General features: G+C 35.5%; 6 protein-coding genes across 10 annotated transcripts; 2 read left to right on the forward strand and 4 right to left on the reverse strand.

Annotated features, from left to right (window-relative positions):
* Positions 1–10,610: 10,610 nt before the first annotated feature.
* On the reverse strand, positions 10,611–15,991 carry LOC147280315 (uncharacterized). Its single transcript, XM_086250719.1, has 5 exons — positions 14,042–15,991; positions 12,646–12,778; positions 12,350–12,439; positions 11,833–11,907; positions 10,611–11,308 (listed from the first exon to the last, which is right to left on the reverse strand). The coding sequence occupies exon 1, from the start codon at positions 15,989–15,991 to the stop codon at positions 14,417–14,419; it is 1,575 nt and encodes a 524-aa protein (XP_086106845.1). The 3' UTR covers positions 10,611–11,308; positions 11,833–11,907; positions 12,350–12,439; positions 12,646–12,778; positions 14,042–14,416.
* Positions 15,992–24,904: 8,913 nt separating this feature from the next.
* Positions 24,905–26,638, reverse strand: LOC147280316 (uncharacterized). Its single transcript, XM_086251765.1, has one exon. It carries the CDS (start codon positions 26,636–26,638, stop codon positions 25,064–25,066), a length of 1,575 nt encoding a protein of 524 aa, XP_086107891.1. The 3' UTR covers positions 24,905–25,063.
* Positions 26,639–27,148: 510 nt separating this feature from the next.
* Positions 27,149–33,009, forward strand: LOC147280317 (Small nuclear RNA activating complex (SNAPc), subunit SNAP43 protein). 5 transcript variants are annotated; one of them, XM_086249778.1, is made up of 9 exons: positions 27,152–28,447; positions 29,158–29,998; positions 30,247–30,326; positions 30,461–30,587; positions 31,450–31,563; positions 31,953–32,151; positions 32,267–32,312; positions 32,472–32,547; positions 32,707–33,009. In XM_086249778.1, exons 3-9 carry the CDS (start codon positions 30,270–30,272, stop codon positions 32,952–32,954), a joined length of 867 nt encoding a protein of 288 aa, XP_086105904.1. In that variant the 5' UTR covers positions 27,152–28,447; positions 29,158–29,998; positions 30,247–30,269; the 3' UTR covers positions 32,955–33,009. The 5 variants fall into 5 exon arrangements, with proteins under 5 accessions (XP_086105903.1, XP_086105904.1, XP_086105905.1 ...); XM_086249779.1 differs by having other exon boundaries at positions 29,164–29,998; XM_086249781.1 differs by having other exon boundaries at positions 27,152–27,439.
* Positions 33,010–33,963: 954 nt separating this feature from the next.
* Positions 33,964–37,565, reverse strand: LOC147280318 (aspartic proteinase Asp1-like). Its single transcript, XM_086249775.1, has 8 exons — positions 37,206–37,565; positions 36,113–36,230; positions 35,789–36,015; positions 35,306–35,533; positions 35,073–35,211; positions 34,792–34,986; positions 34,600–34,672; positions 33,964–34,484 (listed from the first exon to the last, which is right to left on the reverse strand). Exons 1-8 carry the CDS (start codon positions 37,400–37,402, stop codon positions 34,390–34,392), a joined length of 1,272 nt encoding a protein of 423 aa, XP_086105901.1. The 5' UTR covers positions 37,403–37,565; the 3' UTR covers positions 33,964–34,389.
* A 22,699-nt stretch (positions 37,566–60,264) lies between these two features.
* LOC147280319 (large ribosomal subunit protein eL19y-like) lies at positions 60,265–62,304 on the forward strand. The gene is made up of 5 exons (XM_086249906.1): positions 60,265–60,435; positions 61,114–61,236; positions 61,492–61,805; positions 61,926–61,987; positions 62,070–62,304. Exons 1-5 carry the CDS (start codon positions 60,324–60,326, stop codon positions 62,092–62,094), a joined length of 636 nt encoding a protein of 211 aa, XP_086106032.1. The 5' UTR covers positions 60,265–60,323; the 3' UTR covers positions 62,095–62,304.
* Positions 62,305–64,986: 2,682 nt separating this feature from the next.
* On the reverse strand, positions 64,987–68,527 carry ERS1 (ethylene response sensor 1). The gene is made up of 6 exons (XM_086249808.1): positions 68,277–68,527; positions 66,955–67,884; positions 66,470–66,838; positions 66,116–66,382; positions 65,672–65,799; positions 64,987–65,561 (listed from the first exon to the last, which is right to left on the reverse strand). Exons 2-6 carry the CDS (start codon positions 67,858–67,860, stop codon positions 65,321–65,323), a joined length of 1,911 nt encoding a protein of 636 aa, XP_086105934.1. The 5' UTR covers positions 67,861–67,884; positions 68,277–68,527; the 3' UTR covers positions 64,987–65,320.
* Positions 68,528–71,598: the final 3,071 nt, after the last annotated feature.

The raw sequence follows: 71,598 nt of genomic DNA on the forward strand, positions 1-71,598 counted from the left end.
ACGAAAAAGTTAAGTACATGTAGGGAATCAAATTGTAAGAGAAATGAGCTAAAAGCTTCCGCCAAAATATATTAGTAGGAACCACAGTTACTGTCTAAATGTATAAATATGAGTGGTTTGGGTTTTGGTTAAATTAGAAACTTAAACTTAAACCCTATATTATATATCCTAAATCCTATTGTGTTTTTTTAAAATTTTAAATCCTATAACTTACCCAATACCCTATACCTTAAGACTATATTTCATAGTTGGTAATTTGGTATATAACTATAGAAGCAATTTTGTTCAGAATTTTGGATTGCATGTCAAAACATGATTGTCAAACAGGAGCTTGTATTTAGTAGTCTGCGAATGCAATTGCCCTTTCGTCTATACACAGTTGCAGTGCGAAACGATTTTTGGCCCAGTGATGAAGTTACCATTCTCTTGATGTTTAGTTCAAGAAAATGGTAACTTGGATCAACAAAATGACTTACCAATTTTTGACAAAAAGTTACCATTTCTTGAGAAAAAAATCAAGAAAATGGTAACTTTGGTCAAGGTTGGGCTTGGTTACCACTTTCTTGATCGAAGTTACCATTTTCTTGATCGAACGATCAAGAAAGTGGTAACGTTTTTGCCCCACTGATTTGCTTACCAGTTTCTTGAGGATTGGTTCAAGAAAATGGTAACTTGAGTCAAGAAAATGGTAACTTACCATTTCTTGAGAAAAAGTTACCATTTCTTGAGAAAAATAATCAAGAAAATGATAACTTTGGTCAAGATTTGGCTTCGTTACCATATTTTTGACTGAGGTTACCATTTTCTTGATCGAACGATCAAGAAAGTGGTAACATTTTTTGCCCCAATGATTTGGTTACCATTTTCTTGATGTTTGGTTCAAGAAAATGGTAACTTGGATAAAGAAAATGGTAACTTACCATTTCTTGAGAAAAAGTTACCATTTATTGAGAAAAAAAATCAAGAAAATGGTAACTTTGGTCAAGGTTGGGCTTGGTTACCACTTTCTTGATCAAAGTTACCATTTTCTTGATCGAACAATCAAGAAAGTGGTAACGATTTTTTCTTGGCTGATTTGGTTACCATTTTCTTGAGGATTGGTTCAAGAAAATGGTAACTTGGACCAAGAAAATGGTAACTTACCATTTCTTGAGAAAAAATTACCATTTCTTGAGGAAAAAAATCAAGAAAATGGTAACTTTGTTCAAGGTTGGGATTGGTTACCACATTCTTGAACCAAGTTACCATTTTCTTGATCGAACGATCAAGAAAGTGGTAACGTTTTTTGCTTGGCTGATTTGGTTACCATTTTCTTGAGGATTGGTTCAAGAAAATGGTAACTTGAATCAAGAAAATGGTAACTTACCATTTCTTGAGAAAAAGTTACCATTTTTTGAGGAAAAAAATCAAGAAAGTGGTAACTTTGGTCAAGATTGGGCTTCGTTACCACATTCTTGAACCAAGTTACCATTTTCTTGATCGAACGATCAAGAAAGTGGTAACGTTTTTTGCTTGGCTGATTTGGTTACCATTTTCTTGAGGATTGGTTCAAGAAAATGGTAACTTGAATCAAGAAAATGGTAACTTGAATCAAGAAAATGGTAACTTACCATTTCTTGAGAAAAAGTTACCATTTTTTGAGGAAAAAAATCAATAAAGTGGTAACTTTGGTCAAGATTGGGCTTCGTTACCACATTCTTGAACCAAGTTACCATTTTCTTGATCGAATGATCAAGAAAGTGGTAACGTTTTTTGCTTGGCTAATTTGGTTACCATTTCTTGAGGATTGGTTCAAGAAAATGGTAACTTGGATCAATAAAATGGTAACTTACCATTTCTTGAGAAAAAGTTACCATTTCTTGAGGAAAAAAATCAAGAAAATGGTAACTTTGGTCAAGATTGGGCTTGGTTACCATATTCTTGAACCAAGTTACCATTTTCTTGATCGAACAATCAAGAAAGTGGTAAACGTTTTTTGCCTCACTAATTTGTTACCATTTTCTTGATGTTTGGTTCAAGAATATGGTAACTTTGATCAAGAAAATGGTAACTTACCATTTCTTGAGAACAAGTAACCATTTCTTGAGGAAAAAAATCAAAAAAATGGTAATTTTGGTCATGATTGGGCTTGGTTACCACATTCTTGAACCAAGTTACCATTTTCTTGATCGAACGATCAAAAAAATGGTAACTTGGTTTGAGGCAAGGTTTTGGTTACCATATTCTTGATGTTTGGTTCAAGAAAATGGTAACTTGGATCAAGAATATGGTAAGTTACCACATCTTGATCAAGAGTTACCATTATCTTGAGGGATGCATCAAAAAAATGGTAAAACTTGTTTACCAGTTCAGCAGGTTATCTTTTTTTTTTTTTTTTTTTTTTTTGGTGCAGGTATTCTATGCCTGCAGTCATTATAGAAGCTCCCCGAAGCCACATTTTAGTTTAGTTTTTTTTCTTTTAACTAATAGTCTAATACTTACACTACGCGAAGCCTCATTTTAGTTTTTTTTCTTTTCGTTTTATAAATACTAGCTTTTTGGTGGCTCTAATTAATGACAATTGACAAGTGAGCTTATTTATCATTTAAAATTGTATAAAGGGCGTTTGGATTATTATGGCAAAATGTTTTTATTTTTTCTAATATGACAAAATGTTAATAAACAAGGTTTTATACTTTTTATATTCTACTGTTATTACATCTAATAAATATATGAATTTTATGTTAATCTATTCTCTACTGATCACATATTAATCAAATACAGATTAGGTATATAAATTTCCAACATACCTAAAAATCTAGAATCTTGGTATCGAATATAAGTGGCAATCAAAATATTGTCAGATATTAACTCCTTTGTGATGTTTGGATGAATAATTGGAGTCTCTAAATATTTGCTCCAATTTTAGTTACATTGTCACTATTTTTCGTTAAACAAATATATCAATTCCAATTTCTAATAGCATATAAGACAATGACAAAAAAAAAGCATAGCAAATTTTTCGTCCAAAATTAATAGGATTTTTATCACAAATGGTTCATCAACTTTTATCAATATATAATTTGGTCCTTAAAGTTTATTTTCGCTCAATGTAGTCTTTACTCTTCCATGTTTATTACTGCACATCAATGTTGTCCTTCCATTATCTTTTGTTAGATTTTTCGTCAAAAATGATACAACATATGCCTTGATAGAAAAACCAACATTACCATGCTATATATGATAAGACGAATATATGCATGTAAACTAACAACTCATAAATATTTAAGAAAAAACATGCCATAATAGAAAAAAAAAAAAAAAAAAAAAGTCATAGATACCACACTATATATAATATATTAATGCTAAATAAGATATATATGAAAATATATATGCCATTGGGAAATAACTAAAATGGTAATACATTAATTAAAAGAGAATACTTGTCAACATAAGAGGTTATAGAAATTGACATTAAGTGTTTGATTGACTTTCTATATGTAATTTTTTACTATTCTTACCTGGAGTTACACTTGTTATAAGGAAATTGCACTCTTGTACACACTACAAGAATTATTATTTTTAATATCTGATCCATTCTGTCCCTTTTGTTTACAATAAGAGGGACTCTTGTTTGTAAGTTTGGGCTATAGTGACATAGGAGCCACACATATATGGCTTGCCCATCCCCTTAATCAGGGTCCCTAAAGCCCATTACATGCTGCTGGGTGCATGATTCTATTATGAAAATAATATATATCAAATCCTTGGACGGATGAAAGGTAATAATTGGGAATTGTTGAGCATGTAATTAGGAATTGTCTGCATGTTATGTATAGTTTAATTGACCATGTGAAAATTAATATTCTCTTATTCAGTTTTCATATTACAGTAATGGAGCTGTATCTTACATGATAGGATGACCAAAAATATAAATGGGAAAAAAAAAAAATCAGGAAGACAGTAGGTGGCAGTCAAAGTAAGTAGGAATGAACTAGGGGCTGATAATATGAATGATAAAATACCACAAACTGCTGAATACATAGAATAAGGGCAGACATAGTATGTACAAAAGTTAAGTAGGGGAATTTGGTAGAGTCAAGGACAAATCCAGGATCCCAAAGTGGGATGGGCTAAGTTTAGCTTATAAAAAATTGACGATATGTGTAAATTTTATTAATAAAAAAAAATACACCTAGTCAGGGAGGACACAAATACATAATGAGCTTACCCCACAAGTGAGGCACTCCACAAGATGACCAACAAAGCAAATCCTATACAATAATCAAAATAATCAAATCATAATTTACTAATACATTAATCAAAATCAAGTCCTAATTAAATCATCAAATCCCTAATTTAATCACATAAAATTTTCAGACAAAAAGTAATTGATTTAGAAAAATTGAACCAAACCATACTTTACGGTTCCATAAACAAGAAAATGTCAGCATGCTCAGACAAGCAAGAGCTTATATTATAATGAGGATATTGTTTAACAGCCATTTAAGAAAATTTTCCATGTGACAATAACACGAGGTGGTATGCTAACATGGTGATGGTGTCACGACTCCATTAAAATTATAACAAATTTACAATTATTAATATTTAAATTATAAATTATTATTTTTAATGATGTCATCAACATGTTATACAATGCTATAGTTAAACGTAATAATTTTATCATTTTTATGATATAACAGCAGCATCATCTTGTTGGAAGAATGAGTGTTTGTGGGCCCCATTTGTTATAGTGCTTTGCTGATTCTTCATAAAACTCAAAGATGAAAGTCCAATCAGCTTTTCTTCTTCACTAATAACAATGTTAATTCTTTGAGGACAAATTTGCTCACTGCCCTTATGTTGTAGCACGAATTCTCCAAGTAGCTAAACTCAGAAAACGATGGGTCCTGTAAACACAAGAAAGACCTTCGGAGGTATGGTGACACTGGTGTGGTGTCGGCCAAAGGCTCTCCGACGGTGAAGTCAGTAAGCAAGATCAATATCAACTCAAAGCAATGGACTTAGAGCTCTAGAATTACGTACCTTTGAATGATCTTATAAGAGTCTATTTATAGGGGATGATTTAATCCCTATGACCTTAGGATTGTAAGTTGATTTAAACTTGTAATCACCGGGAAGTATAATCCATATTGGATTGAACTCCTATACTTGAATCCTTGTTTGGAGAGGATTCAAGCCATTTAATTCGTATGAGTTGGTTTCCTAGTAAAACGTGAAGTTCTTGGGTCCCTTTAGTCATGGTTTGTATAGTAATACCTCCGTGTGCTTGCAATTGGAAGTATCCGCGAGTTTGGGTAGGAACATGGACCCATCCGCGAGCTTGGATGGATCCATGGGCTTAGGTGGTTCCAATGATTTGGATGTATTCATACATTTGGAAGCATCCGGCCCTCCTAAGTGTATGTGGCGATTGTTCCCCTTACTCTGTGCTCAATGGGTCCTCCAATTTTATGGTGTTTGTACCCCCGGCGTTGTTGGTGATGACGCCTTATCCATAAGACCCTTTTAGACTTTCACAAGTATGGGTCCTATTCTTTAAATCAAGGCACCCCTTTTGTTATAGGTGATAGAACTTTGTTTATTGGTCCCATTATATTTATAAGAGCATAGGTCCCATCCTCTAAGTCAAGGTACCCCTCTTTCATGTAATATCTAGGGGCCTTATGCCTTTCTCTAATTCTCTTCGGACCCACTTCAAATTTGTGATATAGGTCCCATGTAGAATTTATCTTTGGTCCCACACCTTACATGTTGGTGAGCATCACCGCCACACTCTAAACATGCCACATGTCTTTAAAATAACCATGGTTAGTTAACAATAAAGGCATTTAGACTATAATTATAAGACGCTAATACCCCAACTCACACAAAATTTCAACAAACAATGGACAGATCCCATACATGGCCTGATACAAATACTTTTGAGGACCCTAAAGCAATGAGCCTGAACGATTATGTATTGCATAGATATCAATAACATTAAGTCATTAACCACTAAAATTTTGAGTAAGAAGCAGGAGAAAAGTTCACAAACTATGCCATGGCAAATCATCGTGATGCAGTATGCAGCAGTTAAGGGATAACCACATACTGGCAAAAACAGATCATGAAGCACATCACAGAATTCAATAACGTCGCTACAAGAATTAGAATAATAATTAACAAAAAAAAAACGAAAAGTACATCATGAAGCACAACTAGACTCCCTGGTTGAGAAAACAGAGGGTTTTTCACGTTAAAAGGGGACAAAAGATGACATACAAAATCAAAGCCTAAGCAAGAGTTATCAAAAGAAGGATCCCACTCCAACATTGATAAATGCGTATTAATGTAGTAATTAGACAAGTATATGAATTTTATTTAGTATTTGGTAGTTAAATTGCTCGAATGGAATGTTAACAATGGATAAATTTTGTATTTATATTTTCTATGGGAAGAAAGAGAAGAAAGATATGGATGTTAAATAATTCAACTATACACCACTTTTCAAATTGGTACCTCAAGTTCAAAAAGTTACATTAAGGTACACCAACTACGAAATCGTGTCAATTAGGTACCTCCGTTAGTTTGGCCATCAAAAAGGTCGTTATTTGATGACGTGACACACCACTAAAAGGCTTCATTTTAATTTAGTACCTCAACTTTATTATGTTTTTCAAGTTCATACCTCAAGTTAAAAAACTTGCAAATAAATAAATGTTTTACAGTTTTTATCTCAACTTCACTCCAACTTTTGACTCATCAAATCTTCACCAAAATCAACAATCTTATACTCATTCTGAACAAATGAATCTCCTGTTTATAACCATATAAAAATAATTCAAAAAGGAGCTATGAGACGCGAGATAAGTAGTCACAAATTAGGCTATCCGAAATTGCAAATTTATTTGAAAAATTTGGCAGTTTCGGGTAGCGTACTTTGTGACTACTTATATCGAGTTTCATAACTCTTTTTTGCATGATTTTTATATGGTTGTAAAGAGGAAATTCATAGCTTCAAAATGAGTATGAGATTGATAATTTTGGTGGAGATTTGATGAGTCAAAAGCTGAGGTAAAGTTGAGATAAAAACTGAAAAACATTTATTTATTTGCAAGTTTTTTAACTTGAAGTATGAACTTGAAAAATATGGTAAAATTGAGGTACTAAATTAAAATAAAGTCTTTTAGTGGCGTGTCACGTCATCAGATAACGGCCTTTTTGACGGCCAGACTAACAGAGGTACCTAACTAATATGGTTTCGTAATTGGGGTACCTTAATGCAACTTTTTGAACTTGAGGTACCAAGTTGAAAAGTGGTGTATAGTTGATGTATATAATTGTAATTAACCCTACTATTTTCAATTCTTCTCCTTTTTGTGAATTTTGTAAGCCATATACCAAAAGAAACCCATCAGCCTTATCCCTCACATAATTCACATTTATATTATGTGCTGATGCATATGTTTTTTCTTACCCAATCAACAAATATAGCAATAGAAAATTAAGATTAAATACTAAATCTTAATAATTTTTTGGTGTATCATGAAGATCATATAATATTTCAATTGAACTACTAAATTTAAATTTAGTTTTTTAGATTCGGTCACAAACATGTTGGCCCATTTGATTTGAGCTTTTTCCATTTGACATTTTTGTCCTTTGTCCCACATATGATATATGATGGTTAAAATTTATAAAGTTTTGACAAAATTGTCCTTGAGGCTTTTATATTATCTTGAAAATTGGTTAATGTAGTCTCAACTTCACATTTAGTTGTGACTGTACGACACTCACAACTTTAAATTTAGTTGTGATTGAATGACAGTCACATCAAAGTAGTGAGACAATCACAATTAAGTTATGACTTAATTTAATTTTTTTAAGAGAAATTATAATACAATATAGTATAAATAGAGGTCAAAACAATGCTTTTACTCAAAATAATACATAGTATAGTGGTGTGAGTTGTCTCTTTCAATTTACCAAGACAATTACAGTTAAGTTGTGACTGGATTGATTAAAAAAAAATTAATACAATATAGTGTAAATTAATATAATATTTGTGATATAATATTATTTTTATTTTTTTATTATAGTGGCATGTGATGTAATATTTGTGAATTCTAATACTTTGTACTTTATTATTTTATATAACTTTTCAACTAGTACCTAATTTAAAATGCTATTTAATTTTGATATCTAAACTAAAAAATTATTGAAATTTAGTAGTTAAAATCAATGGTCCTATAAAGCAAAAACCAAGTTAAGACTTAAGAGTATTTAAAGAAAACTAGAAGAAAGTTAAAAAAAATTATAGCGAAGAAACTACTAGAAAGGACAAACCAATTGAGAATTAGAGAAAAAAAGAGTCCAAGATCTCAATGCTATGTAATTATGTATATTTTAGGCCAAAAGAAAAGTATGGCCATCAAGTCTTTGTTTTTGTTTCCTTTACTGTTGTTTCTTTTCGAATATTTGCTTTTTCATTTAGGTACATCTCTTATTTACTTTGTTTTTAGTTTGTTTATTTTTACTGTAAGAAATTTATGACGTAGTGCTAATTGAACAATTTTTTTTTTGAGGGGGCTATTCACACCACCCTAATCCACTAAGTTGACCACCCCACTTAAATTTTTGCCCATTTTGCCCCTGCATTAAAAAAAACAAACCATTTCTCCCATTTTGGCCGGCCACCCTTCCCCGCCGCCGCGAAGCTTCACGACGTCGATTAGCCGCGCACGGTGGTCGGATGAACAAGGGAAGACCAGGATTGGACTCGCCGTGACCTGGGGAACAAAACCCAAGTGGTCCGGCGTCTCAAGTCCGCCGGAAAAGGAAGATCGCCGGCGAAGGGGCCGATCGGGTCACGACGTCGATTAGCCGCGCACAGTGGTCGGATGAACAAGGGATGACCAGGGTTGGACTCGCCGTGACCTGGGGAACAAAACCCAAGTGGTCCGGCGTCTCAACTCTGCCGGAAAAGGAAGATCACCGGCGAAGGGGCTGTCGGGTCTTCGCCTGGGCCGATCGGGTCTTCGCCTGGGTGGGTGGGTCTTCGCCTGGGAGGGGTGGGGTCGACCGGCGAAGGGGAGGGGTAGGGTCGCGCCGGCGGTGGGGAGAGGGTGGGGTTGCGCCGGGGGCGGGGAGGGGTGGCCGGCCAAAATGGGAGAAATGGTTTTTTTGTTTTTAATGCAGGGGCAAAATGGGCAAAAAGGGACAAAAATTTAAGTAGGGTGGTCAACTTAGTGGATTAGGGTGGTGTGAATAGCCCCCCCCTTTTTTTTTTTCCTTTTTGGGAGGATAGCTAAAAGAAGTAAGAAAGAATTTGAAGATGATACCGCCAAAAAATCGTATACTTTGAAAGAAACTTGTATGTTATAAGTAATCATCTTCTTGAAGCTATTTGTGGTCTTCTTATGTAAATTCTCTTATCTTATGTAAATTTTATTTTTAATGCGAGCTCGCCTACAAAAATTTAGGTTTAAATTAAAAATCTTGCTTTAAATACATGTTAAGGCAAATGCTTCTTACTATCTGCTTGATTTTTATTTTTTGTACGAATACATCTATTTGATTTGAAGTGCTGAAACATTTACACTTTGGTAAAAGTTTTTATGACTTTGCTTTTTTTTCAAATCCTCCTTAACAATGCTTTGTTTTGCTTTTATTTGGTTATTTTTATTTTAATGAATATACTATTGCTAATATTTAGCTGACTCCCTCTCTTACTTCCTTTCTGTGTGGCTTCACAGTTCTGTTTTATCACAAAATGAAAAAGCCCAGCCTTAACATCAATTTCCTAACTCATTCGAATTAATCTTTTTCTTATAGATATGGGATTTGGTATATGGCATATGAACAGTACATCCCCACAAATTACTTAAATTCCATGGCAGTGAACCTCAAATCAAATGATTTATTTTCCTTAACACAATCTCCATGGCAGTGCACCAATGTAATGGTCTAGAGGACCTGTCCAAAAACTCATGAGCTCAAAGATGGCACTGAAGCATACCACATGTATCTCTCAATCTTCAATGTAGACGAAGCCAAGATTCAACCCACCTCTTCCATCCCCTCAAGTCATCACCATATTTGTAAGAGCATGTGCAATGCAAAGTCAATAGGGGAGGTCAGTTTATTATTATATTGACACTGTGGAAGAAAAAATGCTTGCAATGGGGAGGTCAATAATTAACTATTGACCTGACTTATCAATAGATGTGTCAAAAAATTGACTTGTGAATTTGCCAAATGACCTCCCTAGAACTAGACATAGTGGGACCAAGGAGGACGTGTTTTGAAATTTAATTGGTTAGCGTCTGTGCAGGCGCAGCTTTTAGCCGAGCGCTCGACTACTACCGAGCAATCGCTACCCAAATTTAATAAAAAATTATGATTTTTTATTAAATTTGGGTATTAATTTAAATTATTAAAAAATATTAAATATTAAGCTCATTTTAATGAGATAAAGATCTCATTGAGATAATTTCAATAGTATAATTTTTGAAATAAAAAAAATTAAAAATTTTAATTTGTAAGAAAATATACGAAAATATTAAAAACATATAGCTATTGACCCATTGCAAACAAAACAGCTTAAGTCAAGTCAGTAATTGATATAATTCAAAAATGAGAGTCAATTGGCTTGTATTAACATGTCAATTTGACACTTAGCATTGCACATGCTCTAAGTAATCCTTGTATGCCTGAAAGAAGTTAAAAGGATCAAAAACACATAAATGTGTCAAACAGGCCAGCCCAGCCAAACCCATCCTATTTAAAATTGGTCCATTCGTGATTCGAGCCGTGCCCGATTCATATTCGTGCCGGGCTCAGCCCGGCCCATTTATTCCAAACACTAGGTCGAGCACAAGCCCGTGGTGGGCCAGGCCGTGCTTGTGCCGGGCCTTAACGAGCAGAGCCCGAGTCAAAGCACAAGCCCACTTTTTTTCACGAGCCTACTTATTTAGTTTTTTTTTTTTTTTTTCTAAATTTCCCTTTCATGACCCTGTCACACAGCTCACATAGAAAACTACACCAAATCAGAACTGCAACTATAACAATGCAGCAAAAGGAAGCTAAAACGCCTGGTGTGAAGAGGACCCTTCTTGTTGCTGGAAACACCTTGTAAGCATGCTTTACTATCCTTGTATCATGCTGCAACTTTGCTCATTTATATCTTCTTACAAGAATTGACTTGAATATTCTGAGATTACAATCATGAGTCTTGCACATGTTCATGATGTTATGAAAAGCTCGAGTCATGTACCTTTGAAGCTTGTTATTAACCTTGTCTACTCCCACATAATTCTTGAATATTCTGACAGAACGAGCATGTCCATGAAAACAAATTATGCATCATTAGTTAGATTAACTATCATCATTTAACTGAATTAGCTGCATACATTTAACTCATGAGCGAGATAAGCATTACAGGAAAAACTAGTTAACACTTGAAATAAACACATACATATAAATCTAAGTTGCTCAACTTTTCCATCCCATGAAAAAATAAAATGCCAAGAAAAGATAAATCATCTTGTTGAACATCTATAGCCAAACATCCCTTGAAAGGTTCACCAAGAAACCAATGTATTTGAAAAGAAGAGCAAAAAAAGAACAGTCAGAACATCCACACAAGCTTATGAAATTACCATTGTACTTAATAAATCTCAGCATGGAGTCTCATGAATCATGTTACTAGAGTCAGTATGGAAATAAATGGCAGAAGTAGAAAGCACCAAGCAAGTGAGGTACTAAAGAACATATTACCAAACATATATTATTACTCAGCATCTATAGGAATGAAATTCTCCAGCACCATATTAGAAAAGTGGAACTTACATGTGAGCTGAGAAATGGGCATTTAAACCTCGCTTGAAGTGGAGCCTTCTTAAAAAGAATTGGCAAAATATATATCTGAAATGAAAAGTCATCATAACCGTTGAAGAACAGAGTGTGCATAGCCATGGAACACTAAATAACTAAAATTACCTAGAGAGCAATGCTGGTTGACCTCATCAATAGTTGGCTTTATTAATTTAAAGCTTTTTATGCAGTCATGTCAAAACTGTTATGCAGGTTATCCAGTTATTCATCATGGAGTCACGTAAATACTGTTATGCAGGCTATCCAGTTATTCCTTATCAAAATTAGATCGTTAGGGCTTTCTTGCCTTATTTACAAAATTTCATTGGCTGTGTTCCTTATCTCCCGGAAAACTCAGATTCAGAAAATATGGATTGCATGGACAAAGGAAAAAACAAACCCATCACAATATGGATTACCATAGAAAAAAATCTGAACCATGTAGTAAAAACTATTTAACACAGCTGGACTCAAGACAAACAAGTGAGCTTACACTTGCAAGGGAGAGAACTCGGCAAATTGTAGCCGTTGTCCATATTGACAGTGCAAGAGCTTCCTCAGCAGCAACCAACTTAACATTGACCTTTAACAAAGTGAAGATTAGTTCAGAGAATATAAAAAAATTTAAAACAAATGGAGAGGAAGAATATAAAAAAATTATAAAAAATATGGATTAACATAGACACCAGTTTTTTTTCAAACAAGTCAATTAAAAGAATTTTTTTACAAACAAAAAAGAAAACGAACACCCAGCCCCACACCCACCCAGCAAACCCCTCCCTTACTCACCAGAACCCCGGCGACTTTCCCTCTTCTGTCCCTTTCTTCTTCCCTCTCTTGCCCTCTATTTCCCACAAAAGCTTGACAAAGTATGTTCCTACCTTCTCTTTTGATCTCCCAGTAGAAGTAAAGTCCTTATGACCTGATTTTGGACAAAAAGATGACAAGCGGATTAAAATATAAGTAATGCAACGGAAACGAGAGGGGGGAGAATATCTGGAAGAGAGAAAATAGAGTGCCTGAGCTGATAATAGAAGCTACTACAAAATCCCAAATGCACATCATAAAAATAATAGGAACCATGAGTTTTATGATGATAACAAGAAAGTCAGATACATGAAGAGAAACAGAAAAAACGAATGGAAAGCCATTTAATTTCATTGTAAAGAAAACCAAAAGAGAGTCAAAACAAAATTCAAATATCCAAAAACTGAGATTTCTTAATTTCTAGAAGCACAAAGATTCCTTAATTACTAGGTTTAATTTCCTCCAGACCCTTCTTCCATTCCTAAAATTTCAAAGTCCTACTCAGTCTCAGGGATTAATGGAGTTTTCTACTAAGATTATTTTCAAGCAAGATATGATCAAGATTGGTTTCATTTCTTCCTGGATAGCACAACATGTCAAGCATCTATCAACATCATCGTTATGCATTTGTTTCTCTGATATTTTGGCATCAATCTGTGTCCTCCTAACATTTAAAATTTTGTTTATACCTTCGAAAATGATCAGGAATGTCATCGATTTCATAACACAGATATTAATGAAAATGAAATCAAAACAAGCCGGTGGGGTGGGGCTATGTTGAAACAGAGGAATAGAAGACACAAGCTTCCAGGAAAAGACACAATCTGATTAATCAGTTTCTCATTAAATGATTTCAGAAGCAAGTAGCCTTTAAATACAATCTCACAGCTAACTATGTAACAAGTTACAGTCAGTCAACAATCGTCAAAGTGTACAGCTGTAGAAGAGTGATGACAAGGCAGACCAGACTATGCATTACCCTATGCTCATTTTCTTGATTGGAGCAAGTTCACAATTTAAATTTCACCAAAGAGAATACCGGAAATTAAGACAATATTGAAAATATTTGAGATGAGAAGGCATTTTGAACTGAAACGACCAAATGAGCCATTTGATGGATTTCATAGGGTACTCCACTCAATATGGCTAAGAAGCTTTTAAATAACATTTTAATCCTCATTTAAATAAGCATGACATTTACTCCACTTGTACCTCATTTTGAAAATCTTCCATCCTTTTGATCTTTTTGGTCCCTACATCATTTTATATGTAAAAGCAGTGACAAATTATCACAGAATGTTTTTCATTTAAAACATAGAGTCCGAAGAAAATACAAGGTTTCACTCGAAAGTATCTAGCAAGTGTAAACTAAACTTACATATTAACTCTTCAGGGGTATCTTTGTTCCATTCGAAGGAAGAACCATACGAGGTCAAGCCTCATACCAGGTCCTCGCATACCCACAAGCGCTGTGAACCACTTTGACCATAAAACCTCTACCAAAACAACAAACTATCACTGCACCACCACAATCAACCAACCTGCAACAACTACCACACCAACAAACTTTCACACCCAGCTCTAAAGACCAGAAGAATCTACATGATAAAAGACATAAATTTCACATGATGGATATGTCATAGATAACATATAGACGACATCCATCATTGTCAAAAGTGCAGTAGTTTCAAAGTTCACTGTGACAATCAGGAGGATCTGAAAAAACTATGAATTTTCAAAGAGGCAAATCAACTCATGTTATCAATGCCAACAAAGCTGGATCTACATTATCCTTAGACAATAAATCAACTATCAATTCCGCCGTTGATGCATCTGCAGAGAAACCCCTCTCCCCCATTTCTTCAATAAGTCCCACTGCCCTTAATGTCTCAGCATTGTTAAGAAACCCTCGAATAATTGTGTTATAGGTGCAACCATCTGGAGGACAACCTTTCGTTTCCATTCCTATAAGCAACTTTTCTGCTTCATTTATTAGGCCCCCATTACAAAATCCACTAATCATTACATTATATGTCCACACATTAGGTTCAAATCCCTTTGATGATAAACTGCAAAAGAGATCCCCTGCAGATTCAAGTTTTCCAGCTTTGCACAAACCTTCAATTAGAATATTGTAAATCACAATATCCATATCCAACTTCTTGCCTTCCATCTCTCTAAACAATTCTATCGCCATAGAAAGTTGTTGGTTTTTACAAAGGCCATCCAGTAAAACAGCATAAGTTCGAACATTTGGAAGTTGGCCACAAGCTTGCATCTTAGAGAGCAAGTTTTGAGCATCTTGTAATCTCCCCACTTTGCAAAAACCATCGATAAGAGTGTTATAAGTAATGGTATTTGGAACCAGTCCCCTACGAGACATTTCCTCATAAAGCATCATGGCGTCTTTGATCTTTTTATGCTTGCAATATCCGTTTATCAATATGTTATAACTATGAGCATCAAAAATGGCACCCTTGCTATACATTAGATCAAAAACTCGTTTTGCTTCCTTCAATTCTCCTAGCAAGCAGTAACCATCCATAAGTGAATTGTATGTAATCGTATTAGGTTCAATATCTCTTTGAATCATAATTTCAACCACACTTTTTGCTTCCACAGCTTTCCCCTCCTTACAAAGTGTATCCACTAAGACACTGAAGGTGTGTACATCTGGAAAGATTTTTTTACTCACCATTTCCTTCAACAATCTCGTAGCTTCTTCCCACTTGCCTAATTTGCAAACTCCATCAATCAAAGAGGTATACGTAATGACGTTTGGAGGAATACCCCTACTAATCATTTCTGAGAAGAGATACAATGCATCAGCAACTAGCGTGTCTTTACAAAGACTGTCAATGATGGTGTTAAAGACAACTACGTTAGGTTTACAGCCTTCTTGTTCCATCTTCCTAAGCAATTGAATAGCCACACCATTATTACCCTTTTGGCAAAAGGCGTTTATTAATGTACCAAATGTGACCACATTGGGCTTACAACCTCCCTCCACCATATTTCTGTACAGCCCTGCTGCCTCAGCAACTCTATCTTGGAGAAGAAAGCCCCTGATTAGAGTGGTGAAGGTTGCAACATTTGGTTCAAAGCCAAATTTGAAGAATTTTCCCAAGACAGATAAGCTATAGCCCATTTGTTTCAAATGACAAAAACAATTGATGACAATAGTAAGAGTATAAACATCAGGTGCAATTCCCAACAGGCACATTTGGTTATTCAAAGTTATGACCGCCGAATAATGTTTCAATTTTGCAACTTGACCCATAATTTGATTGAAACGGACAACCGAAGGCAGAGGACGCATTTGAAGCATGGTATTGAACAAATTGAAAGCATCGTGGAGATTAGTGGGTTTGGGTTGGGGGTTTGTAGATTTTGTTGGGATTGAGGATTGAGAATGAAACAAGGCAAAGTAATTGTTGAAGAAAAGAAGATGAGTAGAGTAGTGAAGACAAGGCAAAGGAATACCTCTGTGTCTGTTGCAAGAAGAAGAAGCACTTCTCGACATCGTCGTCTTCAGCTGGTGAAGAAAGCTCAGATGGTTTTTCTTCAGCATCGTCTAAATGGGGTGGGCATAATAACCGACGCACCGAAAAACCGAACCAAACCCACCGTAAAAAAATCGAAAAAAAACCGAGTTGACCAAAAAGTCAACACCGTAAGAGAAAACCGAACCAAACCGTATATGGACGGTTTCGATTTTGGTTTTATGCTCATTTAACCCGAACCAAACCGAACCAAATCGAGTAATTTTTTAAAAATATAATTATATATTTTTATGCACATTTTATACATTTTTGTTCACATTTTATACATTTTTATACACATTTTATACATTTTTATTTTAGACCCTAAAATATATTTTATATAACCCTATGAGTTTAATATTATATATATAATAATGTTTTAGTATATAATTTTAGTTATATCTTATATAATAAAATTAGTGTATTCTATTTCTATATACTCTATAGTCTATAGTCTATATAATAATGTTTTATGCATATAGAGTTATATATAAACTTAGTATATAACTATATAGTTAGTAACTTAGTATATAGTTGTATACATACTACAATAGTTATATATAACTATATAAGTAATTTATAATTATAGTAGTATACTAGTATATACTATAGTAGTATATAATTATATATATACTATACTCATTACTCTATAGTAGTTATATACTTATATATAATCTTATGTATAGTTATAACTTATAACCCAAATTTGCCCAAACCCCAAACGAAATCTCAATCTTCCCAAACCCCAAACGAAACCCCAAATAAAATAAATTAAAAAAACCAAACAAATAGACCAACAAATAGATTATATAATATATATAGTTACAAATTATAATCTTATATTAGATATAACTTATAACTTATAACCCCAATTTGCCAAAACTCCAAATGAAACCCCTACTACCCAAACCCCAAACGAAACCCCAATCTCCCCAAACCCCAAACGAAATGCCAAATAAAATAAATTAAAAAAACCAAACAAATAGACTAACAAATAGATTATATAATATATATAGTTACAGATTATAATCTTATATTAGATATAACCCCAATTTGCCAAAACTCAAATGAAACCCCAATCTACCCAAACCCCAAACGAAACCCCAAATAACTAAAACAGAAAAAATAAAAAAAAACCAAACAAATAGAGTAATACATAAATACTGTAATAGACCAAAAACAAAAAAAACAAATTAAAAATCACAAAATCACTTAGAAATCACTCGTCACTCATCACTCATCAGACAGTGGCATACCTAAATTAAACTAATTAAATAATTAATAGTGTAAAGTCTGTAATATTAGAATAGAGTCAATAGACTCAATACTCAATAAGTCAATAGACCAAAAACAAAAATAAAAAATGACAAAATCAGTAAATCACATATTCATTCAGACATTCACTCTCCAACCAAAAAAAAAAAGACATTCACTCATCAAGTGATTCAAGTCATCAGACAAACCTAAAGAAATTAAGAAAGCAGGTTCTTAACTTTGTTTGGTTGGCTTGTAATGCCTAAAGAAATTAAGAAAGCAGATTCTTAACTTTGTTTGGTTGTAGACTTGTAGTTATTTTGTTGTTGTAGTAAACTAGTAACTTTTAAGTGTTAAGCAGGTTGTATTTGTTTTAACTTTTAAGTAGGTTCTTAACTTTATTTTAAGCAGGTTGTATTTATTTTAAAACCGTGCATGCACCGAACCAAACCGTCTTTGCAATGGTTTGGTTTGGTTTGGTTTTTCTCTAATTTGTTCGGTTTACAACACCGAACCACACCGAAAAAATATTTATGGCGCGGTGCATGGTTCTCGGGGTGAAGTGAGCCGAACCACACCGTGCCCACCCCTAATCGTCTTCAGCCTCTGATTTTAGAGAGTGAGGGGTCAGAGAAGCCTCTGAATTTAGGGAGAGTTAGAGAGGTGTTCTGTTAACTCAAGTCTAATACCCACCCGACCCTCAAAAACAGTCTAATATTTGAGTCTAACTAATAGTCTAATACTCACGCTACGCGAAGCCTCATTTTAGTTTTTTTTCTTTTCGTTTTATAAATACTAGCTTTTTGGTGGCTCTAAGCCTCTAATTAATGACAATTGACAAGTGAGCTTATTTATCATTTAAAATTGTATAAAGGGCGTTTGGATTATTATGGCAAAATGTTTTTATTTTTTATAATATGACAAAATGTTAATAAACAAGGTTTTATACTTTTTATATTCTAATGTTATTACATCCAGTAAATATCTGGATTTTATGCTAATCTCTTCTCTACTGATCACATTAATCCAATACAAATTGATAGAATTAGAGCATCCAACCCAAAACCAATTGGCAATGGGTGGAGAGGCCCAAGACTTATAAGCACATATGATAAGCCTTAGTTTTTCGATGTGGGACATTGCTCCACATTACTCTCAACACGCCCCCGCACGTGTGGCGATATTTTGAGCCTTACACGTAAACAAATTGTATTGGGTGACGTGGGAGCACGTGTGGCCATTGGGCCTTACACGCGGATAATCAAGCTATGATACCATGTTAGAATTAGAGCATCCAACTCAAAACCAATTGACAATGGGTGGAAAGGCCCAAGACTTATAAGCACATATGCTAAACCTTAGTTTTTCGATGTGGGACATTGCTCCACAAATTAGGTATGTAATTTTCCAGCATACCTAGAAATCTAGAATCTTGGTATCGAATATAAGTGGCAATCAAAATGTTGTCGGATATTAACTCCTTTGTGATGTTTGGATGAATAATTGGAGTCTCTAAATATTTGCTCCAATTTTAGTCACATTGTCACTATTTTTCGTTAAACAAATATAGCAATTCCAATTTTTAATAGTATATAAGACAATGACAAAAAAAAAATAGCATAGCAAATTTTTCATCCAAAATTAATAGGATTTTTAGCACCAATGGTTCATCAACTTTTACCAATATATAATTTGGTCCTTAAAGTTCATTTTCGCTCAATGTAGTCCTTACTTTTCTATGTTTATTACTGCACATCAATGTTGTCCCTCCGTTACCTTCTGTTAGATTTTTCGTAAAAAATGATACAACATATGCCTTAATAGAAAAACCAACATTACCATGCTATATATGATAAGACGAATATATGCATGTAAACTAACAACTCATAAATATTTAAGAAATAACATGCCATAATAGAAAAAAAAAAAAAACCACAGATACCATACTATATATAATATATTAATGCTAAATAAGATATATATGACAATATATATGCCATTGGGAAATAACTAAAATGGTAATACATTAATTAAAAAGATAATTAGACTTAGGTCCTTTAGGAAAATAGTTTTTAGATGGAGACCGGGGGTGTTTTAAAATTTATAAGAAAATCCTTTTAATTCATAATAAAGTCCTTTTAATTTAGAAGAAAATCTTTTTAATTCATAATAAAGTCCTTCTCTAATTTGAAGGGTATTTCCCCTCCTAGGGTGTAGAGTGGGCTTTGTAGAGGTGCATGTTAGGTTTTAACTTCGAGATTTTGGGCGGAGCCCAAAATCTTGGAGTTAAAACCTAACATAAAGCTGTCAAAGAAGAAAAATAAATGGACTTAATTGAAAACCTTAAATCACTACTGGTCTTAGTCTAAGAAAAGCTTATAAAATGGACTGAACTCTAAGTCTCTCTTAATTAAAAGAGAATACTTGTCAACATAAGAGGTTATAGAAATTGACATTAAGGGCCCGTTTGGATTGGGGGTTTGAATTTGAATTTGAAATTCAAATTCATGTATTTTAAATTCATATATTTCAAATTCATGTATTTCAAATTCTATTGTTTGGATAAAAAAAATGAAATATGAGAATTTCAATTAAAAAATTTAAATTTAAATATATTATTATGGTAACATATGATAGACTTGCAAAGATAGCCTATAAATGAGGCCCATGACCTATAATTTAAAACTAACTCATTTTAAATTATATTTTATATTAGAAATCACTTCATATTCTTAAAAAAAGAATAAAAAATCGTTCAAACCACATATTGGCTTACTACTTTATATTAGAAAAGTTATTACTGTTGGGAAATGTAAATTAATGTTCAAGATCACTATAAATTAAAAAACTACTAAAATTCATATTCATAAAAATATAAGTTCAAACAACATAAGCTGTTCTAGATTGATACTCTTCAAACATTTGAATGGCTAAGGTATCTCGGAATGTTGTCCACTCTTCAGTCACTCTAACTGCTCTAATGTACTCTTCATCCACATCTTCATTTCTCAACTCTAAAGAATTTTCCAAGTCTTCGTCCACATCATTCAATAATTCATCTCCTGGCATCTCATCTTGAAGAAAGTTATTAATAATGCAGCAAGCATTAATAATCCTAACTTGTGTTTTCACATTAAAAAAACTTGTTGTGCGTAGTATAGCCCATCGCTTCTTCAATAATCCAAATGCTCTTTCAATTGTATTTCTTGCAGATGAATGTCGAAGATTGAACAACTCTTTGTAATTTGTTGGAGTATTTCCCCTCCACAATTTAAGATGATATCTAGTACCCCGGTAAGGAGCTAAAAACCCTGGTCCATTAGTGTAACCCGCATCCACAAGATAATATTTGTCTACAAATACAAATTATACAGTATGATCAAATATCAAATGAAAATGAAAATTACACAGCATAAACTATGAAAGTTACAGTGTAGGATTGAATGCCTACTTGATGGGACTTTTAAGCCACTGTGTCTATGCAAGGCATCATGTAACACTCGAGAGTCTGCTGCAGATCCCTCCCAACCAGGTAATACGTAAGTAAATTTCATGTTAGCATCACAAACACCTAAGACATTCGTGCTAATGTCAGCCTTCCTATTTCGATATCTTGGTTTATCATCAATGGGAACAGTTAGATTAACATAAGTCCCATCAAGTGCTCCAAGTGCGCCCTAACAAACACATCAATACTCATATTATAATTAAGTTCTATATAATTTGATTTGCAATTATATATGCAAGGAATAAAAACTTTTTAATACCTGAAACCATCTCCATTTCTCAGCATGCATCTCGCTCATTGAGAACTACTTCATGATGTTTTATGTAATATTTCCCAAGTTTGATCACTGCTCGTAAAACAACATGAAATTGTCTACTTATTGTTTCTCCCGAGCGAGCATATATAGCTTTAATAGGACTATTTTTAAGGTTGTGTCCTAGCATATGCAAAAATAATGCCACAACTTCTTTAATGGTGACATTTTTTGTAGTCACCAACCCACCTTGATCTTGTAGAATATTACACAACTTCTGAAATGCCAATGGCTTCATTCTTAATTGTGCAAAGCATGTAGGCTCATTTTCTAAGGCTCTCATCCAAAGTTTCCTACTATAAGCTTTTTCATCAACTTCACATCTTAAAGGTTGTTTTGTCACATACTTTCTCTTCCGCCTTTGAGCACCAATAGCTAACATCAAAAAACTAATAACTAAAACAACAACTTGCATTACTTTTTTCTTACGTAATTAAGTGTTTGATTTACCTTCTATATGTAATTTTTTACCATTCTTATCTGGAGTTACACTTGTTATAAGAAAATTGCACTCTTCTACACACTACAAGAATTATTATTTTTAATATCTGATCCATTCTGTCCCTTTTGTTTACAATAAGAGGGACTCTTGTTTGTAAGTTAGGGCTACAATGACATAGGACCCACACAGATATGGCTTGCCCATCCCCTTAATTAGGGTCCCTAAAGCCCATTACATGCTGAATCTTCGATTGTCCCTCACCTCCATAAATTGTTGGGTAAGTTAACTACAACTACTTCCGTCTCTCTGTTATTGATTTACTAATATATAGTATATTAGCTATTTTATTTTTAATTTCAACTTATTCAATAACCTCCTCCCACTTAACTATCTCAAACAGCATTTGAAATTTTTTTCATTTAGACACCACACCCATTTCATTAATTGACTGCTAATTTCTGTGTTTCAGTCAATTATTTTTTTACATATTTTTCATTTAAGTTATATGAGGACCAAAACCTATTAACAAACAGGGATGATTGTTAAACATTTATCCATTTATTTGTTTGACCATATGATGCTATATATAGACAAACGAAAATACGGCTATATAAGTATATTGAACTATGCTTGTGTTGAATGCAGGAAATTAAGTAGGAATGAGAGTAGCTAGTATGCCAGAAAGGTAAGTGCAACATTCAAATCAACATGAAAAGGCACATGATGGAATACATGACACAAACAAATGTTAGCAGACTTGTGGTAGAGGAAACAAATGTTAGCATGCCTCCTAAATAATATGCCAATAACTTATTAAATTGGAGTTGTGTTCAAAATGCCTTGCATAGTTAAAAATGAAATAGAGTGGTTGCCACTGCTATTGAGTATAAATACCATTCCACATTCATTGCATACATATTTGGTTTTTAATATGTATAGGGTAGTAGGCGCCAGTTATGATCCATATACTAGAGTGGAGACTTGTTATATGAACTATGCTGCTGGGTGATTCTATTATGAAAATAATATATATCAAATCCTTGGACGGATGGAAGGTAATAATTGGGATTTGTTGAGCATGTAATTAGGAATTGTCTGCATGTTATGTATAGTTTAATTGACCATGTGAAAATTAATATTCTCTTGTTCAGTTTTCATATTACAGTAATCGAGCTGTATCTTACATGATAGGATGACCAAAAATATAAATGGAAAAAAAAAAAAAAAAAATCAGGAAGACAGTAGGTGGTAGTCAAAGTAAGTAGGAATGAACTAGGGGCTGATAATATGAAAGATGAAAAAACATGACAACATACTTGGTGGTATAGTTTGATGCAGGCGGATGTTGAAATATAGGGTTCCCAGTGTATGCAAACGAAGTGTATAAGCATAGAACATAAAATACCACAAACTGCTGAATACATAGAATAAGGACAGACTTAGTATGTACAAAAGTTAAGTAGGGGAATATGGTAGAGTCCTGGACAAATCCAGGATTCCAAAGTGGGATGGGCTAAGTTTAGCTTATAAAAAACTCGACGATATGTGTAAATTTTATTAATAAAAACAATACACCTAGTTAGGGAGGACATAAATACATAACGAGCTTACCCCACAAGTGAGGCAGTCCACAAGATGACCAACAAAGCAAATCCTATACAATAATCAAAATAATCAAATCATAATTTACTAATACATTAATCAAAATCAAGTCCTTGCGTCGCTCATATATGATTCTTCTAAATCACAACCCACAACATTTGTACACTCTGAACGAAAACTTGAAATTACCTTTGGAGAGTGGGGGTACCAAAGCTGTTAGGAACCAAAGGTTTTTGATGTCCCCAAAATATGTAGTATGCACAGGAGGTAGAACGTTGGGGCCCATGCAAGGAAGATCTGATAGATCATGAAAAATAGCTACATCATCATACCATGGGTAGTAGATGTACAGCAGAGGGTTAAGGGGAGTGAGAGGATAAGTAGGGGAATTTGAAGATTGGGAAAATGTGGAATAAATAGGTGGAAACATGGGACAAATTGGAGTTGTAGGGTATAAGGGTGCATCAAGGGTGTCCAAAAGACAGTCATCAATTGGTTTTATTAGTTTGCCAACCCAATGATCAGTGATTTGATCAAGATTTGTTTCATTTCTTCCTGGATAGCACAACATGTCAAGCATCTATCAACATTATCGTTATGCATTTGTTTCTCTGATATTTTGGCATCAATCTGTGTCATCCTAACATTTAAAATTTTGTTTATACCTTCGAAAATGATCAGGAATGTCATCCAATTCATAACACAGATATTAATGAAAATGAAATCAAAACAAGCCGGTGGGGTGGGGCTGTGTTGAAACAGAGGAATAGAAGACACAAGCTTCCAGGAAAAGACACAATCTGATTAATCAATTTCTCATTAAATGATTTCAGAAGCAATTAGCCTTTAAATACATTCTCACAGCTAACTATGTAACAAGTTACAGTCAGTCAACAATTGTCAAAGTGTACAGCTGTAGAAGAGTGATGACAAGGCAGACCAGACTATGCATTACCCTTTGCTCATTTTCTTGATTGGAGCAAGTTCACAATTTAAATTTCACCAAAGAGAATACCGGAAATTAAGACAATATTGAAAATATTTGAGATGACAAGGCATTTTGAACTGAAACGACCAAATGAACCATTTGATGGATTTCATAGGGTACTCCACTCAATATGGCTAAGAAGCTTTTAAATAACATTTTAATCCTCATTTAAATAAGCATAACATTTACTCCACTTGTACCTCATTTTGAAAATCTTCCATCCTTTTGATCTTTTTGGTCCCTACATCATTTTCTATGTAAAAGAAGTGACAAATTATCACACAATTTTTTTCATTTAAAATATAGAGTCCGAAGAAAATACAAGGTTTCACTCGAAAGTATCTATCAAGTGTAAATTAAACTTACATATTAACTTTTCAGGGGTATCTTTGTTCCATTCGAAGGAAGAACCATACGAGGTCAAGCCTCATACCAGGTCCTCGCATACCCACAAGCGCTGTGAACCACTTTGACCATAAAACCTCTACCAAAACAACAAACTATCACTGCACCACAACCACCACCACAATCAACCAACCTGCAACAACTACCACACCAACAAACTTTCACACCCAGCTCTAAAGACCAGAAGAATCTACATGATAAAAGACATAAATTTCACATGATGGATATGTCATAGATAACATATAGACGACATCCATCATTGTCAAAAGTGCAGTAGTTTCAAAGTTCACTGTGATAATGAGGAGGATCTGAAAAAAACTATGAATTTTCAAATAGGCAAATCAACTCATGTTATCAATGCCAACAAAGCTGGATCTACTTTATCTTTAGACGATAGGTCAATTATCAATTCCAGCGTTGATGCATCTGCAGAGAAACCCCTTTCCACCATTTCATGAATAAGTCCCACTGCCCTTAATGTCTCATCATTGTTAAGAAACCCTCGAATAATTGTGTTATAGGTGCAATCATTGGGAGAACAGCCTTTCTCTTCCATTCCTCTAAGCAACTTTTCGGCTTCACCTATTAGGCCTCCAGTACAAAGTCCATTAATCATTATAGTATATGTCCTCACATTAGGTTGAAGTCCCTTTGATGATAAACCACGAAAGAGATCCCATGCATATTCAATTCTTCCGGCTATGCACAAACCTTCAATAAGAATATTGTAAAGCACAATATTCATATCCAACTTCTTGCCTTCCATCTCTCTAAACAATTCTATTGCCATAGAAAGTTGTTTGTTTTTACAAAGGCCATCCAGTAAAACAGCATAAGTTCGAACATTTGGAAGTTGGCCACAAGCTTGCATCTTGGAGAGCAAGTTTTGAGCATCTTGTAATCTCCCCATTTTGTAAAAACCATGGATAAGAGTGTTATAAGTAATGGTATCAGGAACCAGTCCTCTACGAGACATTTCTTCAAAAAGCATCATGGCCTCTTCGATCTTTTTATGCTTGCAATATCCGTTTATCAATATGTTATAACTACGAGCATTGACAATGTCACCCTTGCTAAGCATTATATCAAAAACTCGTTTTGCTTCCTTCAATTCTCCTAGCAAGCAGTAACCATCCATAAGTGAATTGTATGTAATCGTATCAGGTTCAATATCTCTTTGAATCATAATTTCAACCACACTTTTTGCTTCCACAGCTTTCCCCTCCTTACAAAGTGTATCCACTAAGACACTGAAGGTGTGTACATCTGGAAAGATTTTTTTACTCACCATTTCCTTCAACAATCTCGTAGCTTCTTCCCACTTGCCTAATTTGCAAACTCCATCAATCAAAGAGGTGTATGTAACAACATCTGGGACAATACCGGTACTAATCATTTCTGAGAAGAGATTCAATGCATCAGCAACTAGTGTGTCTTTACAAAGACTGTCAATGATCATGCTATAGACAACTTCGTTAGGTTTACAGCCTTCTTGTTCCATCTTCCTAAGCAATTGAATAGCCGCACCATTATTACCCTTTTTGCAAAAGGCGTTTATTAATGTACTAAATGTGACCACATCGGGCTTACAACCTCCCTCCACCATATTTCTGTACAGTCCTGCTGCCTCAGCAACTCTACCCGCAAGAAGAAAGCCCTTGATTAGAGTGGTGAAGGTCGTGACATCTGGTTCAAAACCAAATTTGAAGAATTTTCCCAACACCGATAAACTACAACCCATTTGGTTCAGATGACTAAAACAATTAATGATAATGTTTAGAGTATAAACATCAGGTGCAATTCCCAACAGACACATTTGGTTATTCAAAGATATGACCGCCGAATAATGTTTCAATTTTGCAACTTGACCCATAATTTGATTGAAACGGACAACCGAAGGCAGAGGACGCATTTGAAGCATGGTATTGAACAAATTGAAAGCATCGTGGAGATTAGTGGGTTTGGGTTGGGGGTTTGTAGATTTTGTTGGGCTTGAGGATTGAGAATGAAACAAGGCAAAGTAATTGTTGAAGAAAAGAAGACGAGTAGAGTAGTGAAGACAAGGCAAAGGAATACCTCTGTGTCTGTTGCAAGAAGAAGAAGCACTTCTCCACATCGTCGTCTTCAGCTGGTGAAGAAAGCTCAAATGGTTTTTCTTCAGCATCGTCTTCAGCCTCTGATTTTAGCGAGTGAGGGGTCAGAGAAGCCTCTGAATTTAGGGAGAGTTGGAGGTGTTCTACTCTACGCGAAGCCACATTTTAGTTTAGTTTTTTTTCTTTTAACTAATAGTCTAATACTTACACTACGCGAAGCCTCATTTTAGTTTTTTTTCTTTTCGCTTTTTGGTGGCTCTAATTAATGACAATTGAGTAACACCCCCCCCTTTCTTCTTTCTTTCTTTTCTTTTTCTTCTTCTCTCTCCTCCCACCCGTGTCTCTTCTCTTCTCTTCTTTTCCCCTTCTTTTTCTTTCTGTGTGCGACCACAGCCCCAGGCCCCCAATCAATTCATCATCTCCAAGTGACTCCAACCATCACCACCACCACCACCGGTCCACCACTATCATTTATTTCCCTCTCCCCAAAATATCCTTCTGGGTTCTGAGTTCTGACAGGTTTTCTTCATTTATGTATTTGTTTGATTGTTTCACTTTGATGTTTCATTAGAACTGAAGCCTGGGCTTTCAAGGGAAAGACAGACAAATCCCACGTTTTCAGGTTCTGGGTAAGTATGAAGTTGATTCCCATGAAGAAGTAGGAATGTATTTTTTTTTTTTAATTATATTTTTCTTTTTTTTGTATTCTGTGACCGGTACTGATGAAGAAGAACTGTTAGGTGGTGTAAGTGGTTTGTTAAAGTTTTTTTTTTATTTTTTTTTATCGTCTTTGATCATATTGGAGCAAACCCATTTTATGTGATGCTGAGTGATTTCATGGGCAGGGAAGTTTTCTTTGCATGGGTTGGATGCAAATTATAATTTTGAATTTGTTTGATTTTTCTGTCGCACCCTCCCTCCCCATCTTTCCTCTTTGTCTCCCTCTCTCCCTCTCTCTGTCTTATCTCTCCCCCTTTCTCTGTGATTTTTTTAGTTTGGTGTTGTAGTCGGCACCGCCACTCTCCGACCGATACCGAAATGATCGGATACCGACCCATATCGGTCGGAATTCGGTATGGGTGTTTCGGTACGGTAACCGTACCGAAACCAGCTGAATGGCTGAATGATTCAGCCATTCGGCCATTCCGCCCATTAGCTATTTCGCTCTTCATTTTTGTCCATTAGCTATAACTTTCCAAACCGTTCTGACGTTTCCCCTCTGCGTTCTCTATCTCTCTTCGCCTGCTATTTCACTTTCATGACTCGTCATCTCTGTTTCTCTCTTAAAGCAATCAATCAAGCAAGCAGATAGTTATTTTCTTCTTTCAATCCACTTGGACCTCCATGGTCTAAGAATCAATCAAGAAAATAGTAATTTCTTCTTTAAATCCCAATTCCCCCTCTCTGGTTCTCACTTCTCTCTACCGCACAAATTTCCCAAACACAGAGCATGGGCTTTTCATAATTCTGAGAATCACTCAATAATAATAGTGATTTTCTTTCTTTAATCGCCATACCCACTCTCTAGGTCTCGCTTCTCTCTACTGCCGACATTTCCCAAAGGCAGAGCCATGGTCTTGTTATAAAAACTGGAGCTTGAGAGCTTCTATATTCCATGTTTATGAAACAATTCAAAGGTAATTTTATTCTTCTTGTTCATCTATTTTATTTATGTTTTTTTTTTTTCATGTGCTTTGTTTCAGCTATTTAGTAATTAATACCCATTTTGAATTTTTGATATGCCTAGGGTTTATTCGAATTGCTATGCGTTCAATCTTGATTCTTGTGTTTTCTTCTTCAGTGCTTTGTTTTAGCTATCTCATACCCATTTTGTTTCAACTATTTAATTAATTAGCTTTCATGCGTTAGTTTTGTAATTGCAACAAATACAATTTCAATTGATAGCTGGTGCGTTGTTGTTTGAGCCTAGAATAATAATTTGCTTTCTGTTTTATGTGTTCCTGTTGGTGGTTTGAGCCTAGCTTGTGATGAGTGATGACAATGAAATTTCCAAATGCTAATCATGGTTCTGTTTTCTTATCTCATTCTGTACTATACTTTATTTATTGATTTTTAATTTCGTTGGCTGATAGATAATCAGTAAATAAGACAACAATTTTGAGGCAAGGCCATCACTGTGACACCCAACTGCTTGTTGCAATTTGATTTGTGACAACTCTATGTGGCCCTTGCAATAAATTGAGGTTTAGTTGGTACTGAACATAAAAAAAGTAGCTTTATACACATAAAGGACATAAGATTATATTTACTTGTGACTGCATGATAATGAAGCTTTATACAAATTTATTTGATTAAATTTGATTTTCTGCTCTTCATTTTTGTCCAGCGGAAGTTGTTCTCCGATGATCCGATCGGCACTCGACATTGCAGTCAGCCAGTCACCCCAAGTCTAAAAAGTTAACTAAGTTAACTAACTCACTATTTATTTTATATAGAATCTCAAGCTTTTGGGGTTTCATTTAGGATTTGAAATGTTATAAAAACAGATAAGATGCTGTCCAAATTTTGCAAAAAATATTCACTAACAATAATGAGAAACTAGCTTAGACGTTCAGCCCACCCCATTTTAAAATTCTGGATACGCCCCTGAAGCCAAACCTTCCTCCACCACTGAAGCACCCCCCGAGCCTCCCCCCCCCTCACAGAACCACCCTTCAAACCACCGCCCCCATCCTGCAAGGGCGGAGCGGTGAAAGTGAACAGAGGCTTAGAAGCCACCCTCGCTGCGACAGAAAACCCTAGGCACGAGAAAAAATTTCACCTGGCGCGTGAGGCTCGTGTTTTAGGCGTTTAGCACTTTAGCTTCTACTAAACTAGGCTAACTAATTTCTTTTCGAAAAAAAAAAGGGATATTTGGCTCTTACGTTTCTTATTCAAGCTCTAGCCTATTTTGTTTAAAACCAAAATAAGTATACAAAAACCATAAAAATAAAATTGGAATTTGTTTTTCCAGTTTTTTCGTTTTTCCCTCTTTCCGGACTTGGTATAAAACCCGATAGAGAATGGAGCATTTTACATTTTCGGGCTTCCGGACTTGGATGAGTCGGTGATTAATTTGCTATGCGCTTCTCGTCGCCTCTAATTAGACGCCGTTGCCGGTGAAGCAACGCGGCCACCAATCTTCACTGCCGGCGAACAAGCAAAAAGGAAACACTGCACCACTGCTGGTAACTAAAACCACACTCTTCTAATCAAAAAGCTTTGCTTTCTCTCCGATACAGCTCACTGAATTTTGAATTCTGTGTTTGTTTGTTTGTTTGCTTATTTCCTTCAATTTCTCAAGAATATGTTTGTTTGCTGAGAAAATATGGGCATTGAGCAAGAAGAGTTATCTTTGTTGTGTGTTTTTGGTGCTGAATTGTGTGCTTCTTATTAGTTATTAACCAATTTCAACGCATTTTGTTCTACTTCGTAGACACACAAAGAGTTGTAAATGCTATGGATCTCACTCCGTTCAAGCATGACATTGATGAGCTTATTGATGAATTTGCTGAGGTAAAACTTATTGTTTGTTTCTTGTTTTGTTCTATTACTATCTTCTTTGTGGTTATTTTAAATTGTTACATGGAGGCTGTGTTTGGGTCTTGCTAATTGTTGTTTTTGATGCTTGTGGGTTTGGGGACTGACAGGGTGAATCAACGAGGTTGGCTGAGATGAAGAGAATATGGCTTTCGAAAAAGTTCTCTTATATTTACGAGGCACGTCCTTCTACCAACTTGGCCTTCTTTATGCAATCATTGTATGCCCACTCAATTGGTAGGCTCTTACTCATTTGACTCGGGTTACTCATTGTAAATGCAAGCTTTTTACTCTAGTTAGAACTTAGAAGTTGTTCTGGTGACTAGAGTGTTGTGAATGATGGTAAATGGTGTGCTTGTGTGTAAAGAAATATGAAGATAGAACCTCAAAACTGAAGAAATACTTAAGGTTGGGCAACCTAGAGTGACCCAACTTGACATTTACTTGAGAAAGCAAACCATTTAGTAGTTGGTTTTCAGTTTTTTTCCTTTAAATATTAAAAGGTTTTTTTTTTTTTAAAATTATGATGATATTTTTGCAGCAATATGATTGATGATTAGCAAACAGTAGGTTACATTGAATCAATTACTTATCTCTTCCACCAATCAGTTTTTCGGTTTTGGAAAAAGTCTACATTGATCTTATAATCTATATTTTTTTCCATAGGCCTAAAAAGCTTTAATATCAAAATAGAAGTATATAGTTAGAACTTAGCCTGCCGTACCCCTATTTTCCCGATGCATAGTTCAATTTTCAGTGCACGTTCATAAATATATATTTCGTGTTCCAACCTTGTCCTTTTTTGCGTGAGCTACATATCATATAGTTTCGTATGTTGTGCTTCATATTATCAAACACATCCAAGTTAGATGACCATTTCTCGTAGCTTGTGGTACACCTATTTGGCAATGCCATGCAACTATCATATAATTGTGCATGTCTTGCTTCATATTATCAAACACATCTAGGGTTCCAAGTGAGATGACATAGATCTTGTGGGAAAATTAATGAATTCAAACATTCAAGAAGGGGAATTCCAATACCTATTTTTTTTTTTTTTTCCAGTGCTTGAGGTTAACTTCTATATGCTTTTGTGCAGGATACATAATCAGTACAACTTCTTTATCACGCAGACTGGGTGGGCTGTATTGCCTTTTCTGCCTCTATGAGACTCAACCATTCAAACCTCCTTTTAGGATTTATCTATCTCTTGGTATGTATGTAGATTTTACATTGAACAATTAAATTTGATTTCAATTATATTTGTCCTGTGTCTGGTTATTTCAATGAACAACTTCACCATATTAATGGAACTACACTACATTAATATGTGAAAACATAGACACGATATGCATTATTTGTGTGAGCATGTGTTCCTATGTCTTGTACTGACAGTAGATTATGTACACTCTAGCTTAAAAGTTTGAGGGGTTTGTTATCATTTTGTTCTGTTGGTTTAATATGGGCTAAAGTGTATGTATGTCTTTAATGGTATATACTCTTTAACTGACAGTAATGAGCGTGTGTGTGTTCTGGTGGCTTCTCTCCTGTACCATCTTTCTGTTTTTCCTGTTTAATGTATTTATGTTATCCGATTGACAGAAGAGCTGAAGAAACTTCAAAAACTTGTTGTTGATGCGAAGGAAAATGATATAAAAGTGGCATCTGCTTTGGTGAAAAGAATGCTAGAAAAGAAAATTTTCCTATTTGGGTTTGTGGACACAAATGAAGCCTCTTTTACAGAGACAGTAAACCAACTGACACAGTTACAGAATGCTCGAATTCAAGTTGCATACAAGGAGTATGTACCAACATATGTTTTTCCTTTAACTCTTGCATTAACAAAGTATGTTTTGATAATTACAAAATCTCTCTATATTTTCTTACTAATTCTTTGCTTTCCTTTTGACTAATAGGTTATTTGCTAATACTAAGATTGAGGAATATCTCCATATGGACTTAGTAAGTTTAAATAATACCTGTTTTTTTGTACCATTGTTTGCCTCTTGATAACATGATTATATGTTCCACACAATGAATGCAGTTTTCCTTTGAAGTCTTCTTCAAAGTAGCTTAAGGTGTACACCATCTAACATCCATTGTTGTTCTCACATATACCAGGGAATGGAAGTTGACCTGAATATGCTCAAGAAAACCTCAACAGATTATGCAGAGGCCAAGAAAATAGCAATCAATGGTACCTTTTTTTTTCCCCCCTAAATCACAATTTTAAATAATTTTCTTGCCTCCCCACTCCATTTATTTCACTTTTGCTGCCTGTGATATAAATTCAGCTGTACCCTTTGTCTCAAATAATTATAGTTGTTACTTATATCAAATTGAATTCTTGTTAAAGAGGCCAGCAAGGTCGTGGATGTTGAGAATATAAAGCACATTTCAGAAGATAAGAAATTGGTTGGAGATGCAGTGGAGAAGATTGTCGAGAAATGGGATGCTCAAAGGGAATTGCTTTTTCAACAAACAGGGTTAAATCAGCAGCTTCGTGGAGGACAGCAGCAACAAGAACAACAGTTGCAGATGCAGTTGCTGGGAGACGATGAGAACTTTGATAAGGAACTCGAACAACTGCTATCTGAAACATGATCATGCATGCACATGCGACATAAACCAAGGCCTCATTTTCTTATTAAAAAAACAAGGCCTCATTGTCTGTCTACAGATGAGAATAGTGCATTGGCAGCTAGGCAGGGTTGATTGGTGGGTTTTTCTGATGCTATTGTGATTTTATATTGATACTAAGGCTCCTACCGGATTTTGGTGAAGAAAATGATGAAATCTAGCGGGTGATTTGTTTAGGTATTATTTGATGGTGTTGAATTTTGTACATATTAGAGGGTTTGGATGAGAAGATACGAACAATGTGGTTGGTATTTGAGGAATAATTAATGAAAATAAAGAAACTTTAAGGAAGAAGACAAGAAGAAGAAAAATAACTTCATTCGTAACTGTCTTCCTTGAGTAGTCACCAGACTATATATACAACGGAAGTAGGGCAACATTTTTACTATGAGCTTATCTAGGCCTAGATGTACCTAACTAACCCATTAGTACAACTCATAAGGAAAAGAATTACATATGACGGTAGAAAAGAAGATAATGCCCTGAATTGGGCTGGGCTTAAGTAAAATGGATTAGTGCATTGAGTTCATCAACTCCTACCCCTTACAGCAGGCTTGTCCTGAATACGAGCCTCATGCAGTAAATGAGGACTAATTTGCGTCCATCAACTTCTCAGTCAAAGCCTCAAAGTTGCATTTTGATGTAGATATGCCCTCTTTAACTAATTATCCATTAGTTGCATACTGAAACCTTGTCATATATAATTCTTAAGACATAGTTGATGTAGCAATCATGTTGCCTATATTGACATCCTCATTTCTTAAGTCATGAAAACAGTACTGATGAATCATACCCCTTTTGCTCTTCTTGCAGGTGTAATGTATTTTGTACAGAATGGAAACAGTAACCAGATCAATTTATGTATCAATCACTGGCTTCCTTCCAACTCAAGGAGGGGCTTAGGAAGCGACGTAGTCAAGGAGATGCAATTTTCTTGTAACTTAATGCGACTAACTAGCAGCAGAGATGGATCTAGGGCATTGTTATACATGAATTTATCTATAAATGTATGTATTATCAAGTACTGGGATATACCCATTTACATTTCCCATCTTGTAAGTTGTAGAATAGACAAACTTTAGCTTCTTTTTGTTTTTTTGTTTTTCCTTGCTAGAGTATCAGACAAAACTACTGTAACTCCTGTGACCAAAGAGTTGTATGTATCTGCCACATATAATCGCATAAAGCTATTTATGCTTTTGGAGCTTCCCTGTATACGGCCTTATTGATCATGGGAATCATAAGCAGGACAATGCTCTTCCAAGATACCAAAATTGGCTACATGAGGCTGACAAATGCCTTCACTATATCCCCTATCCACACCGAAAAAGAGAGTTTATTAATGAGAAAGTCCCCACCCCATACATGTGAAAGGGAAAAAAAATTATGAGAGAAGGGTTTAGAACTTGGGAAGCCTATTGCAATTTGCAGGAGCCCATCCAATTCGCTGGTTTTCGTTGTCATATATCAAGATTTTGTCCTGCATAGTAATATCTGTGAATAGAAAGGAAGTAAAAGATCAGATTTTGTCCAAAAATGAAAATGAAAGAGAAAAAAAAAGAGAGAAAAGAGAGTCAAGAAGGCTATTTTTCTGTTAGTCTTTTGTTACCTCCGATGATGTTCAGATTTGCCAGTCCTACTTCACTGCCATTCAAAATCCCCAAGCACACATTGCCATATTTCTGAAAATAAAGATCTTGTTAAATACGACTTTTCAAGTATTTTCTTCTCTCAACTACTAACCAAAGGGGGAAAAAATGAAAAAAAAAAAAAATAGAGGAAAGAATATAGGGGTGCTTACTGTAACTATAAGATAGGCTTCTGGTGATAATTGCAGCTGAACATTCTTGGCATTAGTAAAGCTCAGTACTAAGGACTTGAAATAGTTCTTTGTGTCAGCAACTGATTTGAAAGGCTTGCTGCTTTTCCAGCAGACTGGGAGGGATTTATCCTCAGGTGCATCCTTCAGAGGCTTTCCCTTTAAATCATCTCTCAACTGATCACATGAATTGATGGTTAGTTTTCTATACAAGTTATCAACAATTAACTAAAGAAGGATGCTCTCCTTTGTTTCCTTCTCACCAGATTAAGTAGTGCCTGGTAAGCTTGGGAACTGAAGTAAGTGTAGGAGCTCCCACTGTCAAAAACCAGGTGAAGGCCCTTTGTACCGGTAGACTTTCCACCAAAGAAAAATTCTGCTGGTCCAGATGAGTAGTGATTTCTATGAAATTGGAAAAGATGGATTGAATTATATACAATTAGAAACAACTAATCAGGCTATATGCAAATGTTATATGATAATGGGAACTACTCACTCCATGCGTGACATTGGTGTCCATATGACTCCTGAAGAAGGGACAAGATCATCCCCAAAGAAAAGATACCCTCCTCCTTGCCCACTTAGACAGTGACCCACCACATTTCGTGTTAAACCCAGGTGACTTAGTTGTGACACAACGCTGGCTTTGCCCTTGCCAAGGCCAAGGACTCCAGCAGTGGCAGGAGGTGTGTTTTGGCCAGAATATTTTTGATCATATCCACACCTGCAGACAACACAAACAAAAAACATTATACGATTTAACTCGGAAACAAAAGGTGATATGGCAGTTTAGTTGCAAGGCATTACATAAGTTTGATTTATTTGCATTCTTGCCCCAAACCACCTGAAGTTTATAAAATGAAAAGGTTAACAAAACAAACTAAAACTCTTAACATTTCAAATTAAAAATTAGCATGGCCCATATCAAAATCTATAATGCTGTTAATTGTTATGGAAAAGGCAAACACTGAATACCCACCCAAAAGCCAAACGAGGACCAAGTTGAGAGCCATTGGTGAATTTCAGGGGAAAGTAATCCTTGACCAGCACACCAAGAGATGATCCTTGATCAGCATACTCGACCTCATAGTCACATTGGTCATTTGGGGTCTTGCATGGATAGTTTGCTGGTGAGCGGAATGCAGCACAAAGAGGGTCTTCGCATTGGAGAAGGTTTTTGTTGGGCTTATAAAGATTTTCACGGGGCTGCAAATGCACACACACAGACACAAGCACTAGGTGAGAACAGGGTCATTACAATCTTAGTTTCAGTCTCATCTATAAAAAAGTTTTACAGTTTTACCTTGGTACAGCCGGTACAAGGAGCATCACATTGGACCCAAGTGAGGTCACTGCCAGTGTCAATATCAAGGTCAAAACGCTTGGCTGGGTGACCTATGCTCAGGGACACAGTGTAGTACCTGCAGAGTGAAAGTACAATCATATCTTGTAGAATTGCATTCACCACACATCGAAAAAGGGGACCAGATGAAAATGGAAAGGAAAAAGGAAAGACAGAATACCAAGTCATAGTATCTACTGAATCTTAAACATTACACAAACTAAAAACAGAAAGCATCAAAATTAAAGAACTAGAAAACGGAAGCATCAAACATCAGAGAAAATAAACATGCAAATGGTGGAAACAATAAACAGATTAAAATTGCAATTCTGGGATATGGGTAGCACAGGAATTCTACTATGAAGGGAAAATGAATTACATACAGAAAAGACAAGAAAAAAACGGGTCGACAGGCAGTTTTTAACCTTTTCTAAAGTAACTGAGGAAGGATATACTTTTTTTTATTTTCTTGATTATAAGGTTAGACTTCTAGAAGAGAGAGAGAGAGAGAGAGAGAGAGAGAGAGAGAGAGAGAGGCCCAGAGAAAGTTCAGGTAATAAAAAAACCAGATATTGGAAAAGAGTATTCAAAGGGTAAGCAGAGAAACTGAGTTGAGTATTCAATAAATTAATCAATTGTAAAGATTGAGCAAAGTGCTCATCAAACCCAGAAAACCGAAAATACCAAAAATCTAAATAAAAAATAATAAATTTAAGAGAATTCATAGAGAATTGAAAAAAACAAGGGGAATCAAATGAAAGAGGAATGCAGAGCAGTTGAATATGAAACGGTGGGTCAAGAACTTCTCAAGAAGTCCAACTTAAAAACAAAATTTGTTTGATCAATATATGAAAGGTTAAAGCTTAATCAGAAACCAAGTCCAAGAACACATAATCACCCCAACAACCAATCAGAGAAATTCAACAAAGAAAACCAAAACAAAACAATAAAACAAACTACGAAAAAGATTTGATAATGCAATTCAAACAGATAAAAGGAACAAGATTTCAAAGACCCAACACCAAAAATCCGAAGGAGATGCCAAAAATCATACCCATGAGGATATACGTTTCCCTGAATAGGAAAAACGGCTGAAGAACCGAAGTTTTCCAATTGGGCCCACTTTTTCTTGGTCTCGGGCTGATTGGCTGCTGAGAAACAGCATGGAAAAGTTGCAGCAGACAAACCCAGAATGAACAAGGCCGTCAATGCCGCCAATCTATTGTTCCTTTTATCATCACCACCACCCATCTCTGAGTGAGTCACAGTCCAATTCTCCTTTTTGATTGTCTCAGTTGGATCAAAATCAAAAACTCAAAAGAGGGATTAAAGCTGTTTTATCGAAGAAGCCCTGAAAACCAGAAAGCAGTAGACTTTGTAGCAGTACAAGAAGTCTACTGGCGTGTCAGCTTTGGAGGCTTTTCCGCGTTCGTTGGGAATTGAAGATTTGGAAAATTGGAAGTTTCACTGCGAGAGACGGAGAGAGAGCAAAACACCCGCGTCAAAAACGCGGAATGCTTGTCTTTGTGAGGTGCTGTAAAAGATCGAAATTACCCCTTGCATGTTTGCATGAATTGTGGATGAAACTTGCAAGAGTCTTTTGGTATATCAGTAAAAGGTCCTCAGATGTCTGTTGCTCCATTCCTTTAATATATTTAGGCTTATTACTACTTTTCGCCCCGACATTCAAACGAAATTTTAATTCACCTCCTTTCGTTTTAATTGTCGCAATTTGCCACCTAATACTACATACCGTGTTTTAATATGCCCATTCGGCTCAATTTCGTCATAAACCTCTATTGGTCTTGCTAATGTGATATATGGTACCTACATGGCAGGGCATATTGGTCATTTCGACCGGCCTGGACCACTTAACACCCCTCATTTTGTCACATAAACTCAAAGTGGGACCCACCCCTTTAATTTAATACAAAACTTAAAAAATTCAAATATAAAATAAATATAAAATAAATAAATAAATGAAAGAAAAAAAAAAACCTCCCCCCTCCACCCAACCCCATCCCCGACCTAGGCCACCCCCTCCCACCCAGCCCTTCCCCGACCCAGGCCACCCTTTCCCCCTCCCACCCAACCCTAACCCCTCCCCACCAAACACAACGAAGCAGAGCTTTTCTTCTTCCTACCAATTGTCCTCTCTCTTTCTCTGAAAACTCAATTACGTCAAATCAAATCAAAACTTGGAAGCTAGGGTTAAGGATTTGAAGTAAATGCACAAAACGAACAGACTTTGAAGCCTAAAGGTGGCATCGATAGAGAGAGGTTGTTGCTGAAACGACAACGTCTGCTATTGGTGCTGCTGAGGTTGAGTCTGAGAAGAGAAAGAGGGTGGAGAATAAGGAGGTGCTGAAGGCGGAAGTGGAAAGGGAAGGCGTGGAGGGAGTTCCAAAGGCTGGGGTTGAGGATGGGGTGAAGAAGGTTGGGGTTGGGTGGGAGGGGGTGTGAATGCGCTGAGGGGGTTGGGTTGGGGGAGGTACGACAGTGCGACGGGGGAGGGGGAAGGGGAAGGGCTGGGTGAGGAAGGTGAGGGGGTGGCCTGGGTCGGGGAAGGGGGTGGGGCTCGGGTGGAGGGGGAGGGGGAGGTTTTTTTTTTTTTTTTTTTTTTATTTTTTTAATTTTTTAAGTTTTGTATTAAATTAAAGGGGTGGGTCCCATTTTGGGTCTATGTGGCAAAATGAAAGGTGTTGAGTGGTCCAGGCTGGTCGAAATGACCAATATGCCCTGCCACGTAGGCGCCACGTCAGCAAGACTAATAGAGATTATGACGAAATTGAGCCGAAGAGGTACATTGAAACAGGATGTGTACTATCAAGTGGCAAATTGAGACAATTAAAACCAGAGGGGGTCAATTGAGATTTCGTTACAATGTCAGGGGGCAAAAGTAGTAATAAGCCATATATTTATTTGCTTTATAGTTCTAAAAGATGACTTATTTCAAAGCCCTTTTTGGTCAAATCCTTAAAGAATAAAATAAGCTTAAAAATGTTTTTTTTAGTCATATCTTAAAACGTTACGTTTTTCTTTTTATTAAAAAAAAAAGTTTCACGGCGTTATAGTATGATGCGCGAAAGATAGCCCAGGACACCATCGGTTACCAAAAATAACTCCAAGGTGTTGGAGGAGTTGGTTCGGAGGTGTAGCTGTAAACCCAGACACCCAATTTTGAGTCTTCAGTTCGACCCTTAGAGCCAGGCAGTAAGGGGTTAAAATCCCTTGTGAATCTCCTAAGCCCGGCGTAGATTGTCTGTCTTTGACAGGCTCAAATGATTAGTCAGGTGCGCGAAAGCTGGTCCAAGACACATTCGGTACGTTACCAAAAACAAAAAAACGTTTCATGGCGTTATGTTTTTTTTTTTGGTAAAAACTCAAAACGTTACATTTTTTTATGGTCAAAGCTTAAAACGTTATATTTTTCTTTTGGTACAAGCTTAAAGCATTACTTCTTTTTTTTTTTTTTTGCCAAAGCTTAAAGTGTTGCGTTTTTCTTTTGGTAAAAACTTAAAGCGTTACGTTTTTCTTTTGATAAAAGCTTAAAGTGTTACGTTTTTATTTTGGTATAAAGCATTCTATTTTTCTTTCGATCAAAACTTATGGCATTACCAACGAGTTCTTTTGCAATGCATGATGCAATTATTGTAGAATGTGAGAGATTCCTATAATGCTCATAGTCCAGCATAAGAACATTCCCTTACATCTCACGTTAATCTTATATTAAAGAATTCTTGTATATTGACAAAGTGGTAAAAAGGCTCATATCCATTTTTGTCTTGCAAAATGCAAGATGGTGCTACTTGGACAGTAGAAAACCCTATGGTACAAGGCTTGTGTATGGAGTTGTCAAACATGTCAAGTTGACACGAGTATGACACGGGCACAATATAGTTGAAACATACAACACAAAACAAACACGAAATGGGCACAACACAACACAAGTACGAGCATGAGCATGAGCACTATGTTTAACATTACATTTTTTTTCCCCCTTTTTAAAGAACTTTTCAACAAAAAATTTAATTTTTCAAACAAAAGAACATTAATAATTAATATAAGAAATAAATTATAACATAAGATAAGTTTTCTAACCTTAAAAAAGACAACGAAAAATTGCCTATGGTCGGCTTGTTCAAAGCACAAAACGAACACAGCACGAGCATGAATGGACCACGAGCTGCAGGCTATATCAAGTTTTGTCTTAACACCTAGGCTAGCACAAACACAACACAATTATTAAATAGATTAGCACGAGCACAACACAAAACTTGAATGGGCTATCCCACTCCATTTGACACCTCTACACGTGTGTAATACAGTGGGGTATATTGTAAAAAAAAAAAAAAAAATAGTGATTAACAGAGTTTTCTATCTATGATATAGTTTAAAGAGAAATGTCCACAAGATGATTTATATCAGAGTAGAGAAAGAAAGCATGCATAAAGTGGCAAAGAAGTGACCAGGCTGGTGACACTCCCCTTTATTAGAATAACTTATCATCTGGACAGTCAGATACATGAAAGTGTGCATAAAGTGTGCACTGAGTGATCTTGTAAAAGGGATAGTTCTATTGTACCAGTACTTTGGATGGGTAAGTTACATAGATTTTTCAAAGAGTTGGTGAAATTACATTGTACCATTAGAAGCAAGAGTTGATTTGGCCTAACAAAAAAAAGCAAGAGTTGATAAATTTTTGGGTAATTTAATTAAATGACCCATTTTGATCAATGTAAAGATTTTTTGACCCCCCTTCTTAAATTTTTACCTTTCTAACTCTTTTTCATGTAAAATGTCTATAACGCCCTTCATATAAAACTCAAATTTTTGTTACTGTAGTTTTTTTTTTCCCTCCCTCCCTCCCTCTTTTAGCCCCGCCCCCATCATTATGGATTTGACCAAGAATCCATATGGGTTCAACAAAATTAATTAAGGTGATGAGAGAGATGGGTTCAACATCTGGAAAGGGTTCAATATCATATTCTAATTGAGATTTGAGTAGCGGGAGGTGCGGCATGGTATAGAGGTTTGTTGGTTGATGGTTGATGGAGGGAGGGAGACGCAGGGTGGTGCGAGGCTGGTAGTAATTTGAACCCATATGGATTAAAGAATACTTTTGGATCAAGCTCTATGTAGATGGTGGGTCAAATGGTGGACTATTAAAACCTCTTTGATACCATTAAATACTTATGTATTTACCACCTGAGTTGTGACTCTTAAGCAAAGGATTAATTAGGAAAATCTCTTTACCATGGAGTTGTCCTGCTTTTTATCTTGAAAAGGCAGCAGAAATCGAAAGAGGAATACCAAGACTTGTCATTAACTATAAACCTCTTATGAAGCACTTAGGTGGATTAGATATCCTTTGCCAAACAAGAGAGATCTACTTAACAGACTTTACAAGTCAGTAATCTTCTCTAAGTTTGATATGAAATCTAGATATTGGCAAATCCAGATCAAAGAAGAAGAAAGATATAAAACTGCTTTCACAGTCCTTTTTTCACTACGAGTGGAACATTATGCCCTTTGGGCTAAAAAATGCCCCATCAGAATTCCAAAACATTATGAATTAAATTTTTAATCCATATTCATCTTTCACTATTGTCTATATTGATGATGTTCTTGTTTTCTCTGCATCTTTTGAGCAGCATGTTCGTCATTTGAAAATATTCCAAAAAATTGTGACGGATGCAGGTTTGGTTGTTTCAGCCCAAAAAATGGAAAATTTTCAAATTAAATTCGATCAGGTTTTTAGGTCATAATATCTTTCATGGTACTATTATTCATATTGACAGAGCCATAGCGTTTGCTGATAAGTTTCTAGATGAAACAAAGGAAAAAACTCAACTTCAAAGGTTTCTAGGAAGCCTAAATTACATATATGATTTCTATGAGAATCTAGCCAAAGACAGTAGACTACTGTACCAAAGGCTGAAAAAGGATCCTTCTCCTTGGACCATAGAACATACTAAAGCAGTAAAAAGGCTTAAAGCCAAAGCTAAAGAGCTTCCTTGTTTAGCAATCTCAATCCCAGAAGCCTTTAAAATTGTAGAAACAGATGCCTTTGAACAGGGATATGGAGGTATTCTTAAGCAAAGAATTGGTGAAAAAGAACAATTGGTCCGCTATACTTCTGGAGCTTGGAAACCAGCCCAACAGAAGTATTCGACCATTAAAAAAAAAAATTTAGCAATTGTACTTTGTATCACTAAATTTGAAAGTGATCTCCAAAATCAGGAGTTTTTAATTAGAGTTGATTGTAAAGCTGCTAAAAATGTTTTAACTAAAGATGTTAAAAATATTGCTTCTAAACAGATTTTTACTAGATGGCAAGCTATTCTATCTGCTTTTGATTTTTAAATAGAACATATCAAAGGAGAAGCTAACTCTTTGCCTGATTTTCTAACCAGAGAATTTTTACAGGGCAAAAATGAGGAGAACAGCAGACAAATAGCCACACTACAACAAGGAACTAAAAGGTTTCATAGAAGCAAAAGATAAGCAAATCTTGAAAGAAGAGGCTCCTAAAAGGACACCTTATGTTCCATCCATGGTACTCTCTCTCTGGCCTATTGAATCTGAACACCTGGATTTTCCACCAAATGAAATTGCACGGTTATACCTAATAGGTCACCTGCACCCTAAATTTGAGGGTAAAAATCAGTTTTTCTTCAAGTCTATTCTTCTTGAAGCAGGCTCAGTAAGAATTACTCATAATTACAGGAATGATTCTAAAAAAATCATTGGATTTTCGCAATTGCATATCTTAAAGGTATATTCCTTAAAAGGAATGGGGAGGAAATCTCATGGCTAAAAGCCGTTTCAGAAATCCAAAAATCTTCCCTAATTCTTATAATTATTATGATTATAAGCATGCCTGGGAAAATGTGTTGTGCATCCAAAATGAATTCTTTTCTCATTCTTGGTTTTTTCAGTTCCATATAAAAAAAAGGGTAATCTTCTCAACTGGTTTAAGGCCTGGCTTCTTATCTGGGGTCCTTCTATAGATATTCTCCCCTTTGAATTAAAGAATTCCTTCTATAAGTTCAGGATAACTAATTTCTCTTTAGAAGACTACTGGGAAGCTTTGTTCTGATTCTTTTATCTTTATGGATTAGCATGGATCCTAAAATGGGTTTATATAGTCTCTCTCCCTGATGAAGATGAAGGAAGTTATATCCCAGTCTTAAGAAAAAATATTTCTGTAAAATGGTGGGATAGGTATAGTTTCGACCATCTTCTTCCTCCAAGGTTAATTTAAAATTAAAAATGTTCAGGAAGCTCTTAACCTTTCTGAAGTAGCTTCAGCTTCTCAGCCTTCACAGGAAGAAAAACCTCCTAAATTAGAAGGTTTGGTTAATCAGCTTAAAGCAGCTAATCCATTGTTGTCAGCCACTGACCTAAAGCAACAATTATTAGAGACCTTTGAAGAAATTGACAAAATGTCTGCCGACACTGACAATGACAGCCATTTCAATAATGAAGATGACTGTGGAGGAATCTTCACCAGCCTGCAGTAAAAAGCTTGTCGTATGCATAAAGAGACGGACCGACTCCACCCGCTATCAAGGACACGTGTCTCTAAAAGAATTGTTGATAAGATTTTCTGGTTTAGAAATCTTATCATTTCCCCTGTTCATTACTTTTAAAAAGTCTATTTAAACGAACCTCACTTGTATTCTGAGGTATTCGAAGTTTGAATTTAGTTTTAAGTTTTAGATTTGCTTTAGAGACAAGAGTTAGAAACTCTGCCTCTCCTCTTTTCCTTAGAGTAAGAGTTTGTATAAGCTGTTTGGAGGTCCCCTGTTCCGACAGTAATTCTGTAAGCCTTATGTTTTCCTTATTTTCTTTTGTAATTTCAGTGTGGAATTATCCAATAATATATGTGTGTATTTTTCAATTCTTGCTGATTTGTTTATTAAGTTATTACCTGTCATCACTTCCTATTTATAAATTCAAAAAAGATTAAATCTTGGGTATTTAATGGTATCAGAGCCAAGTAAGAGTTGTTAAACATAGTCCCTGTGACACTGGAACGGTCCAATTCCCCCAGTTACAAACATTGATCGACAACATTCTTGCTCTTTGTTTAAATTTGATTGCTTTACTTTCTAGTCGAAGTTCGTTTAAGCCAGAGGTTAGGCGTTGAGGACGAAGTAGACTGTTGTTCCTGTTGACATATTGTAACGCAATCATTTTTCTCAAATGGCAAGTCTATTTAGATCTCTGTCTAGAAGATCGGATGGATCTGGATCCAGTGGTGTGATGAGGGTAAACAATACAGAAGATGGTGGGTCAAATAGTCACATGATTTTGTTTTAAATTTAAACAAAGTGGTACAAAATGGAGATTAAAGGGTTGGAGAAGTATTTGACCCAGAAGTAATTCCCTGTAAAGATTTTCATTAATCAAATAAACATGAATATTCAGAAAAAAAATATTCCATAAAACATACAAGGTAAAGTAACAAGTATAATATCACGCCCAAAATAGATAATAACTTAATTAACTAGATCCTCCATCCTCATCCATACAAACTGTACATCTCTAGGCCATGAAGTAAAAATTACATCATATTCGTATCCAGAAAATTGTAAATCATCCACTTAGGAAACATAAGCTCGCCACATCTCGTGCATATTCACAAGCAGGTAGATAAGCTCGCCACTTTTCGTGCAGAGTGATCTTGATGCACAGGCAGGCAGGTAAGCTCGCCACTTCCTGTGCAAAGTGATCTCGATGCACGAGCAGACATGAATACTCGTCACTCCCCGTGCTGAGTAAATCGATGCAAGGGTAGACAAGAATGCTCGCCACTTCCCATGTAGAGCGAATTGATACACGGGCATGCATATATAGTTGTACGTTGCCAGATTAAATTTTGTATCTGGTAGGAGGAGGGTACTAATATGACGGTTTGGAACCGCTTTCCATAATCAACAAATCATAATTATCCAAATCAAATTCATACACCTTTCATAAAACAGTTCAAAGCTTTGACAACAAAACTCAAATCTTATCATAAATATACACTTTTTCAAGCCATATAATCTCAAAACACAATCCATCAAAACTTTGAATACACAATTATCCATAAACATATATAAAATAAGCTTTTTAAAACATAAATGTACTTCTTTAAAACTTCTCATAATTCCTTTCTTTGTAACTCAAAGTTTTAAAGACTATAATCCAAACTCATTCCACAAAAATATGCTCTTAAGCTAAAATAGAAAGTAATCATAAATGTGAATTATACTTATCTCCAAGTTAAATAAAATCACCATTTAAAGCTCATTTAAATAAAAATGCATAAATTTATAATTTAAATTCAAGGTTACGAAAACCATTCAAAAACCAAAGTCCAACTCACAGTGCGAATTCAGCGTCGATCCTCCGTCGGATTGTCTTGAGTCTCTTTGATATTGCCTAAAATTGAGTCAATCCAACACCGGAGGTGGCCGAAATCAGGGAGAGAAATGGCGGCGGTTTTCAGGTATTCCGGCATGAATTCTTTGTCGTGGGTGGTTGGTCGGCAAGCTACTAGTGGAGGAACAATCGGCCGGTCAGAGAGGAACACTCTGGTGGTCTTGGTTTGCTGGGGAACTGGTCCGAGTGGCTGGGTTCGGTGGTGGGGGCACCAGCCTAGTAGTGTTGCGGGAGAAGAGAGAAAGAGAGAGTGCGGGAAAGAGATGAGAGTGAGAGGGTTCTAGAGAGAGGAGAAAGTGTGTGCTGGGTTTTATTTAAAAAAAAAAAAAATCCAACTTTTCCAAAATTTCCAAATGCGTCCCTTTTATTCTCTTGTTCGTAATTTTTCGTACATAACTCGGATTCGCGAATCGTTTCCTCCTACGTGTTTGTGAGTTTGAAACCTATTTAACCGACTAAAAATTTTGGGACAAATGTCTCTCTTTTATTTTCCTCAAATTTAAACTCCAAATCACCTTAATTGACTTAAAATAAATTCCAATAACTCATTGTATCCTCAATAGATTTTCAAAAAAATTCTCCAATCATTTAAATCGTCTCCAAAATATTTAGAAAATATTTACTAAGCTCCCACGACTCAACTTTTCTTTAAGCTTCTTAAGTCTACAACCAATATAAATTCAAATTTCAGTAGAAATTTGGGTCGGGTTGTTACAATCTCCCCCCTTACAAAATTTCGTCCTTGAAAGTTGACACAAGTTATGAATCGACACAAATACTGATCTTGCAGCTTAATTCTCTCTATGTTCTCCAAGTCGCTTGTCAAGATACAGTTCACTCCAAGGTTTAGTTTTAGAAAATCATCCTTACACGCAGTTCCTCGTTCTTTTGATCTAACAGAAATATGTGATTCCTTAACTTATTGCTTGACTAATACCGTAGGCCATACAAGCTTGTCGTAACTGTAGAAATTCGAAAATATATCACTCCAAGCGATTAGTCTATATGTCCATCAAGAGTCTTATTAAGTGTATTTAATAATGAAACTCTCATAGTGTAGCCAGTGCCAAAAATAACTAGAGGTAAAAAAAAAAAATTCCTGAATTCTCCAACGTGGCAATTGTATGATACAAGGAGTGCGTGTAATTCGTCATCACGAACAAGTGTAAGAAAAAAAAACAATGAGATAGGTAAGTACCCCAAAACATAAATTTTGGTCTAACTTGTGCATCCTAACGAGTCTCGCTAATCCCTCTGTTGACCACATGTCGGTGTGACTATTCCAAATCCCACCGCGCTTCCTTTGTGCCACTCTCCTATAGTATTTAACATAAAATCTGATTACAACTCCAAAAACATTAGTTACTTCATCCTTCAAACCTTTCCGTACTCATTATCCATGAATGTGAGAAATAAACTCAAATCATGAACTAAGAAATCTCCCTTAAGCTTCCATCATAAACGTGTGATTTATTCAGGCCAATCTCAACTCCACATATCCAAACTTTCACCCTAAGATAATTACATTCCCAAAATAATCCAACTCCCCATTACCATCCATCAAGTCATCTTCAACCTCAACTTGTGAAAACTTAGTATCGCTTGGGATAAATTCATTCCTTATTCAATTTTTGGATTCACCTGCTATTGATGTAAGTTGTCTGTCATTTTTCTATTCTCCTTACCCCCCTTGAATTCATTTATTTTTCCATATACTTACATTTTCCCCATTTCCTCTTATCAATAACCAATCACACTGCACACTTTTCTCAATGAGTTCGAGGTCGCTCTTTTTCTCTCTTCTCAGCAACATCCATTAGTTGTATTTCCAGGAAGTGAAGTTCCAAAGTGGTTTAGTTGTCGTAAGGATTTGGATGAGCAAAGTGATACATGTGAATTTTCTATTGAAACCCATCAAAATTTCAATTGGAAGAACAAAGGATTGGCTCTCTGTGTTGTTGTTGAACCAATGCAAACCACACCTGATTGGTTCTATTTCAAAGCCAAAATTCATATTAATGATACATTGGTTCATGATATTATTTTTGGTAGTTAAGCTTCTTTTATATACATCATAATATTAGAAACTCTAGCCCATTGGGCCTAGAAGGAATTACAATGGGTTGAGAGAAGAATGTACATCGAGGATGAGAGGGTGGAAAACATGTAAGCCTTATTTAATTACAAGCCCAATAAATAAATTACATCGCCTTAAATAATTACAACTCATTCAAATGCATTTGAATATTCGGCTAATCACATAACTCAATTATACTATGGCCTCATCCAGTGCTGGACACTTGGATCTAGAAAAGAAGCTTGATCCTGATTTACTGTATGATCTAACAATGGATGATTACATCAACTTCCTCTGTGCCTTGGATTACAATAGTGAACAAATTAAGGCGATTACAAGAAAGGCTGTAGCATGCAATAAGAGTAAGACCAAGTCAAGTCAACTGTGCGAGTTGAATTACCCAACAATCTCAGTGGTGTTTAATGTGTCACGGTTGTCAAAATTGGACATTACTATTCCAAGAACTGTCACGGTCGTTATTGACACAGTCACAACACCAAGAGGATCAATGGATTCGCTATAAAGGGAGAAGGAGAAGTCCCTCATCAATGTCGGCTTGAAGATGAAATTTCTCTCATCATCCATGAGGCTCGTAGCCAATGATGTGTTTTTGGAGGGAAATTTCTTGAACCACCGGTAGATCAACTGAAAATACTCAGGCCTGAAAGTTTCATTACTATGATCGTCAACAAAGGCGGCATAAAATGTTGGTTTCACCACAATACCCTTCAAGTGCTTCCATATAAACATTTGAAGAAAAATATTTGACACGCAAGCTTCTTCGGGCTTATAACCAACATTACGCCTTTCATTTGTTATTATGTAGTCCAATGAACGGTAAAAGTGCTTGAGGAACATAGAAGCCAATGGAAGGACTGTGGGTTTGGAAAGAATCAAAGCCAAGGAAAAAACTTTTTCTTGAACGGAATCATCGCTATGGGAAAGAAAAAACTTATTGAGCCACAAGCTGAGAAGGGCTTCTAGTCTATATCCGGAATCATGGCCTTTTCCGTTTTGAAAGACACCATTCTCTCCAATAGAGCCCCAAAAATGCCTCACCCACAAGGAAAAATGATAAACTTTGCTCCTGAACCCGGATTCAGATCAAGACTCAAAATAGGAGAATAGGAATTTTCGTTGCCAACCATTGGGAGGCCCATTATATTTGTCACGTCCTCAAGTGTGGGAGCGAACTCTCCCCAGAAGGATATGAAGGTATGAGTCTGTGTACTCCACCGGTGAACAACATGTCGAAGTAATGTCAAATCTTTCGGCACATTGCAAAACTTTGAAAGAAATACTGCCCAAAGTATTTTGGATTTATCTAGAATAGCTCGAATGTGAGGTATGCCTAGATCATGACTCACCCAACTGGCTCATTCCTTACCAATTCCATAAGGGTATTTGAATGACAAAGAGATTGTCGGGTACTCTTCTCTTTCGATGCACAATCGGGAAACAGAACTAGGGTCTATCTTGGGAACATGCACCAATGAATCTTCCAGATCTACTACCAGGCATTTCTCATCATCAGGACCATTATATTATAGCACATATCTCATGCCTCCCCTTAATCCATCATTAGAAAAAAACTGGTCAATCAATGAACGTGAGTCGCCATAAAGGGACTTGAAAGCCATGTTTGGTGAGGAAGCTCCTCGAATTAAGCCTTGCAAACAAATAAACAAAAAAAAAAAAAAAACAAGATAACCAAGGTTATTCCATGCCAAACAAGCGTGTATACGAGTAAACAAATAAACAAAAGGGGGGAAGCTCAAGCCTATGTCTTTGTTTTTCATACCGACTTCAATAGGAAAAGTCAATCATGGTTCACAGAAGAGGAAACATGCAACATACCAAAGTAAAAAAAAAAAAAAAAAGAGAACCATGCACATCAAGCCAAGTTACCTCAACAACATTAAAAAAATAAAAAAATAAAAAATGATCCCCCATTATGAGGGGCACTCCCAAGACATATATACACAATGCACTCAAGCCATGCCAAATTAAGATTAATCAAGTTATCCAAGCCATACTTTAAAAAAATTAAAAAAAAAAAATTTTAGACCCCTCAACCCCAAGAAGCTCACATATGTTGTGTGTATATGCCAAGCTATTTAATAATAATGAAGAGAATAGAAAAAAAAAATATATATATATACAACCTAAACATATTTAGGAAACCCATGATACTTTAAATGAAGTTTCCTCATAAGGAATTACTCACGTGATAGAGAATGGAAGAATCAAGTTTGACTACTCATTATTCCACAAGAAGGTAGTACCTGCACAGAAAAAAAAAAAAAAAAAAAAAAAAGAGATGAGAAATCAATATGATTTATTGATTTATGCCAAGCTCACTCTTTTACAAACCAAGTCCACCCTCAAAAGCACTCCTCGCCCAAGCTCAAGCACGACCCATTCAAAGTCTCAAGGCATACCCACCTCCATCTTGGAATTCTGAATACCATGTATTCAACTTTCTCACAATTCAACGCCTAAAGAAATAGGTAATACATATATACCTACTACAATGCCTACATCACCTCAAAATACCCCTTCTAAAGCTATATATATATATATATATATATATATTTTCTATGCATCTCATGCTATTACATACATATATTTTCCGCACATTTCCGCACCTAAACCCTAAACCCTATATATGTATGTATATATATACACATATTTCCTGCACATATATATATTCTGCATATATACATATATATAAATAATCATGTGTGTGCGGACCCGGGAATTTTTGTTACAGGGGGCAAGAGTTGGGCATGGGTAGGATTGGGTCGAGTTTAAGCCCAACTCACCCACCAAATCGATTTGAACAAAAAATGAAATGAGGCTTTTACACATTTAAAAGCCTATGCAGGTACCAGAAAGTCCCAGACCTTGTTTTTTTTTTTTTTTTTTGCTTAAGAAACATTTATTTGTACAAACATACATACATAAAATTATATATATCCATCAATTATTAAATTTGTAGTCTATAATCCATAATCATGTAATCAACAAAAGTACAAAAAAAAATTGGTAGTCTACAATCTGCACCTAATAATTAAAAATAAAAAGCTACAATCCATACCTCTCTCTCACACATAGCCATAGCTAACAAATAAAAAGCTCATGAAAAAAAAAAAAAAAAAAAAAAAAAAAGAGAGCTCAATCTAACACATCCAGCCATCCAAAACATTACATGGACATGATGTCACTCTTATAGAAACCTGAATGTCACTCTCATCCAGCCCCAAATGTGACCACTTTTGCTTTACAATCTTGTACTTCTAAGAATTGAAACCTAAATGATACAAATTGATGCAATTTCAGTACTAAAAGATCAAGTAGGGGAAGAACATTTTAATAAAAGATCAAAAAGACTTAAGTACCTTAGGCCACTCCATAAAAGTTTAAATTTTAATCATATAGTGAGATATGCTCCTACTCAAGGCAAGAAACCTAAACCAATCAAAACAAAATACAAGTATGATTAGCCACACTAGAATATCATAATTTAACAAAGATAGTGTGTGTATATATATATATATATATATATCTTGTCTAAATTGGTGAAAGTTGGAACTTTGCTAAATGACATGGGTATAAGACACATGGACGTGGGTAGCAAGTGCTTTTGGTTAGCAAATGGGGAATAAGACAAAACTGAAAATCTTGTATGCAGTGATGTATTTGGTCTCTTAAATTTCTTGGTCAGATGATGTATTGATGGCTTTCTACCAAGCTAAAGTGATTGCTCACTAAACAATTCCTCGGCTGACATGCAAAAATCTCCCAGTTGGCAAAAAGTGACTCAGCAATGCCAAGCTTATCTATAGCCCATCATCCTTATCTCATCAACAGCTATCCCATTACTCAAAAAACTGTCAACAGTTATCTACCAATTCTCAAGGGCTTACGTCATCTTTTTGGCATTATATATCTAAGCCGTCCACGTGTCCCTTGGAAGATGGAAACCCTAGTACAATCCAAGTACTATATAAAGCAACCAAGGGCTACAGTACAAAGGCCCCCGCCTCCACAAAAACCCAATTTACTTTTTCCAAATCCATTCTCAATTTTGATATCAACATAAACGTGTCCAAATTGATATCAACTTTTATGTCCAATAAGCAAATTTGCAATGAAAAATGTATATCAAACAACCTGCGACATATCAAACAACCTACGGCATATTGAAAAATTGATATCAAACAAGGGTCCACAAATACTTATATATTTTGGTTGCTACTTGTTATAGCAACCTACGGCATTGGACTTTAATTCTTCTTTCTTTTGGTAACATCATACAAGCTTTTCACTAATAAAGAGAAGACACAAGTAACAGATGTAAGCATATACATTACTCCTTATAGCATTACATACTTAGAATTACAAATAGTAATAGATGTGAATTGAACCATAAACAAAGAAGGTGTACAAGTGATTACCAGGTAAAGCCATTGCAGATTGTTAAATCTGGAAGCCCTCAAAGAAGTCTTCTACTCTCTACAAATCCTGAAGTTCACTATAGCAATATGAGCTAGTTTTCTTGTTGAATATAATTAACCAAGCCCTATATTATCTTACATTCTCCCACTTGGGCGTAGGTTAATTATACAACACAGAACCAAACACAACAAGCCTAAATACCTTAGTGATCGCATGAGTCTACACACTTAATTAAACCCTAAACTACCTGTCAAAACCAACTTATGATGCAGAACCACAGAACATTTCATGCATGTAAATTGCACTAATATTCTGTAATCATATACAACAAAATCAAACTTACATGGTACTTTCAATAAGACATAAGAAAATATCGTGAGAAACTAACCTTATAGTACTCCCACTGATTGGTCCAACTTTATGGATCATGAAAACCTCTTTATGTTTCAGATAGAAGACAATATGTCTAGACGATATCTATACACAAAAACAATATTACAATTTAAAATTGCAAACTGTCAAATAAGAGCTCAATTTTATAAATATCTATGACCAAAATGTAATTATGAAGGTTAACCAATAAGGAAAGGGAAACTTTATTCATAGTCACAGCAAAGTTATTCATAACTTAAAAGAAAAACTGAATAACATTTAAGACTTAACTTTTACTCCCAAAAACCAGCTGCTTCAAAATATTCAAATACTCATTCAAACCACATGATTCTTGAAAACTCCCACTGACAAAGCTTTGGTCAATGGGTCTACCAACATAGCATGTGTATCTAAATATTCAATATGAATCTTTTCTTCTTTAACTTTCTCCCTGACAAGTAAATACTTAAGGTCTATGTGCTTGGAACCAGAAGACCTCTTATTGTTTTTGGAAAAACAAACTGCAGTAGTATTGTCACAATACAACTTTAAAGGCTTGGAAATTGAGTCCACTATTTTCACACCTCCAATGAAATTAATCAACCACATAGCATGTACGGTAACCTCATAATAAGCCATGAATTCAGCCTGCATAGTAGAAGAAGCAATGTTTGATTGCTTAACACTTTTCCATTAGATAGCACCTTCAGCCATTAGAAAGATATAGCCAGAGGTGGAATTCAAATCTTCAGAACCTGCAAAATTTGAATCTGCATAACCTACAACTTCAACCCTCTCAATTTAGCTGTAGACAAGTATAAAATTCTTGGTCCTTTATGGGTAACGTAGGACCTTTTTAGCTGCTTTCCAATGATATTCACCCGGGTTTGATTGAAACCTTCCGAGGACACCAACCACATAGGCTAAATTCAGCCTTGTACACACTAGTGTATACATCAAGTTTCTTACTAGAGATGCATATGGTTTGTCTTGCATGAGCTTCTTTCCAATTCATTTTTTGGATTTTGATTCTTACTAAGCTTGTCTCCTTTATTCATATGAAGTTCTCGATCCACAAGAACAATTTTCCATGTTGAACCTTTTGAGAATACGCTCAATATAAGTCTTTTGAGACAAACCCAAGAGATTCTTGGACATGTCCCTAATTATCTCAATGCCAAGAACATACGAAGCCTCACCTAAATCCTTCATTTCAAAATTGTCAAACAACATAGCTTTTATGTCTTGCAGCAAATTTAAATCACTACTAGCAAGAAGTATATCATCGACATACAATACCAAGAAGATGAATTTAGAGCCACTGACCTTGAGGTAAATGCATTCATCCACCTTATTTGCAATAAAGTCAAAAGCAGTAACTATTTTGTCAAATTTGAGATACCAATGCCTTGAAGCCTGCTTGAGACCGTAGATGGATTTTCTAAGTTTACAAACCATGTTTTCCTTCCCTTTTCAACAAAATTGGTGGTTGTATCATACAAATATCTTCAGACAACTCTCCATTGAGAAAAGCTATTTTGACATCCATTTGGTGAAGTTCTAGATCGAAATGGGCAACTAAAGCCATGATAAGTTTTAGGGAATTGTTGGAAAAGACCGGTGAGAAAGTCTCTTTATAATCCACACCCTCTCTTTGTGTAAACCCTTTGGCCACCAACCTCGTCCTGTGTCTCTCAATGTGTCCAGCTGAGTCTCGCTTAGTCTTAAACACCCACTTGTAGCCAATAGGCCTCATGGCTATCTGTGAATCAACTAGTGTCCATACCTCATTCTGGAATATGGATTTTAACTCATCTGTCATTGCTTTTCTCCATATGGCAGCGTGCTCACTAGCCATAGCTTGCTGGAAACTAATAGGATTATTATCATCTCCAATGTCATACTCAACCTCTTGAAGATAAGTTACATAATCTGAAGAAATTGCTGGCCTTCGAAGTCTTACAGACTGCTTTCTAGAAATTGTAAATAGATGTGCATGAACCAAACGAGGTGGTGATGGAGCTAGTTGTACAGGTTGCTCAATAACCGGCTCCAATACTTGAAAATGTTGCTCATGGGCTGGCTGTACTATGGGATCAACTACTGCTTTAGCCTCTGACTAAAACCATATGGGTAAATCACAAGTAATTGAAACTGAACTACAGGCAGATTCAAAAACTTGTTCTTCAAAATCAAAAGCACCATTAGTTGATGAGCTTCCTACATCAAAACCCTCAAGAAACTTTGCATTGTGAGTTTCAACAATTCTTGTGTGCAAAATTGGACAATAAAATCTGAAACCTTTAGATTTATCTGGATATCCAATAAAGAGTTAATTACACTTACACCCCTTGAGGTTTATCGTCTTTTCACATATACTTCCTGAGGTTTCAAAAATTACACATACACCCCTTCAGGTTTCAAAACTATTGCATATAACCCCCTACAAGAGAAAAAAATAAATAAACAAAAAAGAAAATATTTGTATTGAGATTGGACCTTACACCTTGAGTAATCTTATTAGGCCATTTCACCCCTTAGCATGCCTTTTTGCATAATTTCTCATCATTTTTTGTCTCACTATAAGGAGTTATATGCAACAGTTTTAAAACATCATGGGGTAATGTGTAATTGTTGAAACCTCAGGGAATGTATATGAAAAAACGATAAAGCTCAGGGGGTGTAAGTGTAATTAACTCTCCAATAAAATAACATGTAGTAGTTCTATGATCTAACTTTTTCTCATGAGGATTATAAATTCTTGCTTCAGCCAAACAACCCCAGACATGATAATGCAGTAAGTTAGGCTTCCTTCCCACCCATAACTCAAAAGGAGTTTTTGAAACTGCTTTACTCGGTACTCTATTTAAGATATAATTTGTAGTTTTCAAAGCTTATTCCCATAAGAATTTAGGCAAGGAAGAATTGCTTACCATGCTTGTCACCATATTCTGTAGAGTCTTATTTCGCCTCTCAACTACACCATTTTGCTGTGGTGTTCCCGATGTGGTGTACTGTATAATAATTTCACATTCTTCTAACTATGTGGAAAAAAGCCCCTTTTGTTGTCCAGCTTCGGTGTACCTGCCAAAATACTCACCGCCTCTATCGGATATCACTATTTTAACTTGTTTTTTTAATTGTTTTTATATTTCTGTTTTGAAAATTTTAAAACAATCTGGCACCTTTGATTATTCTGAAATTAAATAAATATAACAATATTTAGAAAAATCATCTATAAAAGTCACAAAATAAAGACTATCACAACCTGTTTTGATTGGAAAATGACCACAGACATCAGTGTGAATGATTTCAAGTACTTGTTGACTACGTGTGAATTTTAATTTTCTTATGTTTGTTAATTTCCCTTTTGGAAGAATTCTATTTTTCATCAAACAATCCATTCTATCCTTAGAAATATACCCAAGTCTCCTATGCCAAAGCATAGAAGAGTTTTCATTGATGAACATTTTTTTATTAAAATTGGAACATTCAACATTCATACATTTTCTAAAATAAGAACATTCACATTGTCATAAACCATTATTGAGAAAAGCTTTTCCAAACAAAACATCCACTTTGTTTTTCTCAAAAATTCTCAAACAGTCATCATCGATTACAAAGGAAAAACCAAACTTGACAAGTTTAGAAACTGAAATTAAATTCCTTCTCATGGAAGGTACATAAATAACATCATCCAAAACTAAAACAAAACAGACTTTAACTGCAATCTAACAGTTCCTATGGACTCGACTGCAACTTTTATTTCATTCCCCATAAAAACTCTAATTTGATCCTTATTTGGTGCCCTCATATTTATGAATCTCTGCAAACAATTAGTGATGAGCACAGAAGAGCCAGTGTCAAACCACCAAGATTTTAAAGGAACAATAACAAGATTTGACTTAATACAAACAAAAACAGAAAAAATATCTTTCTTAACTAGCCCCTTTTTATACTTTTCACAGTTCTTCTTCATGTGACTAGCCTTTTTGCAAAAATAGCACTTAAAAATTTTGGTTTTTGTAACTTTCAAGTTGTGAGATCCTGTAGGTGAGTTACCCTTGGCAGAATTTGAATGTGTTGATCACGCGGGCCACATCATTTCGTTGCATATCCCACGTGATCAAGGGGGCTAATGTTGATACCCAAAATAAATTTGAATCAAATTCTCAAAAAGCCCAATGCAAAACCAAGACCAAAAATATTGATTCAATAAATTTCGTCATGGGCGAACATAAGAAATTATATCAAACTTACTCTCGTGCCACAACCAAGTCTGGCCTAGCCAAAAACAGGTCACGCCAAGCCCAAAATGGGCGAGCTCATGCTCGTGCCAAGCAAATCCCTGGCCTAAAAGAGATATGCCAAGCCCATGCCATCACGCGAACAAATCTAAACTCGAACACCTCATGCCCAAAGGTACCAAGCTAACATCCTAGGCCAAATTAGCCTTAGACAAGTAACATTGTGTGTCTTAGAACAGACCAAATGTGCCTTGCATATTCTAACCTCATGCCAAGTCTCTCCTTTCTACGGCCATACACTCTTTAATTACTCCGAAGGCGTGCCAAGAATATTCTTTCAAGCCCATGCTCCCATGCCCAAGCATTCTCCCTTTATCATTATTAATATTATTTTTTTAGCCATAAGCACATGTCATCCAAGCACAAGCTTTAGACATGCCCAAGCACGGCTATTATGAAATCAGTTCACTTACGTGCTCATGCCAAGTCATGCGACCAATGCATGTGGACCCAAGCCACAAGGCCTAAATGGGGCTTACAAGTAGGTTGTAGTGTAAAAGGTTTCAGAGGCTCACAAGGCCCGTTGAGAGCTTGAATGATGATGGTCGTAGGCCACTTGGGAGCCCAAAGACCCAAGCCCATTATTCCGAGTTCCCATACAGGTTAGCAATCTATATATTATCTCGACATTTCATGTTGGCTTGGTAAGAATCCACTGCACACACTAATGACACACTATATTAGGCCTAAGAACCCCTCTGTCTTAAGGCTAGTCAAACAACGTAAATATGCAGCATGAGCCCTTATACCCATTTAGCTTAGAAGGAAAAGGTAGCCAAACTCAAGCAAGCCATTTGCTGTAAATGCTTTGGGAAGACTACCCATCTGTCCAACACAAGTAAGACATACGCTATCTTATAGGACAATGACCTATTTGTACCAAGCCTTTTCACTTTCTCATCCTAACAGGAAAAACACACCTAAGACCAATGATAAGCTTTTGCTAAATGGGGATGACCACGGGAATAAGACATGTTCATCCAAAACATATGAGAACGAATACTACTTGTCCTCGCTGTACTATCTTTCACCTTATTAGCTCAGTAGAAAAGGTAGGCCTAAAAGCACAAGCAAGACCTTTGCTAAAGAGGGAAACTTGAAATGATCTCTCTCTAGACGAAACCCAAAAACATTTGACTTTTCCTTGTCCAAGAAACTCTATAAATGAGAGTCTCTATGGCCAACGAAGGGCAACAGAAGTAAGCCCAAGCATACTTAAGCGTATTACCTACACCTTTTTACTCTCTATAAGCCCCCCAAGCTATCACTACCTTTCCAAACCTCTCAACACGTCAAGCATCCCAAGCTAACATAGTCATCTTCCAAGCCATTTTCACCTTTTACACTATCTTTTGGAACACTACCAAAAACCTCAGCCATAACCCTTCCCTAACCATAAACCTCTCTAAGCCAAGTCATCAAGGAATGTCGAGCATGCTCATATTGCTAAACTTGTGAGACTTTAGCTCCCACACTTCAAGCTCACTTGACAAACCCGATTCATTTGCAAAAGTGTTATTTTCCTCCAAGCTCACTTACCAAGCCTCGAAAAACACTTAGAGCCCCGGAAACACAACAGAGTTTTCCCTAAAGTCTTTACACTCTTCGGGACACTTTGGGCCTAGTCTCGCTAAATCAGAAGCGGGCCATATTAGTTTCTCCAAGCTCGTACAAGTCTTCACAAAAGGCCCCAACAGCAAGTAGGAAGATGAGCCCATAAGTCTGGGTCAATAGACCTACATCTTCCCTCGTGCATGTTCTTTCCCGAGATGGATTACCTTGTCCCCTTCTCTCTTAGTCTAGGTTTGAAGCCATTTGAGTGACTGTTGCAGTTTGCCTTCATCTATTTTCCTAGTGGTTTCTAGTTTAGTTGGTTTGTATCTCTTTGCTGGCTCCTTTGCTTAGCTTGTTGTATCTTCTCCATTAGTTTTATGAAGTTTCTCTTATGACCAAAAAAATTATTGGCATAGGTTCAAATATAGTGTACATATGTGTTGAATTACAATAATGTTTAAATAAATAAAAGCTCCAATAAAATGAATTAATGAGTGTATATACACACCATTACTTCGTTTGTCTTATTATCAAGTCGGTGGTGAAATTGAATTTTTTTTTTGTCTAAATGGTGAAATTGGTGGACACTGTATGCGTAAACCATTTACTAAGCACAAAAAAAAAAAAAAAAAGGCTCAAGTACATTTACATCCATCAACTATAGGATCTATTTCAAGTTGGTCCACGAACTATAAAAATTTCAAATTTCCCATTAACTATAGGGTTCATTTCAAGTTGGTCCACGAACTATAAAACATTTCAAATTTCCCCATTAACTATAGGGTTCATTTCAAGTTGGTCCACGAACTGACAAAAAACATACAGAATGGTAGACAAAATCGGGTTGACAAAAAAACCGAACCGAATCAAATTATTTATATATTTTATAAAGTTTCAGACTTTATGGTTTAGTGTATAAGGTTATGGTGTAAATACCAATTATAATTTTATAAATTATTATATTTCAAGTATCAGTATGCCTATAAATATATTGCATGTACTTACATATCATAAGTAACTAAATGGTGTAGTAGGAATTCACACTTTTACTCTCTTCAAGTGATCATGGGTTCAAATCCAATATGTTCCAAAAACACCTATTACCTTTTTTATTCAAAATATATAACTTTTATATAATAAATAAAAATATATATATAAATAATCCGGTTCGGTTCAATTTTTTTGTCAACCCAGTTTTGTCAACCATTTTGTATGTTTTTTGTTAGTTCGTGGACCAACTTGAAATGAACCCTATAGTTAATAGAGAAATTTGAAATGTGTTATAGTTCGTGGACCAACTTGAAATGAACCCTATAGTTAATGAAGAAATTTAAAATATTTTATAGTTCGTAGATTAATTTGAAATAGACCCTATAGTTGGTGGATATAAATGTACTTGAGCAAAAAAAAATTTTATTTTACAAACCCTTGCGGTGATAAAGGCATCGCATATATGCAATATTAAGATGGAAGAGGCATAACAGTTGATGGGTAGCTAAATTGGAAGGGCCGTGAAATTGCTCATTCTATACCCAAGTTCAATTTCCTCTCCCCCAAATCAAAAGAAAGATAGTACGGGCATAAAAATTACAAACTTTACAATTAACCACAAATAATAATTGTTTGGATATGTTAAATTTTTTTTTATTATTTATTATTATTTTTTTTTAACAAAGATCAAATTTAATGTTAGGCTTTTTATAAAAAGTTTTATTATTAGGCTGGATTACCCAGATAAAGAGCCCAAATACAGTGTAACAAAGCAACTGTGTTTCTAAACCCCAAGGCCCTATAGAGTCGTTGAAACAAAAGACAGGCCCAAATAAGGCCCAAGATTGATGAACCCCATTCCAATTTCCAAACCCTAGTTATAAAGCGAAAACCTATGTGATATATAAAATCGTCTCTTCCACACATTTGAGCCTCTCTGCCATAGCAGCTGCCAAAAGAAAAGGAGGAAGAAGACATGGTTTCGCTGAAGCTACAGAAGAGGCTCGCCTCGAGCGTGCTCAAGTGTGGTCGGGGCAAGGTCTGGCTTGACCCCAATGAAGTCAACGACATCTCCATGGCCAACTCTCGTACGCTCACATTTTCTAATTTTTTTTTTTTTTCTGTTTTCTATTTTTTTCTTATGCCATATATTCTATTTGATTTGATTTACTTTTTTCCTTAAACCTGCGTCTATGCACCATATGGTTTCTTTGTTGAACGGACGGGATTTGATTATTATGTTGAAGATTCAAAAATTTTTAATGTCATTTCCGTGTGTTATGTTGATCTAAATATTTTGGTTAAATATATGGGCTGACCATATCTATTTCGAATTTTGATTTGATTGTTAGCTTTGTATTTTCTCCAAATTAGTACTAAGTTGTATCGTCTATGGATATGGTATATCTTTGTAGCTCAAAAATGTCTATGAGGTTATGAAAGTAAGTAATAAACGTTGGTGTATATGTTCAGCTGAAAAATTACTTTCAAATGTTTTTTGTTATAATCTAGCTTCTGGTGCTTAATTTAAGTAAAACATGGGTGTAAACTTAGAATATGAATTAGAAATTTTGGTAGAGATTTACTGATATTTTATTTTCCATATTTTGTGTGCAATTTACTGCTTCCTTTGAGCTACTTGTGAATTAACCCAGAAAATTTCTAACTGTAAAAGTGGATATGTAGATTGAAAATATGTTGACACTGATTTTGAGGTGCCTGCCTTCTGGGTATTGTTTATTGATGGTTTGGATTGTCAAGTGCAGGCCAAAACATAAGGAAGCTGGTCAAGGATGGTTTCATCATCAGGAAACCTACCAAGATCCACTCTCGGTCTCGTGCACGTCGTATGAAGGAGGCTAAGAGAAAGGGACGTCACTCTGGATATGGTATATTGATTAGATGAGATCTAGGCTTGGTTTTTTCATTAATCATACACAAGAACATGTTCATATACGCCGCATGGAGTTGCACATGTAGATGCACACAATTGTTTGCATGTAACCATACATGATGCTTTGCTAGGTGCAAATTGAGCATGTTGTAGTCTTTTGGCCAGAAAAGTCTCGTTCTTGGTATTGTTTCTGTTGTTATTAGGAGCAGTTGCAAGTCGCACTTGAATGAACGGTTTCTGAATTTTGTAGGTAAGCGTAAGGGTACAAGGGAGGCCAGGCTTCCCACCAAAGTCCTCTGGATGAGGAGGATGCGCGTCCTCAGGCGCTTGCTTCGCAAGTACAGGGAGTCAAAGAAGATTGATAAGCACATGTATCATGACATGTACTTGAAGGTGAAGGGTAATGTTTTCAAGAACAAAAGAGTCCTAATGGAGAGCATCCACAAGTCAAAGGCTGAGAAGGCAAGAGAGAAGACCTTGTCTGATCAGTTTGAGGCTAAGCGGGCAAAGAACAAGGCTAGCAGGGAGAGGAAATTTGCAAGGAGGGAGGAACGCTTGGCTCAGGTATAGTTAGAATAATTTATCCTTTATTGCCCTGTGTATATGCTTGTTTGATTACATAAGTTTCATGCTCCTTTCCTAGTCATTAACAGTTTTATCCTAACTTTTCTAAATTGTGTTCAGGGACCTGGGGAGAAACCACCACCACCTGCTGCCGTACCTGCTGCTGCATCTCAACCGACACAGTTAGTACACTCTTTTGAGAACTTTTGTATGTACAAATCTTGTTTTTGTTTAGTTTAACTAAATTGTCTCTTCTACTTGCAGGGGATCTAAGAAATCCAAGAAGTGAGTCCTATGAAGAGAACTGATGGATTGTTGACTGTTGATGGTCCATATTTCTTTTGTTACTTTGGTAGTGTAGTTTTGACGAGCCAGTATGTTTGTTTGCTTCGGACATCATTACTTTATTTCCTAGTTGAAAGAAGTTTCAAAATCTTTGTACTCTATGAATTTTAGTTTCTTTTATTCACTATTGATCGGTTTTTGGCCTCGATCTACATATTTTGTTTTCCATATTTATTTTGAAAGCCTCTATTTCAATTTCTATGGTTATGTATGCGTTCATTGTATACTTCTGTACGATGTGCTTGCTGTGTATATTTTCAAGAGTGCAATTTTAGGTTGTAGGTCTTCCACAACCAAGTAAAATTAAAGGTATCTCGCAGAAAAGGTTTTAGATTTAGTGAAAAGATGATCTAATGAAGAAATAAGGCATAAATTCAATTTAGACATAACTATATAAGGAGTAAAATTTCGGTTTCGAGGAAATTTTCGATGGAAATTTCGACGGAAATTTTCGTGAAAATTTCGATTAAAATTTCGATTTCGATAAAATTAGACAAAAATGACTAAAATTGCTATTAAAATATGGAAATTTTGAATGAAACTTGACTGTATGTTTATTTAACATATTATCTACTACATTGATAAAAAACATTGAAGAAATCAAATAATATAGTAGATTTCATGTGATATGTGATAAATATAATGCGCGCCAGAAACAAGACTGTTAAAAAAATACTTCACTAATTAATAATTACATGATAAAATTACACGAATAAATCACCAATATGGCAACAGAAAGTAACAAGTTTACTCAAAGGGACTTGGAAATGATATTTGATAGTTAAATTAAGCCGAATTGGGTTAAAATAGAACCAATCCGATGGCAGCAGCGACGACAACGGTTTATCTAACATTTCAATTTTACAAATTATCAAAATTAGAAAACCAAACATTAAGGAAATGAAACTTCATGATAATGAGATAAATTTCTTTTTCATAATTTATGTTTACAACTAAACGAAACACCAAAATGACCAGATCAAACCCCAAATAAAATCCCAAACTTTTTTTTTTCTTTCCAATTGTCTAAAAACTCCAAATCTCAATCTACCTTTAAAAAAAAAAATTCTTTCCTTTTTTCTCTTCTTTTTTTTTTTTTCCTTTTTTTTTTTTTTTCCTTTTCTCTTCTTTTTTTTTCTTTCCTCTTCTTTTTTTTCTTTTCTCTTCTTTTTTTTTTCTTTCCTTTTCTCTTCTTTTTTTTCTTTTCTCTTCTTTTTTGGCTTTTTTACCCAAATAGCACCTGAACTATAGGGGGTGTGCTCAAATACCACCCAAACTTTTTTTCTTGCCAATTTACCACCTGAAATTATTAATATGTGTTAATTTGCCACCTAACATCCATTTTTCTGTTAAATCATCAAAAAATTTCCCAAACTTCCCATTTTGCCCTTGAATACAATAAAAAAATATTATTATTTTAAAAACTTTTTTTAAAATATAATTAGAAAAAAAATTAAAAACTAAAAAAATAGAAAATGGAAATACCCTTTTTTTTTTAGGGGGTTTAATTAGATTTTTTTTTTAATATTTAAAATACTTTTTTTATATAAATGACAAAAATACCCTTGAAATAAACAGAAAATTTAACTAAAATGACGGTAGGTGGTAAATTGGCCAATATGTGAAAGTTCAGGTGGTAAATTGGCAAGAAAAAAAGTTTGGGTGGTATTTGAGCACACCCTTTATAGTTCAGGTGGTATTTGAGTAAAAAAGCCTTCTTTTTTTTTTCTTTCCTTTTCTCTTCTTTTTTTTCCTTTTCCTCTTCTTCCCTGGTGGGCCGTGACTTCCACTTTTTTTTCTTTCCTTTTCATCTTCTTCCTCCAGTAGTCTTCTCTCTCTTCTCCTTCCTCTTTCTCTCTCTTCTCCTTCCTCCTCCCTCCTTCCCCAGCCACTAGATCTGCGCCCACCTCCCGCAACCAAAACCCATTGCTGGCCTCCTCCCTCCTTCCCCAGCCAGCCTAGCGCTGCTCGCCTCATCCCTCCGCCCTCAGCCAGCCTCGCGCCGCTCGCTCGCCTCCTCCCCCACCTCGCACAGAACCACCGTCCGCGCCCAAAATCCACGCCTCCCACCCCGCGACTCCCACCCATATAGATCTGGTTTTGGTTTTGTTGAACACTACATCGAAATTTCGCCGAAATTTCGAGGATTTCGGAAAATTTCGGCGAAATTTCGGCGAAATTTCGGCGAAATATTTCGAAATTTTTCGAAATTTTTTTGGTATGGTGTTAAAATTTCCATACCCCTAAAAAACGAAATTTTCGACGAAATTTCGCCGAAAATTTCGAAATTTTACTCCTTGACTATATATGTCATTTTAACGAAGTTTATAAATTTTAAAATATTTTAAATATATATTTGATTTATTATCTAAATTAAAAAATAGATTTTTTTCTATCAATTTGTTGAGAGATCAGTTAAATGTCAACTTAACTTTTGCTGACGGGGATTAATTGGCGACGTAGCGCCAACTCAGCTTACCCTTCCTGCCAAATGAGCGACACATGTCCACCGGACACGGGCCTACACACTCATCACCTCTTTTTGCTCGTCAAATGCTCTCTTAACCATTTAGTCTCCCAAAAACATCACGTTTTCTCCTAAATTCGAATTTAAATCTCTCACTTGTGTTTGACAAGCGAGAAAGAGATGATGGGTTTGTGGGCCTGTGTCAGGGGTTAGGTGGACATGTGTCGCTGTGTCACTCATTTGGCAGGAAAGGGTGCTGACATTTAACTGATCTCTCAACGAATCAATGGACAGAAGTTCATTTTTTAATTTAGATAGTAAATTGAGTGTATATTTAAAATATTTTAAAATTTATAGACCCCGTTAAAGTGGCATATATAGTTGCGTCTAAATTGAATTTATGCCAAGAAATAAATACCTAAGACATTCTCTTTAGGTACCTCTAGTGATACTAGTGGTCTTCCCCAAGCCATCAATTAGTGATGCTTTAAGTCAGACGCTTTGTTTCATGATAAATTAATAATGGAAAATCAACCTTGTTTTCACTCTAAACCACAACATACGTTCAAAATTCTGAAAATTTCCCAACAAAAGTTCCAACTAGGATGCCTATCTTCTTGTAGCCTCAAATAACATCCTAAATCAAAATTCTCAACTTGAGCTTAAAATTTTCGGTCATGCCTTTACATTGGCAGTTTAGCACTCAAATGCTTCTTTGATACCGTGGATTTGATGAAATTACCCCGCAACCATCTCGAAAATGTGGTTTATGTCCAATGAGATCTCCACTTCCATGAGTTGCTTGTCCCATGGGTGCTATCTGGTGTGATGTTGTATCACAAGGATTGTTGCATATCCCAAGTTTGACAATGAATGCAACGGTGCTGCCTTTGTCAAGACCTTCACTCTCCGCCCAAATATGACCTCCCATGATATTTACAAACCTGAGTCAATCATTTCAGAAAGTAAGTTGATGATGTAAATGAATAAACCAGAAGCACAAGTGCTGCACAACCCAACGTGATAGCTCTAGGCAAGAAGTTTTTAATTCTACCGTTTGCAAATGGCAAGTCCAAGTCCTGCACCATTGTTTATTCGATTGGATCGACTTACAGGCTGAGCAAATTTGGTGAAGATATGCGGAATATCTTGTGGGAGAATACCACGTCCAGAATCCTTAACCTGCAGCAACAGGGATGATACAACTTACTACACACATTCACAGAAGGAAAAAGGAAAATTACTATCAGTGAGTAATAGGCAGGTTATGTGGTGGCCTTATAGCCACCTAGGATTAGATGTTGAGAGATCATTAGATCATATCACATGATTGTTGAAGTTAAAAGGACTACCCTGTAATCACAAAATTGCACTTGTCCATAACATACAACATACTAACAGATGCCTCAAACCTCAGTACACAAAATGTAATATTGTAAGAGATGGAAAACCCAATTAAACAAAAGCTAAACAAAGATAAAATGCACTAGTTATTGACCTGAACTCGTATGTAGAAGTGGCCATCAGTTGAAGCTGGATAAAATTCAGGAGGTCGCCAATCCCTTGAAGATTCTGGTTTTGCAACAGATGCTATAATTGAAATATAACCCTCCTTTGTATACTTCACAGCATTACCAGCAACATTTAAAATAGTTTGCATAAGCACCTTCTCATCTCCAACAGCACACACAGGTAAATCTGGGGCCAGAATCAAAGTCATAGATACCTTCTTCACAGATGCAATAGGCTTTATCAAATTGATTACCTACAATTTGGAAATGCCTGCATGTAAGTGCCACAAAACCAAATTATGCAAAACCATGCATTGAAGTCCAGAATCCAGAATATTTACCTCTCTGAAAACCCCATGGAGGTTGAATGGACCAATGTCCAATTCTAGGCTGCCATCTTCAAGTCTAGAGAGATCTAGAACATCATTAATAAGTGTTTCCAATAGGTTGCTACTCTTTAGTACTGTCTCTATCATACCCCTTTGTTCTGGAGTTAGTTCCGTCTCTAACAGAAGAGAAGATAGTGCAATAACTGCATGCATTGGTGTCCTCATTTCATGGTTCATGACAGCAAGGAAATCATTGCGAGCATGGATTGCCATCTCTGCTTCTTGTCGAGCTAAATCTAAAGAATCGTTCTGCTCCATGAGCTGATCACGGGCTCGCATAGATTCTTCCAGAATAGCAGCATGAGAAAGAGCAACAGCTACCTGTATGAAATTTAAAATTAAATTCAGCATTATTTGACATGTTGGGAACAGTTTTTTGGTTGCATTATGACAGAAGGCAGCCAGTGTAAAGGAAACAAGTGAACAATAAAAAATACCTGATCTGCAACAACGTCAACTAGTTCCAATTCATGGTCTCGCCACTTTCTAGTGCTATTTGTGGGTAGAATCAGAACCATGATTGCATAGCTTTTGGCAGAGTGATCAGGCCAGTCATTGATTTGGAAATTTGAAAGGTGTAACAGGGGTACCCGCAGAGCAACCACTTCAGGAGGCACATATCTCCCCACAAGTGGTCTGATCTTGGCCAGTGGGCAGGTGTATGGTATACGCATTGCTCGAGCACTATTGAAAACTTCATTGACTATAGGAAGGTTTATTGGCACAGTAAACCCAACTTGTATTTGGTAGCTCAGAGTATGAGACAGTTGTAGATTCATACCAGTTCTGGATGGCATCCATAAGGCACATTCCTCGAGGCCTAAAGTTCTACCCAGCTCAACAAGAGTAGTTTTCAGTATAGTGTGTCTGTCAAGTGTACTTCGAATTTCATGAGTCAGCATTCTAACATGCCTTCCTGTTTCTTCTTGAGTTAGAATAAGGCCCATCTCCCTGTCAAGCTCTTCAGCCTTGTTCTTCAGAAACAGTTCCCGAGTTCTGACACTCAATAAATCCGGAATAATGTGAACAAGCATTAACGCGGTTACACATGATACAAAAGCACAGGAAACCTTTGCAACAGTCATCACCACAGCAACAGATTTGGTGTGCATAGAGAATGTCCAGACGTTTAGGAAATGGGTTGCTCCGCAAAGAACAATGAAAGCACCAAACTGCATAAGAACCCATCTATATGGAAAGAAAGAGGATTTTTGCACAAAATATATAAGCTCCAGGGGAATGGAGAAATACGCCAGGGCAATAAGGACATCAGAAATGTACTGGTATTTCACCAAAAGTTCATCAGGGGGCCATTGCGGGTCAACGCAATCACAGGACTCCATTATCCAACTACTGTCTTAATGAATCTGAGAACACCACAGAATATCAAAACAAATATCAAAAACATTAAACTGACATGACCCTTTAGGCTTTGGGTGAAATCCTGCATTTCACCATACATAGTGTTTTAAGTTTTCCATGGGAGCAATCAGTAATGTTTATCAAAACAAAGAGAACCTAAAGGAACTAATAATCCCTATTTTATTTATTATTATTATTTTTTTATGAATGATCCAGACCCAAATCAACATGCTTGACATTAATCTTATAATGATCCTTAATGACTTTCCCAATGCTTAAATGATGCCAAATTTCACTCCGGTGTACAGAATGCTAATAAACGAGGCTAAATCATAAAATAAATCTGTACTCAATTCACTAACAAAAACTTAAAAAACACAACCAAAATTATTATTACCAGGATTGAGGCGTGAGGACAAAGTGGAGGGAGAGAGAGAGAGAGATGAGTTAATGTAGAGCTTTGAAAGAGTGAGGAGAGGCGCCCAATCGATTTAAGAAGGACGGTAGGAGTCTCTAAAACTGAGAAGCGTTTGATGCCATGGTGAGGAACTGAGGAAGAAGAAGAGCAACAGTAAAAAGAGGAGTAGGATGACTGGATGAGTAAAGTGGAGGGAGAACAGAAAGAAAATACGATGAAATTGGAAGCCGAAAAGAAAAAACAAACAAAGGAACAAAAAATTATCAGGTATAACCTACATATTGCGTGATGTAATTAATTTAACGTGTAAGAATATTATTGGATGATATATTATATAATATTAATAACATTTATTTATATTATAACACATAAATTAAATACGTAATAATGTATCAATTATACAAAATAATTTTTTTTGTAACGAACAAAAAAATGATGCATGAATTTGATCAAGAAATACGAGGGTCTTGCTCTTACACGTGCGATGACTCATTTGGAATTTGCATTCTTTTTTTTAGAAATAAAATAAAAGCAAAAACATTTGGATATTGGCATTTTGGACGCACCGCACGTGTGTCTTAATCCGATAATCCAATGCTCCAAATTGCTCTCTCGGGCAAGTGGGCCAATCGACTTCCCCAATTAGGAAGCACACTTTAATGTGTGTGTGTGTTTAATGAAATTGGCTTATAATATGGATTTTCTAATTAAAAAAAGAAAAGACCCAGATTACGTATTAAAAGCCACTTTAAGGTGGTCAAGGTGGTAAATTGATATGACAAATTTTTGAAAGGATGACATTAATCAAAGGCACAAAAGAGATGCAAATGGGTAGGTAGGTCCCAGTCCTCTATCTCTAAATAGACAAAAAAAATAGAAGAGGGGAGGAGATGCAATGTATTTGGAAGATGGCGATGTTTCACCTGCCATCTGCTCTAATAGCTATAGTATTGATTCATTGAACAAGACGCAATCACTTCATTATATGTAATTTTAAAGAAAAAAAGAATATGGAGACGCAATCACTTCATTATATGTAATTTTAAAGAAAAAAAGAATATGGACGTGACAATTTTCAAAACTCCTTTTTGTTTGTTTTTCTCATTTTGAAAAATTAATAGGTATAATCCATATATCGATATGTGGTGTAACAAATTCAATATGTAAAGGAGGCCTAAGGTGAAAATTTGGAATTGACTCTTTTGTATATAATTTTAGTTTTACGAAAGAAAAAATTATAAAATTTTGTAGACCGATTTCTCGTTATATATAAAACAATATCATAGTTTGTACATCCTTGAACAAAAAACAATTAAAGTTGTAGGGTCTTTATCTCTTTGGACATACAAATTTTGAACAAAAAATAATAAAAGTTTAGCGTCCTTGAACTTGTCAAACAACATACATTATCAATCATCTCCAAATGATTTACCAATGAGCTTTTTATATGTAGTCAAAACGAGCATTTTTAAAGAGTTAGGCTTTTTATTAATGTTGGCTTTTTATTCTCTGTACGTTGCAGCTTGTCACACCCCAAAGTGGGTTTTGGCACTTTGAGCATGTGGCAGTGCCACATTAGTCTACAACCTCAACACACTCTCATTAAAACTCAAATGAGAATATAACAAGATCAAAGATCAATGTAAGACATTTAAAATACAACAACCAGTTGCAAATAGTGGAAATTTTTTTCATTTTTAATATTAAACAATCAGAGTAAATCTAGTAAAGCTATGCAAAAATCTCAAAGTGGGGTATGACACTTTGAGCATGTGGCAGTGCCACATTGGTTTTCAACCTCAACACACTCTCATTAAAACTCAAATTAGAATATGACAAGATCAAGGATCAATGTAAAACATTTAAAATACAACAACCAGTTCCAAATAGTGAGAATTTTTTTCATTTTTAATATCAAACAATAAGAGTAAATCTAGTAAAGGAAGCTATGCAAAAATGGTGAGCTTTTTGGTATTTGTAAGTAATAATCAGTTTAGAATTTAAAGAGTAGATCGACCCTTTTTTGAAAACAATCAAGTCAAGATGCTTTGATAGGTATAATTTCATAACTTACTTTAAAATGGGGAATTCTTAATGTTCCAAAACCAAATTAATAATCAAGTAGAAAAGAAAATAGTATGTGAGCCATTATCATCCTTAAACATTTAAATCCATAGATTTCACAACTAAAAGCAATAAAATAAAAAGATTAGGGTAATAACACACTCATCCATTGTGGGATCCTCTTCTCCATCCTTCACTGTCAGAAATCTCCACAAAGTTAATCATATTTCTTTCCTAAGAGTTTCCTACAACTTAACAAATTGTGTAGGGGTAAGCATTACCAAAGCAGCTGATCACACACTCAACTAATCCAGTACAACTCAAGCATTTCAGTAGAGACATTCAATAGCAAGTAAGTTTCATCAAAGTCATTGGTCTTTGCCAAAATGCCTCAAGAACAGACAATTAGTTAGACAAGCATTTGGCAACCTATGTATAATTAAAGGGGTACCAAAACATATTACTTTGAGGTATAAACATACTCAATTTCAAGAAATCATAATCATACACATATGAGCACATGTCGTTTCCCAAAGCAACATTAATTGTACACATAACTCTCGAGTTGAGCATGGAAATGTAACATACAATAATATTTTTCATATTCAACTATGTTTAAGTTTATGAAATGCAAATGCATGTTAATTTAAATAACAATGCAATGCGTATCTTTTTTTCCATGACAAAGCATACCTGTCAAAGTTGTAAACAGTAGACTTATCCCCTAATTTGTAAATTTAATTACCTCTATTTCCGTATCCTACTAATAAGTAAGTCTAGATAGTGATATGTCCTTTCATCTAAGTAGATAAGTCTATCTACTTCTCTTCTAGCATATTCTTAACTCTCATAACTAATTCTAGATAAAAACTTGTATGCATACCTTTTAGGAAATTGAATCCAAGGATAGAGTAAGAACTGTATCCCTTCATCTCTAATTAAGAAGCCTAAACACTTAAACCACATTAGAGTAAACATTATTGATTCAATAACTATAAATGCTAATGTAATGCTTTGGTAGTCCTCATAGAAGGGGTGGCTGCCCTCAATGAACCAAATATATATAAATATATATATATATATATATAAAAATCATGCTATGTAATCATGAGATAACAGTCCATATAGGTATTCAATTAAGTTCATTACACAAGTCATAAGTACATGCTTCTCAATTTAAACAAGTATATCACATTATGAGCAAATAGGTAAGCAATCATAATTTGTGTTTATCTTA

This window comes from Dryas octopetala, chromosome 7 (genome assembly GCF_963921425.1).
Source record: "Dryas octopetala chromosome 7, drDryOcto1.1, whole genome shotgun sequence".
Taxonomy (NCBI): Eukaryota; Viridiplantae; Streptophyta; class Magnoliopsida; order Rosales; family Rosaceae; genus Dryas; species Dryas octopetala.

What these genes read in the sequence shown, in the direction of transcription:
- LOC147280315 (XM_086250719.1), bottom strand. Translation starts at nt 15,991, where the DNA reads ATGCTTCAAATGCGTCCTCTGCCTTCGGTTGTCCGTTTCAATCAAATT.
- LOC147280316 (XM_086251765.1), bottom strand. Translation starts at nt 26,638, where the DNA reads ATGCTTCAAATGCGTCCTCTGCCTTCGGTTGTCCGTTTCAATCAAATT.
- LOC147280317 (XM_086249776.1), top strand. Translation starts at nt 28,426, where the DNA reads ATGTTTATGAAACAATTCAAAG. An exon ending in ATTGTATGCCCACTCAATTG is followed by an intron (nt 30,588 to 31,449) that starts GTAGGCTCTTAC and finishes GCTTTTGTGCAG; the next exon opens with GATACATAATCAGTACAACT. An exon ending in TAGGATTTATCTATCTCTTG is followed by an intron (nt 31,564 to 31,952) that starts GTATGTATGTAG and finishes TCCGATTGACAG; the next exon opens with AAGAGCTGAAGAAACTTCAA.
- LOC147280318 (XM_086249775.1), bottom strand. Translation starts at nt 37,402, where the DNA reads ATGGGTGGTGGTGATGATAAAAGGAACAATAGATTGGCGGCATTGACG. An exon ending in GGTCCTCGTTTGGCTTTTGG is followed by an intron (nt 35,534 to 35,788) that starts GTGGGTATTCAG and finishes TGTTGTCTGCAG; the next exon opens with GTGTGGATATGATCAAAAAT. An exon ending in ACACCAATGTCACGCATGGA is followed by an intron (nt 35,212 to 35,305) that starts GTGAGTAGTTCC and finishes CCAATTTCATAG; the next exon opens with AAATCACTACTCATCTGGAC.
- LOC147280319 (XM_086249906.1), top strand. Translation starts at nt 60,324, where the DNA reads ATGGTTTCGCTGAAGCTACAGAAGAGGCTCGCCTCGAGCGTGCTCAAG. An exon ending in CATCTCCATGGCCAACTCTC is followed by an intron (nt 60,436 to 61,113) that starts GTACGCTCACAT and finishes TGTCAAGTGCAG; the next exon opens with GCCAAAACATAAGGAAGCTG. An exon ending in GGGAGGAACGCTTGGCTCAG is followed by an intron (nt 61,806 to 61,925) that starts GTATAGTTAGAA and finishes AATTGTGTTCAG; the next exon opens with GGACCTGGGGAGAAACCACC.
- ERS1 (XM_086249808.1), bottom strand. Translation starts at nt 67,860, where the DNA reads ATGGAGTCCTGTGATTGCGTTGACCCGCAATGGCCCCCTGATGAACTT. An exon ending in ACTTCTACATACGAGTTCAG is followed by an intron (nt 65,800 to 66,115) that starts GTCAATAACTAG and finishes CTGTTGCTGCAG; the next exon opens with GTTAAGGATTCTGGACGTGG. An exon ending in GGACTTGCCATTTGCAAACG is followed by an intron (nt 65,562 to 65,671) that starts GTAGAATTAAAA and finishes TGATTGACTCAG; the next exon opens with GTTTGTAAATATCATGGGAG.